The following is a 72,089-nucleotide window of genomic DNA, read 5'->3' as shown; positions in this document are numbered from 1 at the left end:
AGATCCACTCTGAAAGCAGATCCAGATCTACTCTGAAAGCAGATCCAGATCCACTCTGAAAGCAGATCCACTTCGAAAGCATATCTACTCTAAAAGCAGATCCAAATTCACTCAGAAAACAGATCCAGATCTACTTTGAAAGCAGAACCAGATCCACTCTGAAAGCAGATCTAGATCCACTCTGAAAGCAGATCTAGATCCACTCTGAAAGCAGATCTAGATCCACTCTGAAAGCAGATCCACTCTGAAAGCAGATCCAGATCTACTCTGAAAGCAGATCCAGATCCACTCTGAAAGCAGATCCACTTCGAAAGTAGATCTACTCTAAAAGCAGATCTACTCTAAAAGCATATCCAAATTTACTCTGAAAACAGATCCAGATCTACTCTGAAAGCAGATCCAGATCTACTCTGAAAGCAGATCTAGATCCACTCTGAAAGCAGATCCACTCTGAAAGCAGATCCAGATCCACTCTGAAAGCAGATCCACTCTGAAAGCAGAACCAGATCCACTCTGAAAGCAGAACCAGATCCACTCTAAAAGCAGATCTAGATCCACTCTAAAAGCAGATCCAAATTCACTGTGAAAACAGATCCACTCTGAAAGCAGATCCAGATCCACTCTGAAAGCAGATCCAGATCCACTCTGAAAGCAGATCCAGATCCACTCTGAAAGCAGATCCAAATTCACTCTGAAAACAGATCTACTATGAAAGCAGATCCAGATCTACTGAAAGCAGATCTAGATCCACTCTGAAAGCAGATCCAGATCCACTCTGAAAGCAGATCCAGATCCACTCTGAAAGCAGATCCAGATCCACTCTGAAAGCAGATCTACTCTGAAAGCAGATCCAGATCCACTCTGAAAGCAGATCTACTCTGAAAGCAGATCAAGATCCACTCTGAAAGCAGATCCACTTCGAAAGTAGATCTACTCTAAAAGCAGATCTACTCTAAAAGCAGATCCAAATTCACTATGAAAGCAGATCCAGATCCACTCTGAAAGCAGATCCATTTCGAAAGTAGATCTACTCTAAAAGCATATCTACTCTAAAAGCAGATCCAAATTCACTCTGAAAACAGATCTACTATGAAAGCAGATCCAGATCTACTGAAAGCAGATCTAGATCCACTCTGAAAGCAGATGCAGATCTACTCTGAAAGCAGATGCAGATCCACTCTGAAAGCAGATCTAGATCCACTCTGAAAGCAGATCCACTTCGAAAGTAGATCTACTCTGTGAGCAGATCCACTCTAAAAGCAGATCCAAATTCACTCTGAAAACAGATCTACTATGAAAGCAGATCCAGATCTACTGAAAGCAGATCTAGATCCACTCTGAAAGCAGATGCAGATCTACTCTGAAAGCAGATGCAGATCCACTCTGAAAACAGATCTACTATGAAAGCAGATCCAGATCCACTCTGAAAGCAGAACCAGATCCACTCTGAAAGCAGATCTAGATCCACTCTAAAAGCAGATCCAAATTACTCTGAAAACAGATACACTCTGAAAGCAGATCCAGATCCACTCTGAAAGCAGATCTACTCTAAAAGCAGATCCAAATTCACTATGAAAGCAGATCCAGATCCACTCTGAAAGCAGAACCAGATCCACTCTGAAAGCAGATCTAGATCCACTCTAAAAGCAGATTTAGATCCACTCTAAAAGCAGATCCAAATTACTCTGAAAACAGATACACTCTGAAAGCAGATCCAGATCCACTCTGAAAGCAGATCTACTCTGAAAGCAGATCCAGATCCACTCTGAAAGCAGATCTACTCTGAAAGCAGATCAAGATCCACTCTGAAAGCAGATCCACTTCGAAAGTAGATCTACTCTAAAAGCAGATCTACTCTAAAAGCAGATCCAAATTCACTATGAAAGCAGATCCAGATCCACTCTGAAAGCAGATCCATTTCGAAAGTAGATCTACTCTAAAAGCATATCTACTCTAAAAGCAGATCCAAATTCACTCTGAAAACAGATCTACTATGAAAGCAGATCCAGATCTACTGAAAGCAGATCTAGATCCACTCTGAAAGCAGATGCAGATCTACTCTGAAAGCAGATGCAGATCCACTCTGAAAACAGATCTACTATGAAAGCAGATCCAGATCCACTCTGAAAGCAGAACCAGATCCACTCTGAAAGCAGATCTAGATCCACTCTAAAAGCAGATCCAAATTACTCTGAAAACAGATACACTCTGAAAGCAGATCCAGATCCACTCTGAAAGCAGATCTACTCTAAAAGCAGATCCAAATTCACTATGAAAGCAGATCCAGATCCACTCTGAAAGCAGAACCAGATCCACTCTGAAAGCAGATCTAGATCCACTCTAAAAGCAGATCTAGATCCACTCTAAAAGCAGATCCAAATTACTCTGAAAACAGATACACTCTGAAAGCAGATCCAGATCCACTCTGAAAGCAGATCTACTCTGAAAGCAGATCCAGATCCACTCTGAAAGCAGATCTACTCTGAAAGCAGATCAAGATCCACTCTGAAAGCAGATCCACTTCGAAAGTAGATCTACTCTAAAAGCAGATCTACTCTAAAAGCAGATCCAAATTCACTATGAAAGCAGATCTAGATCCACTCTGAAAGCAGATGCAGATCTACTCTGAAAGCAGATGCAGATCCACTCTGAAAGCAGATCTAGATCCACTCTGAAAGCAGATCCACTTCGAAAGTAGATCTACTCTGTAAGCAGATCCACTCTAAAAGCAGATCCAAATTCACTCTGAAAACAGATCTACTATGAAAGCAGATCCAGATCTACTGAAAGCAGATCTAGATCCACTCTGAAAGCAGATGCAGATCTACTCTGAAAGCAGATGCAGATCCACTCTGAAAACAGATCTACTATGAAAGCAGATCCAGATCCACTCTGAAAGCAGAACCAGATCCACTCTGAAAGCAGATCTAGATCCACTCTAAAAGCAGATCCAAATTACTCTGAAAACAGATACACTCTGAAAGCAGATCCAGATCCACTCTGAAAGCAGATCTACTCTAAAAGCAGATCCAAATTCACTATGAAAGCAGATCCAGATCCACTCTGAAAGCAGAACCAGATCCACTCTGAAAGCAGATCTAGATCCACTCTAAAAGCAGATCTAGATCCACTCTAAAAGCAGATCCAAATTACTCTGAAAACAGATACACTCTGAAAGCAGATCCAGATCCACTCTGAAAGCAGATCTACTCTGAAAGCAGATCCAGATCCACTCTGAAAGCAGATCTACTCTGAAAGCAGATCAAGATCCACTCTGAAAGCAGATCCACTTCGAAAGTAGATCTACTCTAAAAGCAGATCTACTCTAAAAGCAGATCCAAATTCACTATGAAAGCAGATCCAGATCCACTCTGAAAGCAGATCCATTTCGAAAGTAGATCTACTCTAAAAGCATATCTACTCTAAAAGCAGATCCATATTCACTCTGAAAACAGATCTACTATGAAAGCAGATCCAGATCTACTGAAAGCAGATCTAGATCCACTCTGAAAGCAGATGCAGATCTACTCTGAAAGCAGATGCAGATCCACTCTGAAAGCAGATCTAGATCCACTCTGAAAGCAGATCCACTTCGAAAGTAGATCTACTCTGTAAGCAGATCCACTCTAAAAGCAGATCCAAATTCACTCTGAAAACAGATCTACTATGAAAGCAGATCCAGATCTACTGAAAGCAGATCTAGATCCACTCTGAAAGCAGATGCAGATCTACTCTGAAAGCAGATGCAGATCCACTCTGAAAACAGATCTACTATGAAAGCAGATCCAGATCCACTCTGAAAGCAGAACCAGATCCACTCTGAAAGCAGATCTAGATCCACTCTAAAAGCAGATCCAAATTACTCTGAAAACAGATACACTCTGAAAGCAGATCCAGATCCACTCTGAAAGCAGATCTACTCTAAAAGCAGATCCAAATTCACTATGAAAGCAGATCCAGATCCACTCTGAAAGCAGAACCAGATCCACTCTGAAAGCAGATCTAGATCCACTCTAAAAGCAGATCTAGATCCACTCTAAAAGCAGATCCAAATTACTCTGAAAACAGATACACTCTGAAAGCAGATCCAGATCCACTCTGAAAGCAGATCTACTCTGAAAGCAGATCCAGATCCACTCTGAAAGCAGATCTACTCTGAAAGCAGATCAAGATCCACTCTGAAAGCAGATCCACTTCGAAAGTAGATCTACTCTAAAAGCAGATCTACTCTAAAAGCAGATCCAAATTCACTATGAAAGCAGATCCAGATCCACTCTGAAAGCAGATCTACTCTAAAAGCAGATCCAAATTCACTATGAAAGCAGATCCAGATCCACTCTGAAAGCAGAACCAGATCCACTCTGAAAGCAGATCTAGATCCACTCTAAAAGCAGATCTAGATCCACTCTAAAAGCAGATCCAAATTACTCTGAAAACAGATACACTCTGAAAGCAGATCCAGATCCACTCTGAAAGCAGATCTACTCTGAAAGCAGATCTAGATCCACTCTAAAAGCAGATCTAGATCCAGTCTAAAAGCAGATCCAAATTACTCTGAAAACAGATACACTCTGAAAGCAGATCCAGATCCACTCTGAAAGCAGATCTACTCTGAAAGCAGATCAAGATCCACTCTGAAAGCAGATCCACTTCGAAAGTAGATCTACTCTAAAAGCAGATCTACTCTAAAAGCAGATCCAAATTCACTATGAAAGCAGATCCAGATCCACTCTGAAAGCAGATCCATTTCGAAAGTAGATCTACTCTAAAAGCATATCTACTCTAAAAGCAGATCCATATTCACTCTGAAAACAGATCTACTATGAAAGCAGATCCAGATCTACTGAAAGCAGATCTAGATCCACTCTGAAAGCAGATGCAGATCTACTCTGAAAGCAGATGCAGATCCACTCTGAAAGCAGATCTAGATCCACTCTGAAAGCAGATCCACTTCGAAAGTAGATCTACTCTGTAAGCAGATCCACTCTAAAAGCAGATCCAAATTCACTCTGAAAACAGATCTACTATGAAAGCAGATCCAGATCTACTGAAAGCAGATCTAGATCCACTCTGAAAGCAGATGCAGATCTACTCTGAAAGCAGATGCAGATCCACTCTGAAAACAGATCTACTATGAAAGCAGATCCAGATCCACTCTGAAAGCAGAACCAGATCCACTCTGAAAGCAGATCTAGATCCACTCTAAAAGCAGATCCAAATTACTCTGAAAACAGATACACTCTGAAAGCAGATCCAGATCCACTCTGAAAGCAGATCTACTCTAAAAGCAGATCCAAATTCACTATGAAAGCAGATCCAGATCCACTCTGAAAGCAGAACCAGATCCACTCTGAAAGCAGATCTAGATCCACTCTAAAAGCAGATCTAGATCCACTCTAAAAGCAGATCCAAATTACTCTGAAAACAGATACACTCTGAAAGCAGATCCAGATCCACTCTGAAAGCAGATCTACTCTGAAAGCAGATCCAGATCCACTCTGAAAGCAGATCTACTCTGAAAGCAGATCAAGATCCACTCTGAAAGCAGATCCACTTCGAAAGTAGATCTACTCTAAAAGCAGATCTACTCTAAAAGCAGATCCAAATTCACTATGAAAGCAGATCCAGATCCACTCTGAAAGCAGATCCATTTCGAAAGTAGATCTACTCTAAAAGCATATCTACTCTAAAAGCAGATCCAAATTCACTCAGAAAACAGATCCAGATCTACTTTGAAAGCAGAACCAGATCCACTCTGAAAGCAGATCTAGATCCACTCTGAAAGCAGATCTAGATCCACTCTGAAAGCAGATTCAGATCTACTCTGAAAGCAGATCTAGATCCACTCTGAAAGCAGATCCACTCTGAAAGCAGATCCAGATCTACTCTGAAAGCAGATCCAGATCCACTCTGAAAGCAGATCCACTTCGAAAGTAGATCTACTCTAAAAGCAGATCTACTCTAAAAGCATATCCAAATTTACTCTGAAAACAGATCCAGATCTACTCTGAAAGCAGATCCAGATCTACTCTGAAAGCAGATCTAGATCCACTCTGAAAGCAGATCCACTCTGAAAGCAGATCCAGATCCACTCTGAAAGCAGATCCACTCTGAAAGCAGAACCAGATCCACTCTAAAAGCAGATCTAGATCCACTCTAAAAGCAGATCCAAATTCACTGTGAAAACAGATCCACTCTGAAAGCAGATCCAGATCCACTCTGAAAGCAGATCCAGATCCACTCTGAAAGCAGATCCAGATCCACTCTGAAAGCAGATCCAAATTCACTCTGAAAACAGATCTACTATGAAAGCAGATCCAGATCTACTGAAAGCAGATCTAGATCCACTCTGAAAGCAGATCCAGATCCACTCTGAAAGCAGATCCAGATCCACTCTGAAAGCAGATCCAGATCCACTCTGAAAGCAGATCTACTCTGAAAGCAGATCCAGATCCACTCTGAAAGCAGATCTACTCTGAAAGCAGATCCAGATCCACTCTGAAAGCAGATCTAGATCCACTCTGAAAGCAGATCTAGATCCACTCTAAAAGCAGATCTAGATCCACTCTGAAAGCAGATCCAAATTCACTCTGAAAACAGATCTACTATGAAAGCAGATCCAGATCTACTGAAAGCAGATCTAGATCCACTCTGAAAGCAGATGCAGATCTACTCTGAAAGCAGATGCAGATCCACTCTGAAAGCAGATCTAGATCCACTCTGAAAGCAGATCCACTTCGAAAGTAGATCTACTCTGTGAGCAGATCCACTCTAAAAGCAGATCCAAATTCACTCTGAAAACAGATCTACTATGAAAGCAGATCCAGATCTACTGAAAGCAGATCTAGATCCACTCTGAAAGCAGATGCAGATCTACTCTGAAAGCAGATGCAGATCCACTCTGAAAACAGATCTACTATGAAAGCAGATCCAGATCCACTCTGAAAGCAGAACCAGATCCACTCTGAAAGCAGATCTAGATCCACTCTAAAAGCAGATCTAGATCCACTCTAAAAGCAGATCCAAATTACTCTGAAAACAGATACACTCTGAAAGCAGATCCAGATCCACTCTGAAAGCAGATCTACTCTGAAAGCAGATCAAGATCCACTCTGAAAGCAGATCCACTTCGAAAGTAGATCTACTCTAAAAGCAGATCCAAATTCACTATGAAAGCAGATCCAGATCCACTCTGAAAGCAGATCTACTCTGAAAGCAGATCCAGATCCACTCTGAAAGCAGATCTACTCTGAAAGCAGATGCAGATCTACTCTGAAAGCAGATGCAGATCCACTCTGAAAGCAGATCTAGATCCACTCTGAAAGCAGATCCACTTCGAAAGTAGATCTACTCTGTAAGCAGATCCACTCTAAAAGCAGATCCAAATTCACTCTGAAAACAGATCTACTATGAAAGCAGATCCAGATCTACTAAAAGCAGATCTAGATCCACTCTGAAAGCAGATGCAGATCCACTCTGAAAGCAGATCTAGATCCACTCTAAAAGCAGATCCAAATTACTCTGAAAACAGATACACTCTGAAAGCAGATCCAGATCCACTCTGAAAGCAGATCTACTCTAAAAGCAGATCCAAATTCACTATGAAAGCAGATCCAGATCCACTCTGAAAGCAGAACCAGATCCACTCTGAAAGCAGATCTAGATCCACTCTAAAAGCAGATCTAGATCCACTCTAAAAGCAGATCCAAATTACTCTGAAAACAGATACACTCTGAAAGCAGATCCAGATCCACTCTGAAAGCAGATCTACTCTGAAAGCAGATCCAGATCCACTCTGAAAGCAGATCTACTCTGAAAGCAGATCAAGATCCACTCTGAAAGCAGATCCACTTCGAAAGTAGATCTACTCTAAAAGCAGATCTACTCTAAAAGCAGATCCAAATTCACTATGAAAGCAGATCCAGATCCACTCTGAAAGCAGATCCATTTCAAAAGTAGATCTACTCTAAAAGCATATCTACTCTAAAAGCAGATCCAAATTCACTCTGAAAACAGATCTACTATGAAAGCAGATCCAGATCTACTGAAAGCAGATCTAGATCCACTCTGAAAGCAGATGCAGATCTACTCTGAAAGCAGATCCACTTCGAAAGTAGATCTACTCTAAAAGCAGATCTACTCTAAAAGCAGATCCAAATTCACTATGAAAGCAGATCCAGATCCACTCTGAAAGCAGATCCATTTCGAAAGTAGATCTACTCTAAAAGCATATCTACTCTAAAAGCAGATCCAAATTCACTCAGAAAACAGATCCAGATCTACTTTGAAAGCAGAACCAGATCCACTCTGAAAGCAGATCTAGATCCACTCTGAAAGCAGATCTAGATCCACTCTGAAAGCAGATTCAGATCTACTCTGAAAGCAGATCTAGATCCACTCTGAAAGCAGATCCACTCTGAAAGCAGATCCAGATCTACTCTGAAAGCAGATCCAGATCCACTCTGAAAGCAGATCCACTTCGAAAGTAGATCTACTCTAAAAGCAGATCTACTCTAAAAGCATATCCAAATTTACTCTGAAAACAGATCCAGATCTACTCTGAAAGCAGATCCAGATCTACTCTGAAAGCAGATCTAGATCCACTCTGAAAGCAGATCCACTCTGAAAGCAGATCCAGATCCACTCTGAAAGCAGATCCACTCTGAAAGCAGAACCAGATCCACTCTGAAAGCAGAACCAGATCCACTCTAAAAGCAGATCTAGATCCACTCTAAAAGCAGATCCAAATTCACTGTGAAAACAGATCCACTCTGAAAGCAGATCCAGATCCACTCTGAAAGCAGATCCAGATCCACTCTGAAAGCAGATCCAGATCCACTCTGAAAGCAGATCCAAATTCACTCTGAAAACAGATCTACTATGAAAGCAGATCCAGATCTACTGAAAGCAGATCTAGATCCACTCTGAAAGCAGATCCAGATCCACTCTGAAAGCAGATCCAGATCCACTCTGAAAGCAGATCCAGATCCACTCTGAAAGCAGATCTACTCTGAAAGCAGATCCAGATCCACTCTGAAAGCAGATCTACTCTGAAAGCAGATCCAGATCCACTCTGAAAGCAGATCTAGATCCACTCTGAAAGCAGATCTAGATCCACTCTGAAAGCAGATCTAGATCCACTCTAAAAGCAGATCCAAATTCACTCTGAAAACAGATCTACTATGAAAGCAGATCCAGATCTACTGAAAGCAGATCTAGATCCACTCTGAAAGCAGATGCAGATCTACTCTGAAAGCAGATGCAGATCCACTCTGAAAGCAGATCTAGATCCACTCTGAAAGCAGATCCACTTCGAAAGTAGATCTACTCTGTGAGCAGATGCAGATCTACTCTGAAAGCAGATGCAGATCCACTCTGAAAGCAGATCTAGATCCACTCTGAAAGCAGATCCACTTCGAAAGTAGATCTACTCTGTGAGCAGATCCACTCTAAAAGCAGATCCAAATTCACTCTGAAAACAGATCTACTATGAAAGCAGATCCAGATCTACTGAAAGCAGATCTAGATCCACTCTGAAAGCAGATGCAGATCTACTCTGAAAGCAGATGCAGATCCACTCTGAAAACAGATCTACTATGAAAGCAGATCCAGATCCACTCTGAAAGCAGAACCAGATCCACTCTGAAAGCAGATCTACTCTGAAAGCAGATCCAGATCCACTCTGAAAGCAGATCTACTCTGAAAGCAGATGCAGATCTACTCTGAAAGCAGATGCAGATCCACTCTGAAAGCAGATCTAGATCCACTCTGAAAGCAGATCCACTTCGAAAGTAGATCTACTCTGTAAGCAGATCCACTCTAAAAGCAGATCCAAATTCACTCTGAAAACAGATCTATTATGAAAGCAGATCCAGATCTACTAAAAGCAGATCTAGATCCACTCTGAAAGCAGATGCAGATCCACTCTGAAAGCAGATCTAGATCCACTCTAAAAGCAGATCCAAATTACTCTGAAAACAGATACACTCTGAAAGCAGATCCAGATCCACTCTGAAAGCAGATCTACTCTAAAAGCAGATCCAAATTCACTATGAAAGCAGATCCAGATCCACTCTGAAAGCAGAACCAGATCCACTCTGAAAGCAGATCTAGATCCACTCTAAAAGCAGATCTAGATCCACTCTAAAAGCAAATCCAAATTACTCTGAAAACAGATACACTCTGAAAGCAGATCCAGATCCACTCTGAAAGCAGATCTACTCTGAAAGCAGATCCAGATCCAATCTGAAAGCAGATCTACTCTGAAAGCAGATCAAGATCCACTCTGAAAGCAGATCCACTTCGAAAGTAGATCTACTCTAAAAGCAGATCTACTCTAAAAGCAGATCCAAATTCACTATGAAAGCAGATCCAGATCCACTCTGAAAGCAGATCCATTTCAAAAGTAGATCTACTCTAAAAGCATATCTACTCTAAAAGCAGATCCAAATTCACTCTGAAAACAGATCTACTATGAAAGCAGATCCAGATCTACTGAAAGCAGATCTAGATCCACTCTGAAAGCAGATGCAGATCTACTCTGAAAGCAGATCCACTTCGAAAGTAGATCTACTCTAAAAGCAGATCTACTCTAAAAGCAGATCCAAATTCACTATGAAAGCAGATCCAGATCCACTCTGAAAGCAGATCCATTTCGAAAGTAGATCTACTCTAAAAGCATATCTACTCTAAAAGCAGATCCAAATTCACTCAGAAAACAGATCCAGATCTACTTTGAAAGCAGAACCAGATCCACTCTGAAAGCAGATCTAGATCCACTCTGAAAGCAGATCTAGATCCACTCTGAAAGCAGATTCAGATCTACTCTGAAAGCAGATCTAGATCCACTCTGAAAGCAGATCCACTCTGAAAGCAGATCCAGATCTACTCTGAAAGCAGATCCAGATCCACTCTGAAAGCAGATCCACTTCGAAAGTAGATCTACTCTAAAAGCAGATCTACTCTAAAAGCATATCCAAATTTACTCTGAAAACAGATCCAGATCTACTCTGAAAGCAGATCCAGATCTACTCTGAAAGCAGATCTAGATCCACTCTGAAAGCAGATCCACTCTGAAAGCAGATCCAGATCCACTCTGAAAGCAGATCCACTCTGAAAGCAGAACCAGATCCACTCTGAAAGCAGAACCAGATCCACTCTAAAAGCAGATCTAGATCCACTCTAAAAGCAGATCCAAATTCACTGTGAAAACAGATCCACTCTGAAAGCAGATCCAGATCCACTCTGAAAGCAGATCCAGATCCACTCTGAAAGCAGATCCAGATCCACTCTGAAAGCAGATCCAAATTCACTCTGAAAACAGATCTACTATGAAAGCAGATCCAGATCTACTGAAAGCAGATCTAGATCCACTCTGAAAGCAGATCCAGATCCACTCTGAAAGCAGATCCAGATCCACTCTGAAAGCAGATCCAGATCCACTCTGAAAGCAGATCTACTCTGAAAGCAGATCAAGATCCACTCTGAAAGCAGATCCACTTCGAAAGTAGATCTACTCTAAAAGCAGATCTACTCTAAAAGCAGATCCAAATTCACTATGAAAGCAGATCCAGATCCACTCTGAAAGCAGATCTACTCTAAAAGCAGATCCAAATTCACTATGAAAGCAGATCCAGATCCACTCTGAAAGCAGAACCAGATCCACTCTGAAAGCAGATCTAGATCCACTCTAAAAGCAGATCTAGATCTACTCTAAAAGCAGATCCAAATTACTCTGAAAACAGATACACTCTGAAAGCAGATCCAGATCCACTCTGAAAGCAGATCTACTCTGAAAGCAGATCTAGATCCACTCTAAAAGCAGATCTAGATCCAGTCTAAAAGCAGATCCAAATTACTCTGAAAACAGATACACTCTGAAAGCAGATCCAGATCCACTCTGAAAGCAGATCTACTCTGAAAGCAGATCAAGATCCACTCTGAAAGCAGATCCACTTCGAAAGTAGATCTACTCTAAAAGCAGATCTACTCTAAAAGCAGATCCAAATTCACTATGAAAGCAGATCCAGATCCACTCTGAAAGCAGATCCATTTCGAAAGTAGATCTACTCTAAAAGCATATCTACTCTAAAAGCAGATCCATATTCACTCTGAAAACAGATCTACTATGAAAGCAGATCCAGATCTACTGAAAGCAGATCTAGATCCACTCTGAAAGCAGATGCAGATCTACTCTGAAAGCAGATGCAGATCCACTCTGAAAGCAGATCTAGATCCACTCTGAAAGCAGATCCACTTCGAAAGTAGATCTACTCTGTAAGCAGATCCACTCTAAAAGCAGATCCAAATTCACTCTGAAAACAGATCTACTATGAAAGCAGATCCAGATCTACTGAAAGCAGATCTAGATCCACTCTGAAAGCAGATGCAGATCTACTCTGAAAGCAGATGCAGATCCACTCTGAAAACAGATCTACTATGAAAGCAGATCCAGATCCACTCTGAAAGCAGAACCAGATCCACTCTGAAAGCAGATCTAGATCCACTCTAAAAGCAGATCCAAATTACTCTGAAAACAGATACACTCTGAAAGCAGATCCAGATCCACTCTGAAAGCAGATCTACTCTAAAAGCAGATCCAAATTCACTATGAAAGCAGATCCAGATCCACTCTGAAAGCAGAACCAGATCCACTCTGAAAGCAGATCTAGATCCACTCTAAAAGCAGATCTAGATCCACTCTAAAAGCAGATCCAAATTACTCTGAAAACAGATACACTCTGAAAGCAGATCCAGATCCACTCTGAAAGCAGATCTACTCTGAAAGCAGATCCAGATCCACTCTGAAAGCAGATCTACTCTGAAAGCAGATCAAGATCCACTCTGAAAGCAGATCCACTTCGAAAGTAGATCTACTCTAAAAGCAGATCTACTCTAAAAGCAGATCCAAATTCACTATGAAAGCAGATCCAGATCCACTCTGAAAGCAGATCCATTTCGAAAGTAGATCTACTCTAAAAGCATATCTACTCTAAAAGCAGATCCAAATTCACTCAGAAAACAGATCCAGATCTACTTTGAAAGCAGAACCAGATCCACTCTGAAAGCAGATCTAGATCCACTCTGAAAGCAGATCTAGATCCACTCTGAAAGCAGATTCAGATCTACTCTGAAAGCAGATCTAGATCCACTCTGAAAGCAGATCCACTCTGAAAGCAGATCCAGATCTACTCTGAAAGCAGATCCAGATCCACTCTGAAAGCAGATCCACTTCGAAAGTAGATCTACTCTAAAAGCAGATCTACTCTAAAAGCATATCCAAATTTACTCTGAAAACAGATCCAGATCTACTCTGAAAGCAGATCCAGATCTACTCTGAAAGCAGATCTAGATCCACTCTGAAAGCAGATCCACTCTGAAAGCAGATCCAGATCCACTCTGAAAGCAGATCCACTCTGAAAGCAGAACCAGATCCACTCTGAAAGCAGAACCAGATCCACTCTAAAAGCAGATCTAGATCCACTCTAAAAGCAGATCCAAATTCACTGTGAAAACAGATCCACTCTGAAAGCAGATCCAGATCCACTCTGAAAGCAGATCCAGATCCACTCTGAAAGCAGATCCAGATCCACTCTGAAAGCAGATCCAAATTCACTCTGAAAACAGATCTACTATGAAAGCAGATCCAGATCTACTGAAAGCAGATCTAGATCCACTCTGAAAGCAGATCCAGATCCACTCTGAAAGCAGATCCAGATCCACTCTGAAAGCAGATCCAGATCCACTCTGAAAGCAGATCTACTCTGAAAGCAGATCCAGATCCACTCTGAAAGCAGATCTACTCTGAAAGCAGATCCAGATCCACTCTGAAAGCAGATCTAGATCCACTCTGAAAGCAGATCTAGATCCACTCTAAAAGCAGATCTAGATCCACTCTGAAAGCAGATCCAAATTCACTCTGAAAACAGATCTACTATGAAAGCAGATCCAGATCTACTGAAAGCAGATCTAGATCCACTCTGAAAGCAGATGCAGATCTACTCTGAAAGCAGATGCAGATCCACTCTGAAAGCAGATCTAGATCCACTCTGAAAGCAGATCCACTTCGAAAGTAGATCTACTCTGTGAGCAGATCCACTCTAAAAGCAGATCCAAATTCACTCTGAAAACAGATCTACTATGAAAGCAGATCCAGATCTACTGAAAGCAGATCTAGATCCACTCTGAAAGCAGATGCAGATCTACTCTGAAAGCAGATGCAGATCCACTCTGAAAACAGATCTACTATGAAAGCAGATCCAGATCCACTCTGAAAGCAGAACCAGATCCACTCTGAAAGCAGATCTAGATCCACTCTAAAAGCAGATCTAGATCCACTCTAAAAGCAGATCCAAATTACTCTGAAAACAGATACACTCTGAAAGCAGATCCAGATCCACTCTGAAAGCAGATCTACTCTGAAAGCAGATCAAGATCCACTCTGAAAGCAGATCCACTTCGAAAGTAGATCTACTCTAAAAGCAGATCCAAATTCACTATGAAAGCAGATCCAGATCCACTCTGAAAGCAGATCTACTCTGAAAGCAGATCCAGATCCACTCTGAAAGCAGATCTACTCTGAAAGCAGATGCAGATCTACTCTGAAAGCAGATGCAGATCCACTCTGAAAGCAGATCTAGATCCACTCTGAAAGCAGATCCACTTCGAAAGTAGATCTACTCTGTAAGCAGATCCACTCTAAAAGCAGATCCAAATTCACTCTGAAAACAGATCTACTATGAAAGCAGATCCAGATCTACTAAAAGCAGATCTAGATCCACTCTGAAAGCAGATGCAGATCCACTCTGAAAGCAGATCTAGATCCACTCTAAAAGCAGATCCAAATTACTCTGAAAACAGATACACTCTGAAAGCAGATCCAGATCCACTCTGAAAGCAGATCTACTCTAAAAGCAGATCCAAATTCACTATGAAAGCAGATCCAGATCCACTCTGAAAGCAGAACCAGATCCACTCTGAAAGCAGATCTAGATCCACTCTAAAAGCAGATCTAGATCCACTCTAAAAGCAGATCCAAATTACTCTGAAAACAGATACACTCTGAAAGCAGATCCAGATCCACTCTGAAAGCAGATCTACTCTGAAAGCAGATCCAGATCCACTCTGAAAGCAGATCTACTCTGAAAGCAGATCAAGATCCACTCTGAAAGCAGATCCACTTCGAAAGTAGATCTACTCTAAAAGCAGATCTACTCTAAAAGCAGATCCAAATTCACTATGAAAGCAGATCCAGATCCACTCTGAAAGCAGATCCATTTCAAAAGTAGATCTACTCTAAAAGCATATCTACTCTAAAAGCAGATCCAAATTCACTCTGAAAACAGATCTACTATGAAAGCAGATCCAGATCTACTGAAAGCAGATCTAGATCCACTCTGAAAGCAGATGCAGATCTACTCTGAAAGCAGATCCACTTCGAAAGTAGATCTACTCTAAAAGCAGATCTACTCTAAAAGCAGATCCAAATTCACTATGAAAGCAGATCCAGATCCACTCTGAAAGCAGATCCATTTCGAAAGTAGATCTACTCTAAAAGCATATCTACTCTAAAAGCAGATCCAAATTCACTCAGAAAACAGATCCAGATCTACTTTGAAAGCAGAACCAGATCCACTCTGAAAGCAGATCTAGATCCACTCTGAAAGCAGATCTAGATCCACTCTGAAAGCAGATTCAGATCTACTCTGAAAGCAGATCTAGATCCACTCTGAAAGCAGATCCACTCTGAAAGCAGATCCAGATCTACTCTGAAAGCAGATCCAGATCCACTCTGAAAGCAGATCCACTTCGAAAGTAGATCTACTCTAAAAGCAGATCTACTCTAAAAGCATATCCAAATTTACTCTGAAAACAGATCCAGATCTACTCTGAAAGCAGATCCAGATCTACTCTGAAAGCAGATCTAGATCCACTCTGAAAGCAGATCCACTCTGAAAGCAGATCCAGATCCACTCTGAAAGCAGATCCACTCTGAAAGCAGAACCAGATCCACTCTGAAAGCAGAACCAGATCCACTCTAAAAGCAGATCTAGATCCACTCTAAAAGCAGATCCAAATTCACTGTGAAAACAGATCCACTCTGAAAGCAGATCCAGATCCACTCTGAAAGCAGATCCAGATCCACTCTGAAAGCAGATCCAGATCCACTCTGAAAGCAGATCCAAATTCACTCTGAAAACAGATCTACTATGAAAGCAGATCCAGATCTACTGAAAGCAGATCTAGATCCACTCTGAAAGCAGATCCAGATCCACTCTGAAAGCAGATCCAGATCCACTCTGAAAGCAGATCCAGATCCACTCTGAAAGCAGATCTACTCTGAAAGCAGATCCAGATCCACTCTGAAAGCAGATCTACTCTGAAAGCAGATCCAGATCCACTCTGAAAGCAGATCTAGATCCACTCTGAAAGCAGATCTAGATCCACTCTGAAAGCAGATCTAGATCCACTCTAAAAGCAGATCCAAATTCACTCTGAAAACAGATCTACTATGAAAGCAGATCCAGATCTACTGAAAGCAGATCTAGATCCACTCTGAAAGCAGATGCAGATCTACTCTGAAAGCAGATGCAGATCCACTCTGAAAGCAGATCTAGATCCACTCTGAAAGCAGATCCACTTCGAAAGTAGATCTACTCTGTGAGCAGATGCAGATCTACTCTGAAAGCAGATGCAGATCCACTCTGAAAGCAGATCTAGATCCACTCTGAAAGCAGATCCACTTCGAAAGTAGATCTACTCTGTGAGCAGATCCACTCTAAAAGCAGATCCAAATTCACTCTGAAAACAGATCTACTATGAAAGCAGATCCAGATCTACTGAAAGCAGATCTAGATCCACTCTGAAAGCAGATGCAGATCTACTCTGAAAGCAGATGCAGATCCACTCTGAAAACAGATCTACTATGAAAGCAGATCCAGATCCACTCTGAAAGCAGAACCAGATCCACTCTGAAAGCAGATCTACTCTGAAAGCAGATCCAGATCCACTCTGAAAGCAGATCTACTCTGAAAGCAGATGCAGATCTACTCTGAAAGCAGATGCAGATCCACTCTGAAAGCAGATCTAGATCCACTCTGAAAGCAGATCCACTTCGAAAGTAGATCTACTCTGTAAGCAGATCCACTCTAAAAGCAGATCCAAATTCACTCTGAAAACAGATCTACTATGAAAGCAGATCCAGATCTACTAAAAGCAGATCTAGATCCACTCTGAAAGCAGATGCAGATCCACTCTGAAAGCAGATCTAGATCCACTCTAAAAGCAGATCCAAATTACTCTGAAAACAGATACACTCTGAAAGCAGATCCAGATCCACTCTGAAAGCAGATCTACTCTAAAAGCAGATCCAAATTCACTATGAAAGCAGATCCAGATCCACTCTGAAAGCAGAACCAGATCCACTCTGAAAGCAGATCTAGATCCACTCTAAAAGCAGATCTAGATCCACTCTAAAAGCAGATCCAAATTACTCTGAAAACAGATACACTCTGAAAGCAGATCCAGATCCACTCTGAAAGCAGATCTACTCTGAAAGCAGATCCAGATCCAATCTGAAAGCAGATCTACTCTGAAAGCAGATCAAGATCCACTCTGAAAGCAGATCCACTTCGAAAGTAGATCTACTCTAAAAGCAGATCTACTCTAAAAGCAGATCCAAATTCACTATGAAAGCAGATCCAGATCCACTCTGAAAGCAGATCCATTTCAAAAGTAGATCTACTCTAAAAGCATATCTACTCTAAAAGCAGATCCAAATTCACTCTGAAAACAGATCTACTATGAAAGCAGATCCAGATCTACTGAAAGCAGATCTAGATCCACTCTGAAAGCAGATGCAGATCTACTCTGAAAGCAGATCCACTTCGAAAGTAGATCTACTCTAAAAGCAGATCTACTCTAAAAGCAGATCCAAATTCACTATGAAAGCAGATCCAGATCCACTCTGAAAGCAGATCCATTTCGAAAGTAGATCTACTCTAAAAGCATATCTACTCTAAAAGCAGATCCAAATTCACTCAGAAAACAGATCCAGATCTACTTTGAAAGCAGAACCAGATCCACTCTGAAAGCAGATCTAGATCCACTCTGAAAGCAGATCTAGATCCACTCTGAAAGCAGATTCAGATCTACTCTGAAAGCAGATCTAGATCCACTCTGAAAGCAGATCCACTCTGAAAGCAGATCCAGATCTACTCTGAAAGCAGATCCAGATCCACTCTGAAAGCAGATCCACTTCGAAAGTAGATCTACTCTAAAAGCAGATCTACTCTAAAAGCATATCCAAATTTACTCTGAAAACAGATCCAGATCTACTCTGAAAGCAGATCCAGATCTACTCTGAAAGCAGATCTAGATCCACTCTGAAAGCAGATCCACTCTGAAAGCAGATCCAGATCCACTCTGAAAGCAGATCCACTCTGAAAGCAGAACCAGATCCACTCTGAAAGCAGAACCAGATCCACTCTAAAAGCAGATCTAGATCCACTCTAAAAGCAGATCCAAATTCACTGTGAAAACAGATCCACTCTGAAAGCAGATCCAGATCCACTCTGAAAGCAGATCCAGATCCACTCTGAAAGCAGATCCAGATCCACTCTGAAAGCAGATCCAAATTCACTCTGAAAACAGATCTACTATGAAAGCAGATCCAGATCTACTGAAAGCAGATCTAGATCCACTCTGAAAGCAGATCCAGATCCACTCTGAAAGCAGATCCAGATCCACTCTGAAAGCAGATCCAGATCCACTCTGAAAGCAGATCTACTCTGAAAGCAGATCCAGATCCACTCTGAAAGCAGATCTACTCTGAAAGCAGATCCAGATCCACTCTGAAAGCAGATCTAGATCCACTCTGAAAGCAGATCTAGATCCACTCTGAAAGCAGATCTAGATCCACTCTAAAAGCAGATCCAAATTCACTCTGAAAACAGATCTACTATGAAAGCAGATCCAGATCTACTGAAAGCAGATCTAGATCCACTCTGAAAGCAGATGCAGATCTACTCTGAAAGCAGATGCAGATCCACTCTGAAAGCAGATCTAGATCCACTCTGAAAGCAGATCCACTTCGAAAGTAGATCTACTCTGTGAGCAGATCCACTCTAAAAGCAGATCCAAATTCACTCTGAAAACAGATCTACTATGAAAGCAGATCCAGATCTACTGAAAGCAGATCTAGATCCACTCTGAAAGCAGATGCAGATCTACTCTGAAAGCAGATGCAGATCCACTCTGAAAACAGATCTACTATGAAAGCAGATCCAGATCCACTCTGAAAGCAGAACCAGATCCACTCTGAAAGCAGATCTAGATCCACTCTAAAAGCAGATCTAGATCCAGTCTAAAAGCAGATCCAAATTACTCTGAAAACAGATACACTCTGAAAGCAGATCCAGATCCACTCTGAAAGCAGATCTACTCTGAAAGCAGATCAAGATCCACTCTGAAAGCAGATCCACTTCGAAAGTAGATCTACTCTAAAAGCAGATCTACTCTAAAAGCAGATCCAAATTCACTATGAAAGCAGATCCAGATCCACTCTGAAAGCAGATCTACTCTGAAAGCAGATCCAGATCCACTCTGAAAGCAGATCTACTCTGAAAGCAGATCAAGATCCACTCTGAAAGCAGATCCAGATCTACTCTGAAAGCATATCCAGATCTACTCTGAAAGCATATCCAAATTCACTCTGAAAACAGATCCAGATCTACTCTGAAAGCAGATCCAGATCTACTCTGAAAGCAGATCCAGATCCACTCTGAAAGCAGATCCAGATCCACTCTGAAAGCAGATCCACTTCGAAAGTAGATCTACTCTAAAAGCAGATCTACTCTAAAAGCATATCCAAATTCACTCTGAAAACAGAACCAGATCTACTCTGAAAGCAGATCGAGATCTACTCTGAAAGCAGATCCACTCTGAAAGCAGAACCAGATCCACTCTGAAAGCAGATCTAGATCCACTCTAAAAGCAGATATAGATCCACTCTAAAAGCAGATCCAAATTCACTCTGAAAACAGATCCACTCTGAAAGCAGATCCAGATCCACTCTGAAAGCAGATCCAGATCCACTCTGAAAGCAGATCCAAATTCACTCTGAAAACAGATCTACTATGAAAGCAGATCCAGATCTACTGAAAGCAGATCTAGAGCCACTATGAAAGCAGATCCAGATCCACTCCGAAAGCATATCTACTCTGAAAGCAGATCCAGATCCACTCTGAAAGCAGATCTACTCTGAAAGCAGATCCAGATCCACTCTGAAAGCAGATCTAGATCCACTCTGAAAGCAGATCCACTCTGAAAGCAGATCTAGATCCACTCTGAAAGCAGATCTAGATCCACTCTGAAAGCAGATCCAAATTCACTCTGAAAACAGATCTACTATGAAAGCAGATCCAGATCTACTGAAAGTAGATCTAGATCCACTCTGAAAGCAGATAAAGATCTACTCTGAAAGCAGATGCAGATCCACTCTGAAAGCAGATCCACTTCGAAAGTAGATCTACTCTGTAAGCAGATCCACTCTAAAAGCAGATCCAAATTGACTCTGAAAACAGATCTACTATGAAAGCAGATCCAGATCCACTCTGAAAGCAGAACCAGATCCACTCTGAAAGCAGAACCAGATCCACTCTGAAAGCAGATCTAGATCCACTCTGAAAGCAGATCTAGATCCACTCTAAAAGCAGATCCAAATTCACTCTAAAAGCAGATCCAAATTCACTCTGAAAACAGATCCACTCTGAAAGCAGATCCAGATCCACTCTGAAAGCAGATCTACTCTGAAAGCAGATCCAGATCCACTCTGAAAGCAGATCTACTCTGAAAGCAGATCAAGATCCACTCTGAAAGCAGATCCACTTCGAAAGTAGATCTACTCTAAAAGCAGATCTACTCTAAAAGCAGATCCAAATTCACTATGAAAGCAGATCCAGATCTACTGTGAAAGCAGATCCAGATCTACTCTGAAAGCAGATCCAGATCCACTCTGAAAGCAGATCCACTTCGAAAGTAGATCTACTCTAAAAGCAGATCTACTCTAAAAGCAGATCCAAATTCACTATGAAAGCAGATCCAGATCTACTGAAAGCAGATCCAGATCCACTCTGAAAGCAGATCCAGATCTACTCTGAAAGCAGATCCTTATCCACTCTGAAAGCAGATCCACTTCGAAAGTAGATCTACTCTAAAAGCAGATCTACTCTAAAAGCATATCAAAATTTACTCTGAAAACAGATCCAGATCTACTCTGAAAGCAGATCCAGATCTACTCTGAAAGCAGATCCACTCTGAAAGCAGATCCAGATCCACTCTGAAAGCAGATCCAATCTGAAAGCAGAACCAGATCCACTCTGAAAGCAGATCTAGATCCACTCTGAAAGCAGATCTAGATCCACTCTGAAAGCAGATGCAGATCCACTCTGAAAGCAGATCTACTCTGAAAGCAGATCCAGATCCACCCTGAAAGCAGATCTACTCTGAAAGCAGATCCACTTCGAAAGTAGATCTACTCTGTAAGCAGATCCACTCTAAAAGCAGATCCAAATTCACTCTGAAAACAGATCTACTATGAAAGCAGATCCAGATCTACTCTGAAAGCAGATCCACTCTGAAAGCAGATCCAGATCCACTCTGAAAGCAGATCTACTCTGAAAGCAGATCCAGATCCACTCTGAAAGCAGATCCACTTCGAAAGTAGATCTACTCTAAAAGCAGATCCAAATTCACTCTGAAAGCAGATCCGGATCTACTCTGAAAGCAGATCTAGATCCACTCTGAAAGCATATCCACTCTGAAAGCAGATCCACTCTGAAAGCAGATCCAGATCTACTCTGAAAGCAGATCTAGATCCACTCTGAAAGCAGATCCACTCTGAAAGCAGATCCAGATCCACTCTGAAAGCAGATCCAGATCCACTCTGAAAGCAGATCCAGATCCACTCTGAAAGCAGATCCAAATTCACTCTGAAAACAGATCTACTATGAAAGCAGATCCAGATCTACTGAAAGCAGATCTAGATCTACTGAAAGCAGATCTAGATCCACTCTGAAAGCAGATCCAGATCCACTCTGAAAGCAGATCTACTCTGAAAGCAGATCCAGATCCACTCTGAAAGCAGATCTAGATCCACTCTGAAAGCAGATCCACTCTGAAAGCAGATCTAGATCCACTCTGAAAGCAGATCCAAATTCACTCTGAAAACAGATCTACTATGAAAGCAGATCCAGATCTACTGAAAGCAGATCTAGATCCACTCTGAAAGCAGATGCAGATCTACTCTGAAAGCAGATGCAGATCCACTCTGAAAGCAGATCTAGATCCACTCTGAAAGCAGATCCACTCTGAAAGCAGATCCAGATCTACTCTGAAAGCAGATCCAGATCCACTCTGAAAGCAGATCCACTTCGAAAGTAGATCTACTCTAAAAGCAGATCTACTCTAAAAGCATATCCAAATTTACTCTGAAAACAGATCCAGATCTACTCTGAAAGCAGATCCAGATCTACTCTGAAAGCAGATCTAGATCCACTCTGAAAGCAGATCCACTCTGAAAGCAGATCCAGATCCACTCTGAAAGCAGATCCACTCTGAAAGCAGAACCAGATCCACTCTGAAAGCAGAACCAGATCCACTCTAAAAGCAGATCTAGATCCACTCTAAAAGCAGATCCAAATTCACTGTAAAAACAGATCCACTCTGAAAGCAGATCCAGATCCACTCTGAAAGCAGATCCAGATCCACTCTGAAAGCAGATCCAGATCTACTGAAAGCAGATCTAGATCCACTCTGAAAGCAGATCCAGATCCACTCTGAAAGCAGATCCAGATCCACTCTGAAAGCAGATCCAGATCCACTCTGAAAGCAGATCTACTCTGAAAGCAGATCCAGATCCACTCTGAAAGCAGATCTACTCTGAAAGCAGATCCAGATCCACTCTGAAAGCAGATCCACTCTGAAAGCAGATCTAGATCCACTCTGAAAGCAGATCTAGATCCACTCTAAAAGCAGATCTAGATCCACTCTGAAAGCAGATCCAAATTCACTCTGAAAACAGATCTACTATGAAAGCAGATCCAGATCTACTGAAAGCAGATCTAGATCCACTCTGAAAGCAGATGCAGATCTACTCTGAAAGCAGATGCAGATCCACTCTGAAAGCAGATCCACTTCGAAAGTAGATCTACTCTGTGAGCAGATCCACTCTAAAAGCAGATCCAAATTCACTCTGAAAACAGATCTACTATGAAAGCAGATCCAGATCTACTGAAAGCAGATCTAGATCCACTCTGAAAGCAGATGCAGATCTACTCTGAAAGCAGATGCAGATCCACTCTGAAAACAGATCTACTATGAAAGCAGATCCAGATCCACTCTGAAAGCAGAACCAGATCCACTCTGAAAGCAGATCTAGATCCACTCTAAAAGCAGATCTAGATCCACTCTAAAAGCAGATCCAAATTACTCTGAAAACAGATACACTCTGAAAGCAGATCCAGATCCACTCTGAAAGCAGATCTACTCTGAAAGCAGATCAAGATCCACTCTAAAAGCAGATCTACTCTAAAAGCAGATCCAAATTCACTATGAAAGCAGATCCAGATCCACTCTGAAAGCAGATCTACTCTGAAAGCAGATCCAGATCCACTCTGAAAGCAGATCTACTCTGAAAGCAGATCAAGATCCACTCTGAAAGCAGATCCAGATCTACTCTGAAAGCATATCCAGATCTACTCTGAAAGCATATCCAAATTCACTCTGAAAACAGATCCAGATCTACTCTGAAAGCAGATCCAGATCTACTCTGAAAGCAGATCCAGATCCACTCTGAAAGCAGATCCAGATCCACTCTGAAAGCAGATCCAGATCCACTCTGAAAGCAGATCCAGATCCACTCTGAAAGCAGATCCAGATCCACTCTGAAAGCAGATCCACTTCGAAAGTAGATCTACTCTAAAAGCAGATCTACTCTAAAAGCATATCCAAATTCACTCTGAAAGCAGATCCAGATCCACTCTGAAAGCAGATCCAAATTCACTCTGAAAACAGATCTACTATGAAAGCAGATCCAGATCTACTGAAAGCAGATCTAGATCCACTCTGAAAGCAGATCCAGATCCACTCCGAAAGCATATCTACTCTGAAAGCAGATCCAGATCCACTCTGAAAGCAGATCTACTCTGAAAGCAGATCCAGATCCACTCTGAAAGCAGATCTAGATCCACTCTGAAAGCAGATCCACTCTGAAAGCAGATCTAGATCCACTCTGAAAGCAGATCTAGATCCACTCTGAAAGCAGATCCAAATTCACTCTGAAAACAGATCTACTATGAAAGCAGATCCAGATCTACTGAAAGTAGATCTAGATCCACTCTGAAAGCAGATAAAGATCTACTCTGAAAGCAGATGCAGATCCACTCTGAAAGCAGATCCACTTCGAAAGTAGATCTACTCTGTAAGCAGATCCACTCTAAAAGCAGATCCAAATTGACTCTGAAAACAGATCTACTATGAAAGCAGATCCAGATCCACTCTGAAAGCAGAACCAGATCCACTCTGAAAGCAGAACCAGATCCACTCTGAAAGCAGATCTAGATCCACTCTGAAAGCAGATCTAGATCCACTCTAAAAGCAGATCCAAATTCACTCTAAAAGCAGATCCAAATTCACTCTGAAAACAGATCCACTCTGAAAGCAGATCCAGATCCACTCTGAAAGCAAATCTACTCTGAAAGCAGATCCAGATCCACTCTGAAAGCAGATCTACTCTGAAAAAAGATCAAGATCCACTCTGAAAGCAGATCCACTTCGAAAGTAGATCTACTCTAAAAGCAGATCTACTCTAAAAGCAGATCCAAATTCACTATGAAAGCAGATCCAGATCTACTCTGAAAGCAGATCCAGATCTACTCTGAAAGCAGATCCAGATCCACTCTGAAAGCAGATCCACTTCGAAAGTAGATCTACTCTAAAAGCAGATCTACTCTAAAAGCAGATCCAAATTCACTATGAAAGCAGATCCAGATCTACTGAAAGCAGATCCAGATCCACTCTGAAAGCAGATCCAGATCTACTCTGAAAGCAGATCCTGATCCACTCTGAAAGCAGATCCACTTCGAAAGTAGATCTACTCTAAAAGCATATCAAAATTTACTCTGAAAACAGATCCAGATCTACTCTGAAAGCAGATCCAGATCTACTCTGAAAGCAGATCCACTCTGAAAGCAGATCCAGATCCACTCTGAAAGCAGATCCAATCTGAAAGCAGAACCAGATCCACTCTGAAAGCAGATCTAGATCCACTCTGAAAGCAGATCTAGATCCACTCTGAAAGCAGATGCAGATCCACTCTGAAAGCAGATCTACTCTGAAAGCAGATCCAGATCCACCCTGAAAGCAGATCTACTCTGAAAGCAGATCCACTTCGAAAGTAGATCTACTCTGTAAGCAGATCCACTCTAAAAGCAGATCCAAATTCACTCTGAAAACAGATCTACTATGAAAGCAGATCCAGATCTACTCTGAAAGCAGATCCACTCTGAAAGCAGATCCAGATCCACTCTGAAAGCAGATCTACTCTGAAAGCAGATCCAGATCCACTCTGAAAGCAGATCCACTTCGAAAGTAGATCTACTCTAAAAGCAGATCCAAATTCACTCTGAAAGCAGATCCAGATCTACTCTGAAAGCAGATCTAGATCCACTCTGAAAGCAGATCCACTCTGAAAGCAGATCCACTCTGAAAGCACATCCAGATCTACTCTGAAAGCAGATCTAGATCCACTCTGAAAGCAGATCCACTCTGAAAGCAGATCCAGATCCACTCTGAAAGCAGATCCAGATCCACTCTGAAAGCAGATCCAAATTCACTCTGAAAACAGATCTACTATGAAAGCAGATCCAGATCTACTGAAAGCAGATCTAGATCTACTGAAAGCAGATCTAGATCCACTCTGAAAGCAGATCCAGATCCACTCTGAAAGCAGATCCAGATCCACTCTGAAAGCAGATCTACTCTGAAAGCAGATCCAGATCCACTCTGAAAGCAGATCTAGATCCACCCTGAAAGCAGATCTACTCTGAAAGCAGATCCACTTCGAAAGTAGATCTACTCTGTAAGCAGATCCACTCTAAAAGCAGATCCAAATTCACTCTGAAAACAGATCTACTATGAAAGCAGATCCAGATCTACTCTGAAAGCAGATCCACTCTGAAAGCAGATCCAGATCCACTCTGAAAGCAGATCTACTCTGAAAGCAGATCCAGATCCACTCTGAAAGCAGATCCACTTCGAAAGTAGATCTACTCTAAAAGCAGATCCAAATTCACTCTGAAAGCAGATCCAGATCTACTCTGAAAGCAGATCTAGATCCACTCTGAAAGCAGATCCAAATTACTCTGAAAACAGATACACTCTGAAAGCAGATCCAGATCCACTCTGAAAGCAGATCTACTCTGAAAGCAGATCAAGATCCACTCTGAAAGCAGATCCACTTCGAAAGTAGATCTACTCTAAAAGCAGATCTACTCTAAAAGCAGATCCAAATTCACTATGAAAGCAGATCCAGATCCACTCTGAAAGCAGATCTACTCTGAAAGCAGATCCAGATCCACTCTGAAAGCAGATCTACTCTGAAAGCAGATCAAGATCCACTCTGAAAGCAGATCCAGATCTACTCTGAAAGCAGATCTAGATCCACTCTGAAAGCAGATCCACTCTGAAAGCAGATCCAGATCCACTCTGAAAGCAGATCCAGATCCACTCTGAAAGCAGATCCAAATTCACTCTGAAAACAGATCTACTATGAAAGCAGATCCAGATCTACTGAAAGCAGATCTAGATCTACTGAAAGCAGATCTAGATCCACTCTGAAAGCAGATCCAGATCCACTCTGAAAGCAGATCTACTCTGAAAGCAGATCCAGATCCACTCTGAAAGCAGATCTAGATCCACTCTGAAAGCAGATCTACTCTGAAAGCAGATCTAGATCCACTCTGAAAGCAGATCCAAATTCACTCTGAAAACAGATCTACTATGAAAGCAGATCCAGATCTACTGAAAGCAGATCTAGATCCACTCTGAAAGCAGATGCAGATCTACTCTGAAAGCAGATGCAGATCCACTCTGAAAGCAGATCTAGATCCACTCTGAAAGCAGATCCACTTCGAAAGTAGATCTACTCTGTAAGCAGATCTACTCTAAAAGCAGATCCAAATTCACTCTGAAAACAGATCTACTATGAAAGCAGATGCAGATCTACTCTGAAAGCAGATGCAGATCCACTCTGAAAACAGATCTACTATGAAAGCAGATCCAGATCCACTCTGAAAGCAGATCTAGATCCACTCTAAAAGCAGATCTAGATCCACTCTAAAAGCAGATCCAAATTCACTCTGAAAACAGATCCACTCTGAAAGCAGATCAAGATCCACTCTGAAAGCAGATCCACTTCGAAAGTAGATCTACTCTAAAAGCAGATCTACTCTAAAAGCAGATCCAAATTCACTATGAAAGCAGATCCAGATCTACTCTGAAAACAGATCTAGATCCACTCTGGAAGCAGATCCAGATCCACTCTGAAAGCAGATCCAAATTCACTCTGAAAGCAGATCCAAATCCACTCTGAAAACAGATCTACTATGAAAGCAGATCCAGATCTACTGAAAGCAGATCTAGATCCACTCTGAAAGCAGATCCAGATCCACTCTGAAAGCAGATCTACTCTGAAAGCAGATCCAGATCCACTCTGAAAGCAGATCTACTCTGAAAGCAGATCCAGATCCACTCTGAAAGCAGATCCACTCTGAAAGCAGATCCAAATTCACTCTGAAAACAGATCTACTATGAAAGCAGATCCAGATCTACTGAAAGCAGATCTAGATCCACTCTGAAAGCAGATGCAGATCTACTCTGAAAGCAGATGCAGATCCACTCTGAAAGCAGATCTAGATCCACTCTGAAAGCAGATCTAGATCCACTCTGAAAGCAGATCCACTTCGAAAGTAGATCTACTCTGTAAGCAGATCCAATCTAAAAGCAGATCCAAATTCACTCTGAAAACAGATCTACTATGAAAGCAGATGCAGATCTACTCTGAAAGCAGATGCAGATCTACTGTATGCAGATCTAGATCCACTCTGAAAGCAGATCTAGATCCACTCTAAAAGCAGATCTAGATCCACTCAAAGCAGATCCAAATTCACTCTGAAAACAGATCCACTCTGAAAGCAGATCAAGATCCACTCTGGAAGCAGATCCACTTCGAAAGTAGATCTACTCTAAAAGCAGATCTACTCTAAAAGCAGATCCAAATTCACTATGAAAGCAGATCCAGATCTACTGAAAGCAGATCCAGATCCACTCTGAAAACAGATCCAGATCTACTCTGAAAGCAGATCCAGATCCACTCTGAAAGCAGATCTAGATCCACTCTGAAAGCAGATCCAGATCCACTCTGAAAGCAGATCCAGATCCACTCTGAAAGCAGATCCAGATCCACTCTGAAAGCAGATCCACTCTGAAAGCAGAACCAGATCCACTCTGAAAGCAGATCTAGATCCACTCTGAAAGCAGATCTAAATCCACTCTAAAAGCAGATCTAGATCCACTCTAAAAGCAGATCTAGATCCACTCTAAAAGCAGATCCAAATTCACTCTAAAAGCAGATCCAAATTCACTCTAAAAGCAGATCCAAATTCACTCTAAAAGCAGATCCAAATTCACTCTGAAAACAGATCCACTCTGAAAGCAGATCCAGATCCACTCTGAAAGCAGATCCAGATCCACTCTGAAAGCAGATCCAGATCCACTCTGAAAGCAGATCCAAATTCACTCTGAAAACAGATCTACTATGAAAGCAGATCCAGATCTACTGAAAGCAGATCTAGATCCACTCTGAAAGCAGATCTACTCTGAAAGCAGATCCAGATCCACTCTGAAAGCAGATCTACTCTGAAAGCAGATCCAGATCCACTCTGAAAGCAGATCTAGATCCACTCTGGAAGCAGATCCACTCTGAAAGCAGATCTAGATCCACTCTGAAAGCAGATCTAGATCCACTCTGAAAGCAGATGCAGATCCACTCTGAAAGCAGATCCAGATCCACTCTGAAAGCAGATCTACTCTGAAAGCAGATCCAGATCCACTCTGAAAGCAGATCCAGATCCACTCTGAAAGCAGATCCAGATCCACTCTGAAAGCAGATCTAGATCCACTCTGAAAGCAGATCTAGATCCACTCTAAAAGCAGATCCAAATTCACTCTGAAAACAGATCTACTATGAAAGCAGATCCAGATCTACTGAAAGCAGATCTAGATCCACTCTGAAAGCAGATGCAGATCCACTCTGAAAGCAGATCTAGATCCACTCTGAAAGCAGATCCACTTCGAAAGTAGATCTACTCTGTAACCAGATCCACTCTAAAAGCAGATCCAAATTCACTCTGAAAACAGATCTACTATGAAAGCAGATCCAGATCTACTGAAAGCAGATCTAGATCCACTCTGAAAGCAGATGCAGATCCACTCTGAAAACAGATCTACTATGAAAGCAGATCCAGATCTACTATGAAAGCAGATCCAGATCTACTGAAAGCAGATCTAGATCCACTCTGAAAGCAGATGCAGATCTACTCTGAAAGCAGATCTAGATCCACTCTGAAAGCAGATCTAGATCCACTCTGAAAGTAGATCTAGATCCACTGAAAGTAGATCTACTCTTTAAGCAGATCCACTCTAAAAGCAGATCCAAATTCACTCTGAAAACAGATCTACTATGAAAGCAGATCCAGATCTACTGAAAGCAGATCCAGATCCACTCTGAAAGCAGATCTAGATCCACTCTGAAAGCAGATCCAGATCTACTCTGAAAGCAGATCTAGATCCACTCTGAAAGCAGATCCACTCTGTAAGCAGATCCAGATCCACTCTGAAAGCAGATCCAGATCCACTCTGAAAGCAGATCCAAATTCACTCTTAAAGCAGATCCAAATTCACTCTGAAAACAGATCTACTATGAAAGCAGATCCAGATCTACTGAAAGCAGATCTAGATCTACTGAAAGCAGATCTAGATCCACTGAAAGCAGATCTAGATCTACTGAAAGCAGATCTAGATCCACTCTGAAAGCAGATCCAGATCTACTCTGAAAGCAGATCTAGATCCACTCTGAAAGCAGATCGACTCTGTAAGCAGATCCAGATCCACTCTGAAAGCAGATCCAGATCCACTCTGAAAGCAGATCCAAATTCACTCTTAAAGCAGATCCAAATTCACTCTGAAAACAGATCTACTATGAAAGCAGATCCAGATCTACTGAAAGCAGATCTAGATCTACTGAAAGCAGATCTAGATCCACTCTGAAAGCAGATCCAGATCCACTCTGAATGCAGATCTACTCTGAAAGCAGATCCAGATCCACTCTGAAAGCAGATCTACTCTGAAAGCAGATCCAGATCAACTCTGAAAGCAGATCTAGATCCACTCTGAAAGCAGATCTAGATCCACTCTGAAAGCAGATCTAGATCCACTCTGAAAGCAGATCCAAATTCACTCTGAAAACAGATCTACTATGAAAGCAGATCCAGATCTACTGAAAGCAGATCTAGATCCACTCTGAAAGCAGATGCAGATCTACTCTGAAAGCAGATGCAGATCCACTCTGAAAGCAGATCTAGATCCACTCTGATAGCAGATCCACTTCGAAAGTAGATCTACTCTGTAAGCAGATCCACTCTAAAAGCAGATCCAAATTCACTCTGAAAACAGATCTACTATGAAAGCAGATGCAGATCTACTCTGAAAGCATATGCAGATCCACTCTGAAAACAGATCTACTATGAAAGCAGATCCAGATCCACTCTGAAAGCAGATCTAGATCCACTCTAAAAGCAGATCTAGATCCACTCTAAAAGCAGATCTAGATCCATTCTAAAAGCAGATCCAAATTCACTCTGAAAACAGATCCACTCTAAAAGCAGATCTACTCTAAAAGAAGATCCAAATTCACTATGAAAGCAGATCCACATCTACTCTGAAAGCAGATCTAGATCCACTCTGAAAGCAGATCCACTCTGAAAGCAGATCCAGATCCACTCTGAAAGCAGATCCAGATCCACTCTGAAAGCAGATCCAGATCCACTCTGAAAGCAGATCCAAATTCACTCTGAAAACAGATCTACTATGAAAGCAGATCCAGATCTACTGAAAGCAGATCTAGATCCACTCTGAAAGCAGATCTACTCTGAAAGCAGATCCAGATCCACTGTGAAAGCAGATCTAGATCCACTCTGAAAGCAGATCTAGATCCACTCTGAAAGCAGATCCACTCTGAAAGCAGATCTAGATCCACTCTGAAAGCAGATCTAGATCCACTCTGAAAGCAGATCCAGATCCACTCTGAAAGCAGATCTAGATCCACTCTGAAAGCAGATCCACTCTGAAAGCAGATCCAGATCCACTCTGAAAGCAGATCCAGATCCACTCTGAAAGCAGATCCAAATTCACTCTGAAAACAGATCTACTATGAAAGCAGATCCAGATATACTGAAAGCAGATCTAGATCCACTCTGAAAGCAGATCCAGATCCACTCTGAAAGCAGATCTACTCTGAAAGCAGATCCAGATCCACTCTGAAAGCAGATCTAGATCCACTCTGAAAGCAGATCCACTCTGAAAGCAGATCTAGATCCACTCTGAAAGCAGATCTAGATCCACTCTGAAAGCAGATCCAAATTCACTCTGAAAGCAGATCTACTATGAAAGCAGATCCAGATCTACTGAAAGCAGATCTAGATCCACTCTGAAAGCAGATCCACTTCGAAAGTAGATCTACTCTGTAAGCAGATCCACTCTAAAAGCAGATCCAAATTCACTCTGAAAACAGATCTACTATGAAAGCAGATGCAGATCTACTCTGAAAGCAGATGCAGATCCACTCTGAAAACAGATCTACTATGAAAGCAGATCCAGATCCACTCTGAAAGCAGATCTAGATCCACTCTAAAAGCAGATCTAGATCCACTCTAAAAGCAGATCCAAATTCACTCTGAAAACAGATCCACTCTGAAAGCAGATCCAGATCCACTCTGAAAGCAGATCTACTCTGAAAGCAGATCAAGATCCACTCTGAAAGCAGATCCACTTCGAAAGTAGATCTACTCTAAAAGCAGATCTACTCTAAAAGCAGATCCAAATTCACTATGAAAGCAGATTCAGATCTACTGAAAGCAGATCCACTTCGAAAGTAGATCTACTCTAAAAGCAGATCTACTCTAAAAGCAGATCCAAATTCACTCTGAAAGCAGATCCAGATCGACTCTGAAAGCAGATCTAGATCCACTCTGAAAGCAGATCTAGATCCACTCTAAAAGCAGATCCAAATTCACTCTGAAAACAGATCTACTATGAAAGCAGATCCAGATCTACTGAAAGCAGATCTAGATCCACTCTGAAAGCAGATGCAGATCCACTCTGAAAGCAGATCTAGATCCACTCTGAAAGCAGATCCACTTCGAAAGTAGATCTACTCTGTAACCAGATCCACTCTAAAAGCAGATCCAAATTCACTCTGAAAACAGATCTACTATGAAAGCAGATCCAGATCTACTGAAAGCAGATCTAGATCCACTCTGAAAGCAGATGCAGATCCACTCTGAAAACAGATCTACTATGAAAGCAGATCCAGATCTACTATGAAAGCAGATCCAGATCTACTGAAAGCAGATCTAGATCCACTCTGAAAGCAGATGCAGATCTACTCTGAAAGCAGATCTAGATCCACTCTGAAAGCAGATCTAGATCCACTCTGAAAGTAGATCTAGATCCACTCTGAAAGTAGATCTAGATCCACTGAAAGTAGATCTACTCTTTAAGCAGATCCACTCTAAAAGAAGATCCAAATTCACTCTGAAAACAGATCTACTATGAAAGCAGATCCAGATCCACTCTGAAAGCAGATCCACTTCGAAAGTAGATCTACTCTAAAAGCAGATCCAAATTCACTCTGAAAGCAGATCCAGATCTACTCTGAAAGCAGATCTAGATCCACTCTGAAAGCAGATCCAGATCTACTCTGAAAGCAGATCTAGATCCACTCTGAAAGCAGATCCACTCTGAAAGCAGATCCAGATCCACTCTGAAAGCAGATCCAAATTCACTCTTAAAGCAGATCCAAATTCACTCTGAAAACAGATCTACTATGAAAGCAGATCCAGATCTACTGAAAGCAGATCTAGATCTACTGAAAGCAGATCTAGATCCACTCTGAAAGCAGATCCAGATCCACTCTGAAAGCAGATCTACTCTGAAAGCAGATCCAGATCCACTCTGAAAGCAGATCTACTCTGAAAGCAGATCCAGATCCACTCTGAAAGCAGATCCACTCTGAAAGCAGATCTAGATCCACTCTGAAAGCAGATCCAAATTCACTCTGAAAACAGATCTACTATGAAAGCAGATCCAGATCTACTGAAAGCAGATCTAGATCCACTCTGAAAGCAGATGCAGATCTACTCTGAAAGCAGATGCAGATCCACTCTGAAAGCAGATCTAGATCCACTCTGATAGCAGATCCACTTCGAAAGTAGATCTACTCTGTAAGCAGATCCACTCTAAAAGCAGATCCAAATTCACTCTGAAAACAGATCTACTATGAAAGCAGATCCAGATCTACTGAAAGCAGATCTAGATCCACTCTGAAAGCAGATGCAGATCTACTCTGAAAGCAGATGCAGATCCACTCTGAAAGCAGATCTAGATCCACTCTGAAAGCAGATCCACTTCGAAAGTAGATCTACTCTGTGAGCAGATCCACTCTAAAAGCAGATCCAAATTCACTCTGAAAACAGATCTACTATGAAAGCAGATCCAGATCTACTGAAAGCAGATCTAGATCCACTCTGAAAGCAGATGCAGATCTACTCTGAAAGCAGATGCAGATCCACTCTGAAAACAGATCTACTATGAAAGCAGATCCAGATCCACTCTGAAAGCAGAACCAGATCCACTCTGAAAGCAGATCTAGATCCACTCTAAAAGCAGATCTAGATCCACTCTAAAAGCAGATCCAAATTACTCTGAAAACAGATACACTCTGAAAGCAGATCCAGATCCACTCTGAAAGCAGATCTACTCTGAAAGCAGATCAAGATCCACTCTGAAAGCAGATCCACTTCGAAAGTAGATCTACTCTAAAAGCAGATCTACTCTAAAAGCAGATCCAAATTCACTATGAAAGCAGATCCAGATCCACTCTGAAAGCAGATCTACTCTGAAAGCAGATCCAGATCCACTCTGAAAGCAGATCTACTCTGAAAGCAGATCAAGATCCACTCTGAAAGCAGATCCAGATCTACTCTGAAAGCATATCCAGATCTACTCTGAAAGCATATCCAAATTCACTCTGAAAACAGATCCAGATCTACTCTGAAAGCAGATCCAGATCTACTCTGAAAGCAGATCCAGATCCACTCTGAAAGCAGATCCAGATCCACTCTGAAAGCAGATCTAGATCCACCCTGAAAGCAGATCTACTCTGAAAGCAGATCCACTTCGAAAGTAGATCTACTCTGTAAGCAGATCCACTCTAAAAGCAGATCCAAATTCACTCTGAAAACAGAACCAGATCTACTCTGAAAGCAGATCGAGATCTACTCTGAAAGCAGATCTAAATCCACTCTGAAAGCAGATCCACTCTGAAAGCAGATCCAGATCCACTCTGAAAGCAGATCCACTCTGAAAGCAGATCCACTCTGAAAGCAGAACCAGATCCACTCTGAAAGCAAATCTAGATCCACTCTAAAAGCAGATATAGATCCACTCTAAAAGCAGATCCAAATTCACTCTGAAAACAGATCCACTCTGAAAGCAGATCCAGATCCACTCTGAAAGCAGATCCAGATCCACTCTGAAAGCAGATCCAAATTCACTCTGAAAACAGATCTACTATGAAAGCAGATCCAGATCTACTGAAAGCAGATCTAGATCCACTCTGAAAGCAGATCCAGATCCACTCCGAAAGCATATCTACTCTGAAAGCAGATCCAGATCCACTCTGAAAGCAGATCTACTCTGAAAGCAGATCCAGATCCACTCTGAAAGCAGATCTAGATCCACTCTGAAAGCAGATCCACTCTGAAAGCAGATCTAGATCCACTCTGAAAGCAGATCTAGATCCACTCTGAAAGCAGATCCAAATTCACTCTGAAAACAGATCTACTATGAAAGCAGATCCAGATCTACTGAAAGTAGATCTAGATCCACTCTGAAAGCAGATAAAGATCTACTCTGAAAGCAGATGCAGATCCACTCTGAAAGCAGATCCACTTCGAAAGTAGATCTACTCTGTAAGCAGATCCACTCTAAAAGCAGATCCAAATTGACTCTGAAAACAGATCTACTATGAAAGCAGATCCAGATCCACTCTGAAAGCAGATCTACTCTGAAAGCAGATCCAGATCCACTCTGAAAGCAGATCTAGATCCACCCTGAAAGCAGATCTACTCTGAAAGCAGATCCACTTCGAAAGTAGATCTACTCTGTAAGCAGATCCACTCTAAAAGCAGATCCAAATTCACTCTGAAAACAGATCTACTATGAAAGCAGATCCAGATCTACTCTGAAAGCAGATCCACTCTGAAAGCAGATCCAGATCCACTCTGAAAGCAGATCTACTCTGAAAGCAGATCCAGATCCACTCTGAAAGCAGATCCACTTCGAAAGTAGATCTACTCTAAAAGCAGATCCAAATTCACTCTGAAAGCAGATCCAGATCTACTCTGAAAGCAGATCTAGATCCACTCTGAAAGCAGATCCAAATTACTCTGAAAACAGATACACTCTGAAAGCAGATCCAGATCCACTCTGAAAGCAGATCTACTCTGAAAGCAGATCAAGATCCACTCTGAAAGCAGATCCACTTCGAAAGTAGATCTACTCTAAAAGCAGATCTACTCTAAAAGCAGATCCAAATTCACTATGAAAGCAGATCCAGATCCACTCTGAAAGCAGATCTACTCTGAAAGCAGATCCAGATCCACTCTGAAAGCAGATCTACTCTGAAAGCAGATCAAGATCCACTCTGAAAGCAGATCCAGATCTACTCTGAAAGCAGATCTAGATCCACTCTGAAAGCAGATCCACTCTGAAAGCAGATCCAGATCCACTCTGAAAGCAGATCCAGATCCACTCTGAAAGCAGATCCAAATTCACTCTGAAAACAGATCTACTATGAAAGCAGATCCAGATCTACTGAAAGCAGATCTAGATCTACTGAAAGCAGATCTAGATCCACTCTGAAAGCAGATCCAGATCCACTCTGAAAGCAGATCTACTCTGAAAGCAGATCCAGATCCACTCTGAAAGCAGATCTAGATCCACTCTGAAAGCAGATCTACTCTGAAAGCAGATCTAGATCCACTCTGAAAGCAGATCCAAATTCACTCTGAAAACAGATCTACTATGAAAGCAGATCCAGATCTACTGAAAGCAGATCTAGATCCACTCTGAAAGCAGATGCAGATCTACTCTGAAAGCAGATGCAGATCCACTCTGAAAGCAGATCTAGATCCACTCTGAAAGCAGATCCACTTCGAAAGTAGATCTACTCTGTAAGCAGATCTACTCTAAAAGCAGATCCAAATTCACTCTGAAAACAGATCTACTATGAAAGCAGATGCAGATCTACTCTGAAAGCAGATGCAGATCCACTCTGAAAACAGATCTACTATGAAAGCAGATCCAGATCCACTCTGAAAGCAGATCTAGATCCACTCTAAAAGCAGATCTAGATCCACTCTAAAAGCAGATCCAAATTCACTCTGAAAACAGATCCACTCTGAAAGCAGATCAAGATCCACTCTGAAAGCAGATCCACTTCGAAAGTAGATCTACTCTAAAAGCAGATCTACTCTAAAAGCAGATCCAAATTCACTATGAAAGCAGATCCAGATCTACTCTGAAAACAGATCTAGATCCACTCTGGAAGCAGATCCAGATCAACTCTGAAAGCAGATCCAAATTCACTCTGAAAGCAGATCCAAATCCACTCTGAAAACAGATCTACTATGAAAGCAGATCCAGATCTACTGAAAGCAGATCTAGATCCACTCTGAAAGCAGATCCAGATCCACTCTGAAAGCAGATCTACTCTGAAAGCAGATCCAGATCCACTCTGAAAGCAGATCTACTCTGAAAGCAGATCCAGATCCACTCTGAAAGCAGATCCACTCTGAAAGCAGATCCAAATTCACTCTGAAAACAGATCTACTATGAAAGCAGATCCAGATCTACTGAAAGCAGATCTAGATCCACTCTGAAAGCAGATGCAGATCTACTCTGAAAGCAGATGCAGATCCACTCTGAAAGCAGATCTAGATCCACTCTGAAAGCAGATCTAGATCCACTCTGAAAGCAGATCCACTTCGAAAGTAGATCTACTCTGTAAGCAGATCCAATCTAAAAGCAGATCCAAATTCACTCTGAAAACAGATCTACTATGAAAGCAGATGCAGATCTACTCTGAAAGCAGATGCAGATCTACTGTATGCAGATCTAGATCCACTCTGAAAGCAGATCTAGATCCACTCTAAAAGCAGATCTAGATCCACTCAAAGCAGATCCAAATTCACTCTGAAAACAGATCCACTCTGAAAGCAGATCAAGATCCACTCTGGAAGCAGATCCACTTCGAAAGTAGATCTACTCTAAAAGCAGATCTACTCTAAAAGCAGATCCAAATTCACTATGAAAGCAGATCCAGATCTACTGAAAGCAGATCCAGATCCACTCTGAAAACAGATCCAGATCTACTCTGAAAGCAGATCCAGATCCACTCTGAAAGCAGATCTAGATCCACTCTGAAAGCAGATCCAGATCCACTCTGAAAGCAGATCCAGATCCACTCTGAAAGCAGATCCAGATCCACTCTGAAAGCAGATCCACTCTGAAAGCAGAACCAGATCCACTCTGAAAGCAGATCTAGATCCACTCTGAAAGCAGATCTAAATCCACTCTAAAAGCAGATCTAGATCCACTCTAAAAGCAGATCTAGATCCACTCTAAAAGCAGATCCAAATTCACTCTAAAAGCAGATCCAAATTCACTCTAAAAGCAGATCCAAATTCACTCTAAAAGCAGATCCAAATTCACTCTGAAAACAGATCCACTCTGAAAGCAGATCCAGATCCACTCTGAAAGCAGATCCAGATCCACTCTGAAAGCAGATCCAGATCCACTCTGAAAGCAGATCCAGATCCACTCTGAAAGCAGATCCAAATTCACTCTGAAAACAGATCTACTATGAAAGCAGATCCAGATCTACTGAAAGCAGATCTAGATCCACTCTGAAAGCAGATCTACTCTGAAAGCAGATCCAGATCCACTCTGAAAGCAGATCTACTCTGAAAGCAGATCCAGATCCACTCTGAAAGCAGATCTAGATCCACTCTGGAAGCAGATCCACTCTGAAAGCAGATCTAGATCCACTCTGAAAGCAGATCTAGATCCACTCTGAAAGCAGATGCAGATCCACTCTGAAAGCAGATCCAGATCCACTCTGAAAGCAGATCTACTCTGAAAGCAGATCCAGATCCACTCTGAAAGCAGATCCAGATCCACTCTGAAAGCAGATCCAGATCCACTCTGAAAGCAGAACTACTCTGAAAGCAGATCCAGATCTACTCTGAAAGCAGATCTAGATCCACTCTGAAAGCAGATCCAGATCGACTCTGAAAGCAGATCTAGATCCACTCTGAAAGCAGATCTAGATCCACTCTAAAAGCAGATCCAAATTCACTCTGAAAACAGATCTACTATGAAAGCAGATCCAGATCTACTGAAAGCAGATCTAGATCCACTCTGAAAGCAGATGCAGATCCACTCTGAAAGCAGATCTAGATCCACTCTGAAAGCAGATCCACTTCGAAAGTAGATCTACTCTGTAACCAGATCCACTCTAAAAGCAGATCCAAATTCACTCTGAAAACAGATCTACTATGAAAGCAGATCCAGATCTACTGAAAGCAGATCTAGATCCACTCTGAAAGCAGATGCAGATCCACTCTGAAAACAGATCTACTATGAAAGCAGATCCAGATCTACTATGAAAGCAGATCCAGATCTACTGAAAGCAGATCTAGATCCACTCTGAAAGCAGATGCAGATCTACTCTGAAAGCAGATCTAGATCCACTCTGAAAGCAGATCTAGATCCACTCTGAAAGTAGATCTAGATCCACTGAAAGTAGATCTACTCTTTAAGCAGATCCACTCTAAAAGCAGATCCAAATTCACTCTGAAAACAGATCTACTATGAAAGCAGATCCAGATCTACTGAAAGCAGATCCAGATCCACTCTGAAAGCAGATCTAGATCCACTCTGAAAGCAGATCCAGATCTACTCTGAAAGCAGATCTAGATCCACTCTGAAAGCAGATCCACTCTGTAAGCAGATCCAGATCCACTCTGAAAGCAGATCCAGATCCACTCTGAAAGCAGATCCAAATTCACTCTTAAAGCAGATCCAAATTCACTCTGAAAACAGATCTACTATGAAAGCAGATCCAGATCTACTGAAAGCAGATCTAGATCTACTGAAAGCAGATCTAGATCCACTGAAAGCAGATCTAGATCTACTGAAAGCAGATCTAGATCCACTCTGAAAGCAGATCCAGATCTACTCTGAAAGCAGATCTAGATCCACTCTGAAAGCAGATCGACTCTGTAAGCAGATCCAGATCCACTCTGAAAGCAGATCCAGATCCACTCTGAAAGCAGATCCAAATTCACTCTTAAAGCAGATCCAAATTCACTCTGAAAACAGATCTACTATGAAAGCAGATCCAGATCTACTGAAAGCAGATCTAGATCTACTGAAAGCAGATCTAGATCCACTCTGAAAGCAGATCCAGATCCACTCTGAATGCAGATCTACTCTGAAAGCAGATCCAGATCCACTCTGAAAGCAGATCTACTCTGAAAGCAGATCCAGATCAACTCTGAAAGCAGATCTAGATCCACTCTGAAAGCAGATCTAGATCCACTCTGAAAGCAGATCTAGATCCACTCTGAAAGCAGATCCAAATTCACTCTGAAAACAGATCTACTATGAAAGCAGATCCAGATCTACTGAAAGCAGATCTAGATCCACTCTGAAAGCAGATGCAGATCTACTCTGAAAGCAGATGCAGATCCACTCTGAAAGCAGATCTAGATCCACTCTGATAGCAGATCCACTTCGAAAGTAGATCTACTCTGTAAGCAGATCCACTCTAAAAGCAGATCCAAATTCACTCTGAAAACAGATCTACTATGAAAGCAGATGCAGATCTACTCTGAAAGCATATGCAGATCCACTCTGAAAACAGATCTACTATGAAAGCAGATCCAGATCCACTCTGAAAGCAGATCTAGATCCACTCTAAAAGCAGATCTAGATCCACTCTAAAAGCAGATCTAGATCCATTCTAAAAGCAGATCCAAATTCACTCTGAAAACAGATCCACTCTAAAAGCAGATCTACTCTAAAAGAAGATCCAAATTCACTATGAAAGCAGATCCACATCTACTCTGAAAGCAGATCTAGATCCACTCTGAAAGCAGATCCACTCTGAAAGCAGATCCAGATCCACTCTGAAAGCAGATCCAGATCCACTCTGAAAGCAGATCCAGATCCACTCTGAAAGCAGATCCAAATTCACTCTGAAAACAGATCTACTATGAAAGCAGATCCAGATCTACTGAAAGCAGATCTAGATCCACTCTGAAAGCAGATCTACTCTGAAAGCAGATCCAGATCCACTGTGAAAGCAGATCTAGATCCACTCTGAAAGCAGATCTAGATCCACTCTGAAAGCAGATCCACTCTGAAAGCAGATCTAGATCCACTCTGAAAGCAGATCTAGATCCACTCTGAAAGCAGATCCAGATCCACTCTGAAAGCAGATCTAGATCCACTCTGAAAGCAGATCCACTCTGAAAGCAGATCCAGATCCACTCTGAAAGCAGATCCAGATCCACTCTGAAAGCAGATCCAAATTCACTCTGAAAACAGATCTACTATGAAAGCAGATCCAGATATACTGAAAGCAGATCTAGATCCACTCTGAAAGCAGATCCAGATCCACTCTGAAAGCAGATCTACTCTGAAAGCAGATCCAGATCCACTCTGAAAGCAGATCTAGATCCACTCTGAAAGCAGATCCACTCTGAAAGCAGATCTAGATCCACTCTGAAAGCAGATCTAGATCCACTCTGAAAGCAGATCCAAATTCACTCTGAAAGCAGATCTACTATGAAAGCAGATCCAGATCTACTGAAAGCAGATCTAGATCCACTCTGAAAGCAGATCCACTTCGAAAGTAGATCTACTCTGTAAGCAGATCCACTCTAAAAGCAGATCCAAATTCACTCTGAAAACAGATCTACTATGAAAGCAGATGCAGATCTACTCTGAAAGCAGATGCAGATCCACTCTGAAAACAGATCTACTATGAAAGCAGATCCAGATCCACTCTGAAAGCAGATCTAGATCCACTCTAAAAGCAGATCTAGATCCACTCTAAAAGCAGATCCAAATTCACTCTGAAAACAGATCCACTCTGAAAGCAGATCCAGATCCACTCTGAAAGCAGATCTACTCTGAAAGCAGATCAAGATCCACTCTGAAAGCAGATCCACTTCGAAAGTAGATCTACTCTAAAAGCAGATCTACTCTAAAAGCAGATCCAAATTCACTATGAAAGCAGATCCAGATCTACTGAAAGCAGATCCACTTCGAAAGTAGATCTACTCTAAAAGCAGATCTACTCTAAAAGCAGATCCAAATTCACTCTGAAAGCAGATCCAGATCGACTCTGAAAGCAGATCTAGATCCACTCTGAAAGCAGATCTAGATCCACTCTAAAAGCAGATCCAAATTCACTCTGAAAACAGATCTACTATGAAAGCAGATCCAGATCTACTGAAAGCAGATCTAGATCCACTCTGAAAGCAGATGCAGATCCACTCTGAAAGCAGATCTAGATCCACTCTGAAAGCAGATCCACTTCGAAAGTAGATCTACTCTGTAACCAGATCCACTCTAAAAGCAGATCCAAATTCACTCTGAAAACAGATCTACTATGAAAGCAGATCCAGATCTACTGAAAGCAGATCTAGATCCACTCTGAAAGCAGATGCAGATCCACTCTGAAAACAGATCTACTATGAAAGCAGATCCAGATCTACTATGAAAGCAGATCCAGATCTACTGAAAGCAGATCTAGATCCACTCTGAAAGCAGATGCAGATCTACTCTGAAAGCAGATCTAGATCCACTCTGAAAGCAGATCTAGATCCACTCTGAAAGTAGATCTAGATCCACTCTGAAAGTAGATCTAGATCCACTGAAAGTAGATCTACTCTTTAAGCAGATCCACTCTAAAAGAAGATCCAAATTCACTCTGAAAACAGATCTACTATGAAAGCAGATCCAGATCTACTGAAAGCAGATCCAGATCCACTCTGAAAGCAGATCCAGATCCACTCTGAAAGCAGATCCACTTCGAAAGTAGATCTACTCTAAAAGCAGATCCAAATTCACTCTGAAAGCAGATCCAGATCTACTCTGAAAGCAGATCTAGATCCACTCTGAAAGCAGATCCAGATCTACTCTGAAAGCAGATCTAGATCCACTCTGAAAGCAGATCCACTCTGAAAGCAGATCCAGATCCACTCTGAAAGCAGATCCAAATTCACTCTTAAAGCAGATCCAAATTCACTCTGAAAACAGATCTACTATGAAAGCAGATCCAGATCTACTGAAAGCAGATCTAGATCTACTGAAAGCAGATCTAGATCCACTCTGAAAGCAGATCCAGATCCACTCTGAAAGCAGATCTACTCTGAAAGCAGATCCAGATCCACTCTGAAAGCAGATCTACTCTGAAAGCAGATCCAGATCCACTCTGAAAGCAGATCCACTCTGAAAGCAGATCTAGATCCACTCTGAAAGCAGATCCAAATTCACTCTGAAAACAGATCTACTATGAAAGCAGATCCAGATCTACTGAAAGCAGATCTAGATCCACTCTGAAAGCAGATGCAGATCTACTCTGAAAGCAGATGCAGATCCACTCTGAAAGCAGATCTAGATCCACTCTGATAGCAGATCCACTTCGAAAGTAGATCTACTCTGTAAGCAGATCCACTCTAAAAGCAGATCCAAATTCACTCTGAAAACAGATCTACTATGAAAGCAGATCCAGATCTACTGAAAGCAGATCTAGATCCACTCTGAAAGCAGATGCAGATCTACTCTGAAAGCAGATGCAGATCCACTCTGAAAGCAGATCTAGATCCACTCTGAAAGCAGATCCACTTCGAAAGTAGATCTACTCTGTGAGCAGATCCACTCTAAAAGCAGATCCAAATTCACTCTGAAAACAGATCTACTATGAAAGCAGATCCAGATCTACTGAAAGCAGATCTAGATCCACTCTGAAAGCAGATGCAGATCTACTCTGAAAGCAGATGCAGATCCACTCTGAAAACAGATCTACTATGAAAGCAGATCCAGATCCACTCTGAAAGCAGAACCAGATCCACTCTGAAAGCAGATCTAGATCCACTCTAAAAGCAGATCTAGATCCACTCTAAAAGCAGATCCAAATTACTCTGAAAACAGATACACTCTGAAAGCAGATCCAGATCCACTCTGAAAGCAGATCTACTCTGAAAGCAGATCAAGATCCACTCTGAAAGCAGATCCACTTCGAAAGTAGATCTACTCTAAAAGCAGATCTACTCTAAAAGCAGATCCAAATTCACTATGAAAGCAGATCCAGATCCACTCTGAAAGCAGATCTACTCTGAAAGCAGATCCAGATCCACTCTGAAAGCAGATCTACTCTGAAAGCAGATCAAGATCCACTCTGAAAGCAGATCCAGATCTACTCTGAAAGCATATCCAGATCTACTCTGAAAGCATATCCAAATTCACTCTGAAAACAGATCCAGATCTACTCTGAAAGCAGATCCAGATCTACTCTGAAAGCAGATCCAGATCCACTCTGAAAGCAGATCCAGATCCACTCTGAAAGCAGATCCAGATCCACTCTGAAAGCAGATCCAGATCCACTCTGAAAGCAGATCCACTTCGAAAGTAGATCTACTCTAAAAGCAGATCTACTCTAAAAGCATATCCAAATTCACTCTGAAAACAGAACCAGATCTACTCTGAAAGCAGATCGAGATCTACTCTGAAAGCAGATCTAAATCCACTCTGAAAGCAGATCCACTCTGAAAGCAGATCCAGATCCACTCTGAAAGCAGATCCACTCTGAAAGCAGATCCACTCTGAAAGCAGAACCAGATCCACTCTGAAAGCAAATCTAGATCCACTCTAAAAGCAGATATAGATCCACTCTAAAAGCAGATCCAAATTCACTCTGAAAACAGATCCACTCTGAAAGCAGATCCAGATCCACTCTGAAAGCAGATCCAGATCCACTCTGAAAGCAGATCCAAATTCACTCTGAAAACAGATCTACTATGAAAGCAGATCCAGATCTACTGAAAGCAGATCTAGATCCACTCTGAAAGCAGATCCAGATCCACTCCGAAAGCATATCTACTCTGAAAGCAGATCCAGATCCACTCTGAAAGCAGATCTACTCTGAAAGCAGATCCAGATCCACTCTGAAAGCAGATCTAGATCCACTCTGAAAGCAGATCCACTCTGAAAGCAGATCTAGATCCACTCTGAAAGCAGATCTAGATCCACTCTGAAAGCAGATCCAAATTCACTCTGAAAACAGATCTACTATGAAAGCAGATCCAGATCTACTGAAAGTAGATCTAGATCCACTCTGAAAGCAGATAAAGATCTACTCTGAAAGCAGATGCAGATCCACTCTGAAAGCAGATCCACTTCGAAAGTAGATCTACTCTGTAAGCAGATCCACTCTAAAAGCAGATCCAAATTGACTCTGAAAACAGATCTACTATGAAAGCAGATCCAGATCCACTCTGAAAGCAGAACCAGATCCACTCTGAAAGCAGAACCAGATCCACTCTGAAAGCAGATCTAGATCCACTCTGAAAGCAGATCTAGATCCACTCTAAAAGCAGATCCAAATTCACTCTAAAAGCAGATCCAAATTCACTCTGAAAACAGATCCACTCTGAAAGCAGATCCAGATCCACTCTGAAAGCAGATCTACTCTGAAAGCAGATCCAGATCCACTCTGAAAGCAGATCTACTCTGAAAGCAGATCAAGATCCACTCTGAAAGCAGATCCACTTCGAAAGTAGATCTACTCTAAAAGCAGATCTACTCTAAAAGCAGATCCAAATTCACTATGAAAGCAGATCCAGATCTACTCTGAAAGCAGATCCAGATCTACTCTGAAAGCAGATCCAGATCCACTCTGAAAGCAGATCCACTTCGAAAGTAGATCTACTCTAAAAGCAGATCTACTCTAAAAGCAGATCCAAATTCACTATGAAAGCAGATCCAGATCTACTGAAAGCAGATCCAGATCCACTCTGAAAGCAGATCCAGATCTACTCTGAAAGCAGATCCTGATCCACTCTGAAAGCAGATCACCTTCGAAAGTAGATCTACTCTAAAAGCAGATCTACTCTAAAAGCATATCAAAATTTACTCTGAAAACAGATCCAGATCTACTCTGAAAGCAGATCCAGATCTACTCTGAAAGCAGATCCACTCTGAAAGCAGATCCAGATCCACTCTGAAAGCAGATCCAATCTGAAAGCAGAACCAGATCCACTCTGAAAGCAGATCTAGATCACTCTGAAAGCAGATCTAGATCCACTCTGAAAGCAGATGCAGATCCACTCTGAAAGCAGATCTACTCTGAAAGCAGATCCAGATCCACCCTGAAAGCAGATCTACTCTGAAAGCAGATCCACTTCGAAAGTAGATCTACTCTGTAAGCAGATCCACTCTAAAAGCAGATCCAAATTCACTCTGAAAACAGATCTACTATGAAAGCAGATCCAGATCTACTCTGAAAGCAGATCCACTCTGAAAGCAGATCCAGATCCACTCTGAAAGCAGATCTACTCTGAAAGCAGATCCAGATCCACTCTGAAAGTAGATCCACTTCGAAAGTAGATCTACTCTAAAAGCAGATCCAAATTCACTCTGAAAGCAGATCCAGATCTACTCTGAAAGCAGATCTAGATCCACTCTGAAAGCAGATCCACTCTGAAAGCAGATCCACTCTGAAAGCAGATCCAGATCTACTCTGAAAGCAGATCTAGATCCACTCTGAAAGCAGATCCACTCTGAAAGCAGATCCAGATCCACTCTGAAAGCAGATCCAGATCCACTCTGAAAGCAGATCCAGATCCACTCTGAAAGCAGATCCAAATTCACTCTGAAAACAGATCTACTATGAAAGCAGATCCAGATCTACTGAAAGCAGATCTAGATCTACTGAAAGCAGATCTAGATCCACTCTGAAAGCAGATCCAGATCCACTCTGAAAGCAGATCTACTCTGAAAGCAGATCCAGATCCACTCTGAAAGCAGATCTAGATCCACTCTGAAAGCAGATCCACTCTGAAAGCAGATCTAGATCCACTCTGAAAGCAGATCTAGATCCACTCTGAAAGCAGATCCAAATTCACTCTGAAAACAGATCTACTATGAAAGCAGATCCAGATCTACTGAAAGCAGATCTAGATCCACTCTGAAAGCAGATGCAGATCTACTCTGAAAGCAGATGCAGATCCACTCTGAAAGCAGATCTAGATCCACTCTGAAAGCAGATCCACTCTGAAAGCAGATCCAGATCTACTCTGAAAGCAGATCCAGATCCACTCTGAAAGCAGATCCACTTCGAAAGTAGATCTACTCTAAAAGCAGATCTACTCTAAAAGCATATCCAAATTTACTCTGAAAACAGATCCAGATCTACTCTGAAAGCAGATCCAGATCTACTCTGAAAGCAGATCTAGATCCACTCTGAAAGCAGATCCGCTCTGAAAGCAGATCCAGATCCACTCTGAAAGCAGAACCAGATCCACTCTGAAAGCAGAACCAGATCCACTCTAAAAGCAGATCTAGATCCACTCTAAAAGCAGATCCAAATTCACTGTGAAAACAGATCCACTCTGAAAGCAGATCCAGATCCACTCTGAAAGCAGATCCAGATCCACTCTGAAAGCAGATCCAAATTCACTCTGAAAACAGATCTACTATGAAAGCAGATCCAGATCTACTGAAAGCAGATCTAGATCCACTCTGAAAGCAGATCCAGATCCACTCTGAAAGCAGATCCAGATCCACTCTGAAAGCAGATCTACTCTGAAAGCAGATCCAGATCCACTCTGAAAGCAGATCTACTCTGAAAGCAGATCAAGATCCACTCTGAAAGCAGATCCACTTCGAAAGTAGATCTACTCTAAAAGCAGATCTACTCTAAAAGCAGATCCAAATTCACTATGAAAGCAGATCCAGATCTACTCTGAAAGCAGATCCAGATCTACTCTGAAAGCAGATCCAGATCTACTCTGAAAGCAGAACCAGATCCACTCTGAAAGCAGAACCAGATCCACTCTGAAAGCAGATCTAGATCCACTCTGAAAGCAGATCTAGATCCACTCTAAAAGCAGATCCAAATTCACTCTAAAAGCAGATCCAAATTCACTCTGAAAACAGATCCACTCTGAAAGCAGATCCAGATCCACTCTGAAAGCAGATCTACTCTGAAAGCAGATCCAGATCCACTCTGAAAGCAGATCTACTCTGAAAGCAGATCAAGATCCACTCTGAAAGCAGATCCACTTCGAAAGTAGATCTACTCTAAAAGCAGATCTACTCTAAAAGCAGATCCAAATTCACTATGAAAGCAGATCCAGATCTACTCTGAAAGCAGATCCAGATCTACTCTGAAAGCAGATCCAGATCTACTCTGAAAGCAGATCCAGATCCACTCTGAAAGCAGATCCACTTCGAAAGTAGATCTACTCTAAAAGCAGATCTACTCTAAAAGCAGATCCAAATTCACTATGAAAGCAGATCCAGATCTACTGAAAGCAGATCCAGATCCACTCTGAAAGCAGATCCAGATCTACTCTGAAAGCAGATCCTGATCCACTCTGAAAGCAGATCCACTTCGAAAGTAGATCTACTCTAAAAGCAGATCTACTCTAAAAGCATATCAAAATTTACTCTGAAAACAGATCCAGATCTACTCTGAAAGCAGATCCAGATCTACTCTGAAAGCAGATCCACTCTGAAAGCAGATCCAGATCCACTCTGAAAGCAGATCCAATCTGAAAGCAGAACCAGATCCACTCTGAAAGCAGATCTAGATCCACTCTGAAAGCAGATCTAGATCCACTCTGAAAGCAGATGCAGATCCACTCTGAAAGCAGATCTACTCTGAAAGCAGATCCAGATCCACCCTGAAAGCAGATCTACTCTGAAAGCAGATCCACTTCGAAAGTAGATCTACTCTGTAAGCAGATCCACTCTAAAAGCAGATCCAAATTCACTCTGAAAACAGATCTACTATGAAAGCAGATCCAGATCTACTCTGAAAGCAGATCCACTCTGAAAGCAGATCTACTCTGAAAGCAGATCCAGATCCACTCTGAAAGCAGATCCACTTCGAAAGTAGATCTACTCTAAAAGCAGATCCAAATTCACTCTGAAAGCAGATCCAGATCTACTCTGAAAGCAGATCTAGATCCACTCTGAAAGCAGATCCACTCTGAAAGCAGATCCAGATCTACTCTGAAAGCAGATCTAGATCCACTCTGAAAGCAGATCCACTCTGAAAGCAGATCCAGATCCACTCTGAAAGCAGATCCAGATCCACTCTGAAAGCAGATCCAAATTCACTCTGAAAACAGATCTACTATGAAAGCAGATCCAGATCTACTGAAAGCAGATCTAGATCTACTGAAAGCAGATCTAGATCCACTCTGAAAGCAGATCCAGATCCACTCTGAAAGCAGATCTACTATGAAAGCAGATGCAGATCTACTCTGAAAGCAGATGCAGATCCACTCTGAAAACAGATCTACTATGAAAGCAGATCCAGATCCACTCTGAAAGCAGATCTAGATCCACTCTAAAAGCAGATCTAGATCCACTCTAAAAGCAGATCCAAATTCACTCTGAAAACAGATCCACTCTGAAAGCAGATCAAGATCCACTCTGAAAGCAGATCCACTTCGAAAGTAGATCTACTCTAAAAGCAGATCTACTCTAAAAGCAGATCCAAATTCACTATGAAAGCAGATCCAGATCTACTGAAAGCAGATCCACTTCGAAAGTAGATCTACTCTAAAAGCAGATCTACTCTAAAAGCAGATCCAAATTCACTCTGAAAGCAGATCCAGATCGACTCTGAAAGCAGATCTAGATCCACTCTGAAAGCAGATCTAGATCCACTCTAAAAGCAGATCCAAATTCACTCTGAAAACAGATCTACTATGAAAGCAGATCCAGATCTACTGAAAGCAGATCTAGATCCACTCTGAAAGCAGATGCAGATCCACTCTGAAAGCAGATCTAGATCCACTCTGAAAGCAGATCCACTTCGAAAGTAGATCTACTCTGTAACCAGATCCACTCTAAAAGCAGATCCAAATTCACTCTGAAAACAGATCTACTATGAAAGCAGATCCAGATCTACTGAAAGCAGATCTAGATCCACTCTGAAAGCAGATGCAGATCCACTCTGAAAACAGATCTACTATGAAAGCAGATCCAGATCTACTATGAAAGCAGATCCAGATCTACTGAAAGCAGATCTAGATCCACTCTGAAAGCAGATGCAGATCTACTCTGAAAGCAGATCTAGATCCACTCTGAAAGCAGATCTAGATCCACTCTGAAAGTAGATCTAGATCCACTCTGAAAGTAGATCTAGATCCACTGAAAGTAGATCTACTCTTTAAGCAGATCCACTCTAAAAGAAGATCCAAATTCACTCTGAAAACAGATCTACTATGAAAGCAGATCCAGATCTACTGAAAGCAGATCCAGATCCACTCTGAAAGCAGATCCAGATCCACTCTGAAAGCAGATCCACTTCGAAAGTAGATCTACTCTAAAAGCAGATCCAAATTCACTCTGAAAGCAGATCCAGATCTACTCTGAAAGCAGATCTAGATCCACTCTGAAAGCAGATCCAGATCTACTCTGAAAGCAGATCTAGATCCACTCTGAAAGCAGATCCACTCTGAAAGCAGATCCAGATCCACTCTGAAAGCAGATCCAAATTCACTCTTAAAGCAGATCCAAATTCACTCTGAAAACAGATCTACTATGAAAGCAGATCCAGATCTACTGAAAGCAGATCTAGATCTACTGAAAGCAGATCTAGATCCACTCTGAAAGCAGATCCAGATCCACTCTGAAAGCAGATCTACTCTGAAAGCAGATCCAGATCCACTCTGAAAGCAGATCTACTCTGAAAGCAGATCCAGATCCACTCTGAAAGCAGATCCACTCTGAAAGCAGATCTAGATCCACTCTGAAAGCAGATCCAAATTCACTCTGAAAACAGATCTACTATGAAAGCAGATCCAGATCTACTGAAAGCAGATCTAGATCCACTCTGAAAGCAGATGCAGATCTACTCTGAAAGCAGATGCAGATCCACTCTGAAAGCAGATCTAGATCCACTCTGATAGCAGATCCACTTCGAAAGTAGATCTACTCTGTAAGCAGATCCACTCTAAAAGCAGATCCAAATTCACTCTGAAAACAGATCTACTATGAAAGCAGATCCAGATCTACTCTGAAAGCAGATCCACTCTGAAAGCAGATCCAGATCCACTCTGAAAGCAGATCTACTCTGAAAGCAGATCCAGATCCACTCTGAAAGCAGATCCACTCTGAAAGCAGATCTAGATCCACTCTGAAAGCAGATCTAGATCCACTCTGAAAGCAGATCTAGATCCACTCTAAAAGCAGATCTAGATCCACTCTGAAAGCAGATCCAAATTCACTCTGAAAACAGATCTACTATGAAAGCAGATCCAGATCTACTGAAAGCAGATCTAGATCCACTCTGAAAGCAGATGCAGATCTACTCTGAAAGCAGATGCAGATCCACTCTGAAAGCAGATCTAGATCCACTCTGAAAGCAGATCCACTTCGAAAGTAGATCTACTCTGTGAGCAGATCCACTCTAAAAGCAGATCCAAATTCACTCTGAAAACAGATCTACTATGAAAGCAGATCCAGATCTACTGAAAGCAGATCTAGATCCACTCTGAAAGCAGATGCAGATCTACTCTGAAAGCAGATGCAGATCCACTCTGAAAACAGATCTACTATGAAAGCAGATCCAGATCCACTCTGAAAGCAGAACCAGATCCACTCTGAAAGCAGATCTAGATCCACTCTAAAAGCAGATCTAGATCCACTCTAAAAGCAGATCCAAATTACTCTGAAAACAGATACACTCTGAAAGCAGATCCAGATCCACTCTGAAAGCAGATCTACTCTGAAAGCAGATCAAGATCCACTCTGAAAGCAGATCCACTTCGAAAGTAGATCTACTCTAAAAGCAGATCTACTCTAAAAGCAGATCCAAATTCACTATGAAAGCAGATCCAGATCCACTCTGAAAGCAGATCTACTCTGAAAGCAGATCCAGATCCACTCTGAAAGCAGATCTACTCTGAAAGCAGATCAAGATCCACTCTGAAAGCAGATCCAGATCTACTCTGAAAGCATATCCAGATCTACTCTGAAAGCAGATCCTGATCCACTCTGAAAGCAGATCACCTTCGAAAGTAGATCTACTCTAAAAGCAGATCTACTCTAAAAGCATATCAAAATTTACTCTGAAAACAGATCCAGATCTACTCTGAAAGCAGATCCAGATCTACTCTGAAAGCAGATCCACTCTGAAAGCAGATCCAGATCCACTCTGAAAGCAGATCCAATCTGAAAGCAGAACCAGATCCACTCTGAAAGCAGATCTAGATCACTCTGAAAGCAGATCTAGATCCACTCTGAAAGCAGATGCAGATCCACTCTGAAAGCAGATCTACTCTGAAAGCAGATCCAGATCCACCCTGAAAGCAGATCTACTCTGAAAGCAGATCCACTTCGAAAGTAGATCTACTCTGTAAGCAGATCCACTCTAAAAGCAGATCCAAATTCACTCTGAAAACAGATCTACTATGAAAGCAGATCCAGATCTACTCTGAAAGCAGATCCACTCTGAAAGCAGATCCAGATCCACTCTGAAAGCAGATCTACTCTGAAAGCAGATCCAGATCCACTCTGAAAGTAGATCCACTTCGAAAGTAGATCTACTCTAAAAGCAGATCCAAATTCACTCTGAAAGCAGATCCAGATCTACTCTGAAAGCAGATCTAGATCCACTCTGAAAGCAGATCCACTCTGAAAGCAGATCCACTCTGAAAGCAGATCCAGATCTACTCTGAAAGCAGATCTAGATCCACTCTGAAAGCAGATCCACTCTGAAAGCAGATCCAGATCCACTCTGAAAGCAGATCCAGATCCACTCTGAAAGCAGATCCAGATCCACTCTGAAAGCAGATCCAAATTCACTCTGAAAACAGATCTACTATGAAAGCAGATCCAGATCTACTGAAAGCAGATCTAGATCTACTGAAAGCAGATCTAGATCCACTCTGAAAGCAGATCCAGATCCACTCTGAAAGCAGATCTACTCTGAAAGCAGATCCAGATCCACTCTGAAAGCAGATCTAGATCCACTCTGAAAGCAGATCCACTCTGAAAGCAGATCTAGATCCACTCTGAAAGCAGATCTAGATCCACTCTGAAAGCAGATCCAAATTCACTCTGAAAACAGATCTACTATGAAAGCAGATCCAGATCTACTGAAAGCAGATCTAGATCCACTCTGAAAGCAGATGCAGATCTACTCTGAAAGCAGATGCAGATCCACTCTGAAAGCAGATCTAGATCCACTCTGAAAGCAGATCCACTCTGAAAGCAGATCCAGATCTACTCTGAAAGCAGATCCAGATCCACTCTGAAAGCAGATCCACTTCGAAAGTAGATCTACTCTAAAAGCAGATCTACTCTAAAAGCATATCCAAATTTACTCTGAAAACAGATCCAGATCTACTCTGAAAGCAGATCCAGATCTACTCTGAAAGCAGATCTAGATCCACTCTGAAAGCAGATCCGCTCTGAAAGCAGATCCAGATCCACTCTGAAAGCAGAACCAGATCCACTCTGAAAGCAGAACCAGATCCACTCTAAAAGCAGATCTAGATCCACTCTAAAAGCAGATCCAAATTCACTGTGAAAACAGATCCACTCTGAAAGCAGATCCAGATCCACTCTGAAAGCAGATCCAGATCCACTCTGAAAGCAGATCCAAATTCACTCTGAAAACAGATCTACTATGAAAGCAGATCCAGATCTACTGAAAGCAGATCTAGATCCACTCTGAAAGCAGATCCAGATCCACTCTGAAAGCAGATCCAGATCCACTCTGAAAGCAGATCTACTCTGAAAGCAGATCCAGATCCACTCTGAAAGCAGATCTACTCTGAAAGCAGATCAAGATCCACTCTGAAAGCAGATCCACTTCGAAAGTAGATCTACTCTAAAAGCAGATCTACTCTAAAAGCAGATCCAAATTCACTATGAAAGCAGATCCAGATCTACTCTGAAAGCAGATCCAGATCTACTCTGAAAGCAGATCCAGATCTACTCTGAAAGCAGAACCAGATCCACTCTGAAAGCAGAACCAGATCCACTCTGAAAGCAGATCTAGATCCACTCTGAAAGCAGATCTAGATCCACTCTAAAAGCAGATCCAAATTCACTCTAAAAGCAGATCCAAATTCACTCTGAAAACAGATCCACTCTGAAAGCAGATCCAGATCCACTCTGAAAGCAGATCTACTCTGAAAGCAGATCCAGATCCACTCTGAAAGCAGATCTACTCTGAAAGCAGATCAAGATCCACTCTGAAAGCAGATCCACTTCGAAAGTAGATCTACTCTAAAAGCAGATCTACTCTAAAAGCAGATCCAAATTCACTATGAAAGCAGATCCAGATCTACTCTGAAAGCAGATCCAGATCTACTCTGAAAGCAGATCCAGATCTACTCTGAAAGCAGATCCAGATCCACTCTGAAAGCAGATCCACTTCGAAAGTAGATCTACTCTAAAAGCAGATCTACTCTAAAAGCAGATCCAAATTCACTATGAAAGCAGATCCAGATCTACTGAAAGCAGATCCAGATCCACTCTGAAAGCAGATCCAGATCTACTCTGAAAGCAGATCCTGATCCACTCTGAAAGCAGATCCACTTCGAAAGTAGATCTACTCTAAAAGCAGATCTACTCTAAAAGCATATCAAAATTTACTCTGAAAACAGATCCAGATCTACTCTGAAAGCAGATCCAGATCTACTCTGAAAGCAGATCCACTCTGAAAGCAGATCCAGATCCACTCTGAAAGCAGATCCAATCTGAAAGCAGAACCAGATCCACTCTGAAAGCAGATCTAGATCCACTCTGAAAGCAGATCTAGATCCACTCTGAAAGCAGATGCAGATCCACTCTGAAAGCAGATCTACTCTGAAAGCAGATCCAGATCCACCCTGAAAGCAGATCTACTCTGAAAGCAGATCCACTTCGAAAGTAGATCTACTCTGTAAGCAGATCCACTCTAAAAGCAGATCCAAATTCACTCTGAAAACAGATCTACTATGAAAGCAGATCCAGATCTACTCTGAAAGCAGATCCACTCTGAAAGCAGATCTACTCTGAAAGCAGATCCAGATCCACTCTGAAAGCAGATCCACTTCGAAAGTAGATCTACTCTAAAAGCAGATCCAAATTCACTCTGAAAGCAGATCCAGATCTACTCTGAAAGCAGATCTAGATCCACTCTGAAAGCAGATCCACTCTGAAAGCAGATCCAGATCTACTCTGAAAGCAGATCTAGATCCACTCTGAAAGCAGATCCACTCTGAAAGCAGATCCAGATCCACTCTGAAAGCAGATCCAGATCCACTCTGAAAGCAGATCCAAATTCACTCTGAAAACAGATCTACTATGAAAGCAGATCCAGATCTACTGAAAGCAGATCTAGATCTACTGAAAGCAGATCTAGATCCACTCTGAAAGCAGATCCAGATCCACTCTGAAAGCAGATCTACTATGAAAGCAGATGCAGATCTACTCTGAAAGCAGATGCAGATCCACTCTGAAAACAGATCTACTATGAAAGCAGATCCAGATCCACTCTGAAAGCAGATCTAGATCCACTCTAAAAGCAGATCTAGATCCACTCTAAAAGCAGATCCAAATTCACTCTGAAAACAGATCCACTCTGAAAGCAGATCAAGATCCACTCTGAAAGCAGATCCACTTCGAAAGTAGATCTACTCTAAAAGCAGATCTACTCTAAAAGCAGATCCAAATTCACTATGAAAGCAGATCCAGATCTACTGAAAGCAGATCCACTTCGAAAGTAGATCTACTCTAAAAGCAGATCTACTCTAAAAGCAGATCCAAATTCACTCTGAAAGCAGATCCAGATCGACTCTGAAAGCAGATCTAGATCCACTCTGAAAGCAGATCTAGATCCACTCTAAAAGCAGATCCAAATTCACTCTGAAAACAGATCTACTATGAAAGCAGATCCAGATCTACTGAAAGCAGATCTAGATCCACTCTGAAAGCAGATGCAGATCCACTCTGAAAGCAGATCTAGATCCACTCTGAAAGCAGATCCACTTCGAAAGTAGATCTACTCTGTAACCAGATCCACTCTAAAAGCAGATCCAAATTCACTCTGAAAACAGATCTACTATGAAAGCAGATCCAGATCTACTGAAAGCAGATCTAGATCCACTCTGAAAGCAGATGCAGATCCACTCTGAAAACAGATCTACTATGAAAGCAGATCCAGATCTACTATGAAAGCAGATCCAGATCTACTGAAAGCAGATCTAGATCCACTCTGAAAGCAGATGCAGATCTACTCTGAAAGCAGATCTAGATCCACTCTGAAAGCAGATCTAGATCCACTCTGAAAGTAGATCTAGATCCACTCTGAAAGTAGATCTAGATCCACTGAAAGTAGATCTACTCTTTAAGCAGATCCACTCTAAAAGAAGATCCAAATTCACTCTGAAAACAGATCTACTATGAAAGCAGATCCAGATCTACTGAAAGCAGATCCAGATCCACTCTGAAAGCAGATCCAGATCCACTCTGAAAGCAGATCCACTTCGAAAGTAGATCTACTCTAAAAGCAGATCCAAATTCACTCTGAAAGCAGATCCAGATCTACTCTGAAAGCAGATCTAGATCCACTCTGAAAGCAGATCCAGATCTACTCTGAAAGCAGATCTAGATCCACTCTGAAAGCAGATCCACTCTGAAAGCAGATCCAGATCCACTCTGAAAGCAGATCCAAATTCACTCTTAAAGCAGATCCAAATTCACTCTGAAAACAGATCTACTATGAAAGCAGATCCAGATCTACTGAAAGCAGATCTAGATCTACTGAAAGCAGATCTAGATCCACTCTGAAAGCAGATCCAGATCCACTCTGAAAGCAGATCTACTCTGAAAGCAGATCCAGATCCACTCTGAAAGCAGATCTACTCTGAAAGCAGATCCAGATCCACTCTGAAAGCAGATCCACTCTGAAAGCAGATCTAGATCCACTCTGAAAGCAGATCCAAATTCACTCTGAAAACAGATCTACTATGAAAGCAGATCCAGATCTACTGAAAGCAGATCTAGATCCACTCTGAAAGCAGATGCAGATCTACTCTGAAAGCAGATGCAGATCCACTCTGAAAGCAGATCTAGATCCACTCTGATAGCAGATCCACTTCGAAAGTAGATCTACTCTGTAAGCAGATCCACTCTAAAAGCAGATCCAAATTCACTCTGAAAACAGATCTACTATGAAAGCAGATCCAGATCTACTCTGAAAGCAGATCCACTCTGAAAGCAGATCCAGATCCACTCTGAAAGCAGATCTACTCTGAAAGCAGATCCAGATCCACTCTGAAAGCAGATCCACTCTGAAAGCAGATCTAGATCCACTCTGAAAGCAGATCTAGATCCACTCTGAAAGCAGATCTAGATCCACTCTAAAAGCAGATCTAGATCCACTCTGAAAGCAGATCCAAATTCACTCTGAAAACAGATCTACTATGAAAGCAGATCCAGATCTACTGAAAGCAGATCTAGATCCACTCTGAAAGCAGATGCAGATCTACTCTGAAAGCAGATGCAGATCCACTCTGAAAGCAGATCTAGATCCACTCTGAAAGCAGATCCACTTCGAAAGTAGATCTACTCTGTGAGCAGATCCACTCTAAAAGCAGATCCAAATTCACTCTGAAAACAGATCTACTATGAAAGCAGATCCAGATCTACTGAAAGCAGATCTAGATCCACTCTGAAAGCAGATGCAGATCTACTCTGAAAGCAGATGCAGATCCACTCTGAAAACAGATCTACTATGAAAGCAGATCCAGATCCACTCTGAAAGCAGAACCAGATCCACTCTGAAAGCAGATCTAGATCCACTCTAAAAGCAGATCTAGATCCACTCTAAAAGCAGATCCAAATTACTCTGAAAACAGATACACTCTGAAAGCAGATCCAGATCCACTCTGAAAGCAGATCTACTCTGAAAGCAGATCAAGATCCACTCTGAAAGCAGATCCACTTCGAAAGTAGATCTACTCTAAAAGCAGATCTACTCTAAAAGCAGATCCAAATTCACTATGAAAGCAGATCCAGATCCACTCTGAAAGCAGATCTACTCTGAAAGCAGATCCAGATCCACTCTGAAAGCAGATCTACTCTGAAAGCAGATCAAGATCCACTCTGAAAGCAGATCCAGATCTACTCTGAAAGCATATCCAGATCTACTCTGAAAGCATATCCAAATTCACTCTGAAAACAGATCCGGATCTACTCTGAAAGCAGATCCAGATCTACTCTGAAAGCAGATCCAGATCCACTCTGAAAGCAGATCCAGATCCACTCTGAAAGCAGATCCAGATCCACTCTGAAAGCAGATCCACTTCGAAAGTAGATCTACTCTAAAAGCAGATCTACTCTAAAAGCATATCCAAATTCACTCTGAAAACAGAACCAGATCTACTCTGAAAGCAGATCGAGATCTACTCTGAAAGCAGATCTAAATCCACTCTGAAAGCAGATCCACTCTGAAAGCAGATCCAGATCCACTCTGAAAGCAGATCCACTCTGAAAGCAGAACCAGATCCACTCTGAAAGCAGATCTAGATCCACTCTAAAAGCAGATATAGATCCACTCTAAAAGCAGATCCAAATTCACTCTGAAAACAGATCCACTCTGAAAGCAGATCCAGATCCACTCTGAAAGCAGATCCAGATCCACTCTGAAAGCAGATCCAAATTCACTCTGAAAACAGATCTACTATGAAAGCAGATCCAGATCTACTGAAAGCAGATCTAGATCCACTCTGAAAGCAGATCCAGATCCACTCCGAAAGCATATCTACTCTGAAAGCAGATCCAGATCCACTCTGAAAGCAGATCTACTCTGAAAGCAGATCCAGATCCACTCTGAAAGCAGATCTAGATCCACTCTGAAAGCAGATCCACTCTGAAAGCAGATCTAGATCCACTCTGAAAGCAGATCCAAATTCACTCTGAAAACAGATCTACTATGAAAGCAGATCCAGATCTACTGAAAGTAGATCTAGATCCACTCTGAAAGCAGATAAAGTTCTACTCTGAAAGCAGATGCAGATCCACTCTGAAAGCAGATCCACTTCGAAAGTAGATCTACTCTGTAAGCAGATCCACTCTAAAAGCAGATCCAAATTGACTCTGAAAACAGATCTACTATGAAAGCAGATCCAGATCCACTCCGAAAGCATATCTAGATCCACTCTAAAAGCAGATCCAAATTCACTCTAAAAGCAGATCCAAATTCACTCTGAAAACAGATCCACTCTGAAAGCAGATCCAGATCCACTCTGAAAGCAGATCTACTCTGAAAGCAGATCCAGATCCACTCTGAAAGCAGATCTACTCTGAAAGCAGATCAAGATCCACTCTGAAAGCAGATCCACTTCGAAAGTAGATCTACTCTAAAAGCAGATCTACTCTAAAAGCAGATCCAAATTCACTATGAAAGCAGATCCAGATCTACTCTGAAAGCAGATCCAGATCTACTCTGAAAGCAGATCCAGATCTACTCTGAAAGCAGAACCAGATCCACTCTGAAAGCAGAACCAGATCCACTCTGAAAGCAGATCTAGATCCACTCTGAAAGCAGATCTAGATCCACTCTAAAAGCAGATCCAAATTCACTCTAAAAGCAGATCCAAATTCACTCTGAAAACAGATCCACTCTGAAAGCAGATCCAGATCCACTCTGAAAGCAGATCTACTCTGAAAGCAGATCCAGATCCACTCTGAAAGCAGATCTACTCTGAAAGCAGATCAAGATCCACTCTGAAAGCAGATCCACTTCGAAAGTAGATCTACTCTAAAAGCAGATCTACTCTAAAAGCAGATCCAAATTCACTATGAAAGCAGATCCAGATCTACTCTGAAAGCAGATCCAGATCTACTCTGAAAGCAGATCCAGATCTACTCTGAAAGCAGATCCAGATCCACTCTGAAAGCAGATCCACTTCGAAAGTAGATCTACTCTAAAAGCAGATCTACTCTAAAAGCAGATCCAAATTCACTATGAAAGCAGATCCAGATCTACTGAAAGCAGATCCAGATCCACTCTGAAAGCAGATCCAGATCTACTCTGAAAGCAGATCCTGATCCACTCTGAAAGCAGATCCACTTCGAAAGTAGATCTACTCTAAAAGCAGATCTACTCTAAAAGCATATCAAAATTTACTCTGAAAACAGATCCAGATCTACTCTGAAAGCAGATCCAGATCTACTCTGAAAGCAGATCCACTCTGAAAGCAGATCCAGATCCACTCTGAAAGCAGATCCAATCTGAAAGCAGAACCAGATCCACTCTGAAAGCAGATCTAGATCCACTCTGAAAGCAGATCTAGATCCACTCTGAAAGCAGATGCAGATCCACTCTGAAAGCAGATCTACTCTGAAAGCAGATCCAGATCCACCCTGAAAGCAGATCTACTCTGAAAGCAGATCCACTTCGAAAGTAGATCTACTCTGTAAGCAGATCCACTCTAAAAGCAGATCCAAATTCACTCTGAAAACAGATCTACTATGAAAGCAGATCCAGATCTACTCTGAAAGCAGATCCACTCTGAAAGCAGATCTACTCTGAAAGCAGATCCAGATCCACTCTGAAAGCAGATCCACTTCGAAAGTAGATCTACTCTAAAAGCAGATCCAAATTCACTCTGAAAGCAGATCCAGATCTACTCTGAAAGCAGATCTAGATCCACTCTGAAAGCAGATCCACTCTGAAAGCAGATCCAGATCTACTCTGAAAGCAGATCTAGATCCACTCTGAAAGCAGATCCACTCTGAAAGCAGATCCAGATCCACTCTGAAAGCAGATCCAGATCCACTCTGAAAGCAGATCCAAATTCACTCTGAAAACAGATCTACTATGAAAGCAGATCCAGATCTACTGAAAGCAGATCTAGATCTACTGAAAGCAGATCTAGATCCACTCTGAAAGCAGATCCAGATCCACTCTGAAAGCAGATCTACTATGAAAGCAGATGCAGATCTACTCTGAAAGCAGATGCAGATCCACTCTGAAAACAGATCTACTATGAAAGCAGATCCAGATCCACTCTGAAAGCAGATCTAGATCCACTCTAAAAGCAGATCTAGATCCACTCTAAAAGCAGATCCAAATTCACTCTGAAAACAGATCCACTCTGAAAGCAGATCAAGATCCACTCTGAAAGCAGATCCACTTCGAAAGTAGATCTACTCTAAAAGCAGATCTACTCTAAAAGCAGATCCAAATTCACTATGAAAGCAGATCCAGATCTACTGAAAGCAGATCCACTTCGAAAGTAGATCTACTCTAAAAGCAGATCTACTCTAAAAGCAGATCCAAATTCACTCTGAAAGCAGATCCAGATCGACTCTGAAAGCAGATCTAGATCCACTCTGAAAGCAGATCTAGATCCACTCTAAAAGCAGATCCAAATTCACTCTGAAAACAGATCTACTATGAAAGCAGATCCAGATCTACTGAAAGCAGATCTAGATCCACTCTGAAAGCAGATGCAGATCCACTCTGAAAGCAGATCTAGATCCACTCTGAAAGCAGATCCACTTCGAAAGTAGATCTACTCTGTAACCAGATCCACTCTAAAAGCAGATCCAAATTCACTCTGAAAACAGATCTACTATGAAAGCAGATCCAGATCTACTGAAAGCAGATCTAGATCCACTCTGAAAGCAGATGCAGATCCACTCTGAAAACAGATCTACTATGAAAGCAGATCCAGATCTACTATGAAAGCAGATCCAGATCTACTGAAAGCAGATCTAGATCCACTCTGAAAGCAGATGCAGATCTACTCTGAAAGCAGATCTAGATCCACTCTGAAAGCAGATCTAGATCCACTCTGAAAGTAGATCTAGATCCACTCTGAAAGTAGATCTAGATCCACTGAAAGTAGATCTACTCTTTAAGCAGATCCACTCTAAAAGAAGATCCAAATTCACTCTGAAAACAGATCTACTATGAAAGCAGATCCAGATCTACTGAAAGCAGATCCAGATCCACTCTGAAAGCAGATCCAGATCCACTCTGAAAGCAGATCCACTTCGAAAGTAGATCTACTCTAAAAGCAGATCCAAATTCACTCTGAAAGCAGATCCAGATCTACTCTGAAAGCAGATCTAGATCCACTCTGAAAGCAGATCCAGATCTACTCTGAAAGCAGATCTAGATCCACTCTGAAAGCAGATCCACTCTGAAAGCAGATCCAGATCCACTCTGAAAGCAGATCCAAATTCACTCTTAAAGCAGATCCAAATTCACTCTGAAAACAGATCTACTATGAAAGCAGATCCAGATCTACTGAAAGCAGATCTAGATCTACTGAAAGCAGATCTAGATCCACTCTGAAAGCAGATCCAGATCCACTCTGAAAGCAGATCTACTCTGAAAGCAGATCCAGATCCACTCTGAAAGCAGATCTACTCTGAAAGCAGATCCAGATCCACTCTGAAAGCAGATCCACTCTGAAAGCAGATCTAGATCCACTCTGAAAGCAGATCCAAATTCACTCTGAAAACAGATCTACTATGAAAGCAGATCCAGATCTACTGAAAGCAGATCTAGATCCACTCTGAAAGCAGATGCAGATCTACTCTGAAAGCAGATGCAGATCCACTCTGAAAGCAGATCTAGATCCACTCTGATAGCAGATCCACTTCGAAAGTAGATCTACTCTGTAAGCAGATCCACTCTAAAAGCAGATCCAAATTCACTCTGAAAACAGATCTACTATGAAAGCAGATCCAGATCTACTGAAAGCAGATCTAGATCCACTCTGAAAGCAGATGCAGATCTACTCTGAAAGCAGATGCAGATCCACTCTGAAAACAGATCTACTATGAAAGCAGATCCAGATCCACTCTGAAAGCAGAACCAGATCCACTCTGAAAGCAGATCTAGATCCACTCTAAAAGCAGATCTAGATCCACTCTAAAAGCAGATCCAAATTACTCTGAAAACAGATACACTCTGAAAGCAGATCCAGATCCACTCTGAAAGCAGATCTACTCTGAAAGCAGATCAAGATCCACTCTGAAAGCAGATCCACTTCGAAAGTAGATCTACTCTAAAAGCAGATCTACTCTAAAAGCAGATCCAAATTCACTATGAAAGCAGATCCAGATCCACTCTGAAAGCAGATCTACTCTGAAAGCAGATCCAGATCCACTCTGAAAGCAGATCTACTCTGAAAGCAGATCAAGATCCACTCTGAAAGCAGATCCAGATCTACTCTGAAAGCATATCCAGATCTACTCTGAAAGCATATCCAAATTCACTCTGAAAACAGATCCAGATCTACTCTGAAAGCAGATCCAGATCTACTCTGAAAGCAGATCCAGATCCACTCTGAAAGCAGATCCAGATCCACTCTGAAAGCAGATCCAGATCCACTCTGAAAGCAGATCCAGATCCACTCTGAAAGCAGATCCACTTCGAAAGTAGATCTACTCTAAAAGCAGATCTACTCTAAAAGCATATCCAAATTCACTCTGAAAACAGAACCAGATCTACTCTGAAAGCAGATCGAGATCTACTCTGAAAGCAGATCTAAATCCACTCTGAAAGCAGATCCACTCTGAAAGCAGATCCAGATCCACTCTGAAAGCAGATCCACTCTGAAAGCAGATCCACTCTGAAAGCAGAACCAGATCCACTCTGAAAGCAAATCTAGATCCACTCTAAAAGCAGATATAGATCCACTCTAAAAGCAGATCCAAATTCACTCTGAAAACAGATCCACTCTGAAAGCAGATCCAGATCCACTCTGAAAGCAGATCCAGATCCACTCTGAAAGCAGATCCAAATTCACTCTGAAAACAGATCTACTATGAAAGCAGATCCAGATCTACTGAAAGCAGATCTAGATCCACTCTGAAAGCAGATCCAGATCCACTCCGAAAGCATATCTACTCTGAAAGCAGATCCAGATCCACTCTGAAAGCAGATCTACTCTGAAAGCAGATCCAGATCCACTCTGAAAGCAGATCTAGATCCACTCTGAAAGCAGATCCACTCTGAAAGCAGATCTAGATCCACTCTGAAAGCAGATCCAAATTCACTCTGAAAACAGATCTACTATGAAAGCAGATCCAGATCTACTGAAAGTAGATCTAGATCCACTCTGAAAGCAGATAAAGATCTACTCTGAAAGCAGATGCAGATCCACTCTGAAAGCAGATCCACTTCGAAAGTAGATCTACTCTGTAAGCAGATCCACTCTAAAAGCAGATCCAAATTGACTCTGAAAACAGATCTACTATGAAAGCAGATCCAGATCCACTCTGAAAGCAGAACCAGATCCACTCTGAAAGCAGAACCAGATCCACTCTGAAAGCAGATCTAGATCCACTCTGAAAGCAGATCTAGATCCACTCTAAAAGCAGATCCAAATTCACTCTAAAAGCAGATCCAAATTCACTCTGAAAACAGATCCACTCTGAAAGCAGATCCAGATCCACTCTGAAAGCAGATCTACTCTGAAAGCAGATCCAAATTCACTATGAAAGCAGATCCACTCTGAAAGCAGATCAAGATCCACTCTGGAAGCAGATCCACTTCGAAAGTAGATCTACTCTAAAAGCAGATCTACTCTAAAAGCAGATCCAAATTCACTATGAAAGCAGATCCAGATCTACTGAAAGCAGATCCAGATCCACTCTGAAAGCAGATCCACTTCGAAAGTAGATCTACTCTAAAAGCAGATCTACTCTAAAAGCAGATCCAAATTCACTCTGAAAACAGATCCAGATCTACTCTGAAAGCAGATCCAGATCCACTCTGAAAGCAGATCCAGATCCACTCTGAAAGCAGATCTAGATCCACTCTGAAAGCAGATCCAGATCCACTCTGAAAGCAGATCCAGATCCACTCTGAAAGCAGATCCAGATCCACTCTGAAAGCAGATCCACTCTGAAAGCAGAACCAGATCCACTCTGAAAGCAGATCTAGATCCACTCTGAAAGCAGATCTAGATCCACTCTAAAAGCAGATCTAGATCCACTCTAAAAGCAGATCTAGATCCACTCTAAAAGCAGATCCAAATTCACTCTAAAAGCAGATCCAAATTCACTCTAAAAGCAGATCCAAATTCACTCTGAAAACAGATCCACTCTGAAAGCAGATCCAGATCCACTCTGAAAGCAGATCCAGATCCACTCTGAAAGCAGATCCAGATCCACTCTGAAAGCAGATCCAAATTCACTCTGAAAACAGATCTACTATGAAAGCAGATCCAGATCTACTGAAAGCAGATCTAGATCCACTCTGAAAGCAGATCTACTCTGAAAGCAGATCCAGATCCACTCTGAAAGCAGATCTACTCTGAAAGCGGATCCAGATCCACTCTGAAAGCAGATCTAGATCCACTCTGGAAGCAGATCCACTCTGAAAGCAGATCTAGATCCACTCTGAAAGCAGATCTAGATCCACTCTGAAAGCAGATGCAGATCCACTCTGAAAGCAGATCCAGATCCACTCTGAAAGCAGATCTACTCTGAAAGCAGATCCAGATCCACTCTGAAAGCAGATCCAGATCCACTCTGAAAGCAGATCCAGATCTACTCTGAAAGCAGATCTAGATCTACTCTGAAAGCAGATCCAGATCGACTCTGAAAGCAGATCTAGATCCACTCTGAAAGCAGATCTAGATCCACTCTGAAAGCAGATCCAAATTCACTCTGAAAACAGATCTACTATGAAAGCAGATCCAGATCTACTGAAAGCAGATCTAGATCCACTCTGAAAGCAGATGCAGATCCACTCTGAAAGCAGATCTAGATCCACTCTGAAAGCAGATCCACTTCGAAAGTAGATCTACTCTGTAACCAGATCCACTCTAAAAGCAGATCCAAATTCACTCTGAAAACAGATCTACTATGAAAGCAGATCCAGATCTACTGAAAGCAGATCTAGATCCACTCTGAAAGCAGATGCAGATCCACTCTGAAAACAGATCTACTATGAAAGCAGATCCAGATCTACTATGAAAGCAGATCCAAATTCACTCTGAAAGCAGATCCAAATCCACTCTGAAAACAGATCTACTATGAAAGCAGATCCAGATCTACTGAAAGCAGATCTAGATCCACTCTGAAAGCAGATCCAGATCCACTCTGAAAGCAGATCTACTCTGAAAGCAGATCCAGATCCACTCTGAAAGCAGATCTACTCTGAAAGCAGATCCAGATCCACTCTGAAAGCAGATCCACTCTGAAAGCAGATCCAAATTCACTCTGAAAACAGATCTACTATGAAAGCAGATCCAGATCTACTGAAAGCAGATCTAGATCCACTCTGAAAGCAGATGCAGATCTACTCTGAAAGCAGATGCAGATCCACTCTGAAAGCAGATCTAGATCCACTCTGAAAGCAGATCTAGATCCACTCTGAAAGCAGATCCACTTCGAAAGTAGATCTACTCTGTAAGCAGATCCACTCTAAAAGCAGATCCAAATTCACTCTGAAAACAGATCTACTATGAAAGCAGATGCAGATCTACTCTGAAAGCAGATGCAGATCTACTGTATGCAGATCCAGATCCACTCTGAAAGCAGATCTAGATCCACTCTAAAAGCAGATCTAGATCCACTCAAAGCAGATCCAAATTCACTCTGAAAACAGATCCACTCTGAAAGCAGATCAAGATCCACTCTGGAAGCAGATCCACTTCGAAAGTAGATCTACTCTAAAAGCAGATCTACTCTAAAAGCAGATCCAAATTCACTATGAAAGCAGATCCAGATCTACTGAAAGCAGATCCAGATCCACTCTGAAAGCAGATCCACTTCGAAAGTAGATCTACTCTAAAAGCAGATCTACTCTAAAAGCAGATCCAAATTCACTCTGAAAACAGATCCAGATCTACTCTGAAAGCAGATCCAGATCCACTCTGAAAGCAGATCCAGATCCACTCTGAAAGCAGATCTAGATCCACTCTGAAAGCAGATCCAGATCCACTCTGAAAGCAGATCCAGATCCACTCTGAAAGCAGATCCAGATCCACTCTGAAAGCAGATCCACTCTGAAAGCAGAACCAGATCCACTCTGAAAGCAGATCTAGATCCACTCTGAAAGCAGATCTAGATCCACTCTAAAAGCAGATCTAGATCAACTCTAAAAGCAGATCTAGATCCACTCTAAAAGCAGATCCAAATTCACTCTAAAAGCAGATCCAGATCCACTCTGAAAGCAGATCCAAATTCACTCTGAAAACAGATCTACTATGAAAGCAGATCCAGATCTACTGAAAGCAGATCTAGATCCACTCTGAAAGCAGATCTAGATCCACTCTGAAAGCAGATCTACTCTGAAAGCAGATCCAGATCCACTCTGAAAGCAGATCTACTCTGAAAGCGGATCCAGATCCACTCTGAAAGCAGATCTAGATCCACTCTGGAAGCAGATCCACTCTGAAAGCAGATCTAGATCCACTCTGAAAGCAGATCTAGATCCACTCTGAAAGCAGATGCAGATCCACTCTGAAAGCAGATCCAGATCCACTCTGAAAGCAGATCTACTCTGAAAGCAGATCCAGATCCACTCTGAAAGCAGATCCAGATCCACTCTGAAAGCAGATCCAGATCTACTCTGAAAGCAGATCCAGATCCACTCTGAAAGCAGATCCAAATTCACTCTGAAAACAGATCTACTATGAAAGCAGATCCAGATCTACTGAAAGCAGATCTAGATCCACTCTGAAAGCAGATCCAGATCCACTCCGAAAATATATCTACTCTGAAAGCAGATCCAGATCCACTCTGAAAGCAGATCTACTCTGAAAGCAGATCCAGATCCACTCTGAAAGCAGATCTAGATCCACTCTGAAAGCAGATCCACTCTGAAAGCAGATCTAGATCCACTCTGAAAGCAGATCTAGATCCACTCTGAAAGCAGATCCAAATTCACTCTGAAAACAGATCTACTATGAAAGCAGATCCAGATCTACTGAAAGTAGATCTAGATCCACTCTGAAAGCAGATAAAGATCTACTCTGAAAGCAGATGCAGATCCACTCTGAAAGCAGATCCACTTCGAAAGTAGATCTACTCTGTAAGCAGATCCACTCTAAAAGCAGATCCAAATTGACTCTGAAAACAGATCTACTATGAAAGCAGATCCAGATCCACTCTGAAAGCAGAACCAGATCCACTCTGAAAGCAGAACCAGATCCACTCTGAAAGCAGATCTAGATCCACTCTGAAAGCAGATCTAGATCCACTCTAAAAGCAGATCCAAATTCACTCTAAAAGCAGATCCAAATTCACTCTGAAAACAGATCCACTCTGAAAGCAGATCCAGATCCACTCTGAAAGCAGATCTACTCTGAAAGCAGATCCAGATCCACTCTGAAAGCAGATCTACTCTGAAAGCAGATCAAGATCCACTCTGAAAGCAGATCCACTTCGAAAGTAGATCTACTCTAAAAGCAGATCTACTCTAAAAGCAGATCCAAATTCACTATGAAAGCAGATCCAGATCTACTCTGAAAGCAGATCCAGATCTACTCTGAAAGCAGATCCAGATCCACTCTGAAAGCAGATCCACTTCGAAAGTAGATCTACTCTAAAAGCAGATCTACTCTAAAAGCAGATCCAAATTCACTATGAAAGCAGATCCAGATCTACTGAAAGCAGATCCAGATCCACTCTGAAAGCAGATCCAGATCTACTCTGAAAGCAGATCCTGATCCACTCTGAAAGCAGATCACCTTCGAAAGTAGATCTACTCTAAAAGCAGATCTACTCTAAAATCATATCAAAATTTACTCTGAAAACAGATCCAGATCTACTCTGAAAGCAGATCCAGATCTACTCTGAAAGCAGATCCACTCTGAAAGCAGATCCAGATCCACTCTGAAAGCAGATCCAATCTGAAAGCAGAACCAGATCCACTCTGAAAGCAGATCTAGATCACTCTGAAAGCAGATCTAGATCCACTCTGAAAGCAGATGCAGATCCACTCTGAAAGCAGATCTACTCTGAAAGCAGATCCAGATCCACCCTGAAAGCAGATCTACTCTGAAAGCAGATCCACTTCGAAAGTAGATCTACTCTGTAAGCAGATCCACTCTAAAAGCAGATCCAAATTCACTCTGAAAACAGATCTACTATGAAAGCAGATCCAGATCTACTCTGAAAGCAGATCCACTCTGAAAGCAGATCCAGATCCACTCTGAAAGCAGATCTACTCTGAAAGCAGATCCAGATCCACTCTGAAAGCAGATCCACTTCGAAAGTAGATCTACTCTAAAAGCAGATCCAAATTCACTCTGAAAGCAGATCCAGATCTACTCTGAAAGCAGATCTAGATCCACTCTGAAAGCAGATCCACTCTGAAAGCAGATCCACTCTGAAAGCAGATCCAGATCTACTCTGAAAGCAGATCTAGATCCACTCTGAAAGCAGATCCACTCTGAAAGCAGATCCAGATCCACTCTGAAAGCAGATCCAGATCCACTCTGAAAGCAGATCCAGATCCACTCTGAAAGCAGATCCAAATTCACTCTGAAAACAGATCTACTATGAAAGCAGATCCAGATCTACTGAAAGCAGATCTAGATCTACTGAAAGCAGATCTAGATCCACTCTGAAAGCAGATCCAGATCCACTCTGAAAGCAGATCTACTCTGAAAGCAGATCCAGATCCACTCTGAAAGCAGATCTAGATCCACTCTGAAAGCAGATCCACTCTGAAAGCAGATCTAGATCCACTCTGAAAGCAGATCTAGATCCACTCTGAAAGCAGATCCAAATTCACTCTGAAAACAGATCTACTATGAAAGCAGATCCAGATCTACTGAAAGCAGATCTAGATCCACTCTGAAAGCAGATGCAGATCTACTCTGAAAGCAGATGCAGATCCACTCTGAAAGCAGATCTAGATCCACTCTGAAAGCAGATCCACTCTGAAAGCAGATCCAGATCTACTCTGAAAGCAGATCCAGATCCACTCTGAAAGCAGATCCACTTCGAAAGTAGATCTACTCTAAAAGCAGATCTACTCTAAAAGCATATCCAAATTTACTCTGAAAACAGATCCAGATCTACTCTGAAAGCAGATCCAGATCTACTCTGAAAGCAGATCTAGATCCACTCTGAAAGCAGATCCACTCTGAAAGCAGATCCAGATCCACTCTGAAAGCAGAACCAGATCCACTCTGAAAGCAGAACCAGATCCACTCTAAAAGCAGATCTAGATCCACTCTAAAAGCAGATCCAAATTCACTGTGAAAACAGATCCACTCTGAAAGCAGATCCAGATCCACTCTGAAAGCAGATCCAGATCCACTCTGAAAGCAGATCCAAATTCACTCTGAAAACAGATCTACTATGAAAGCAGATCCAGATCTACTGAAAGCAGATCTAGATCCACTCTGAAAGCAGATCCAGATCCACTCTGAAAGCAGATCCAGATCCACTCTGAAAGCAGATCCAGATCCACTCTGAAAGCAGATCTACTCTGAAAGCAGATCCAGATCCACTCTGAAAGCAGATCTACTCTGAAAGCAGATCCAGATCCACTCTGAAAGCAGATCCACTCTGAAAGCAGATCTAGATCCACTCTGAAAGCAGATCTAGATCCACTCTGAAAGCAGATCTAGATCCACTCTAAAAGCAGATCTAGATCCACTCTGAAAGCAGATCCAAATTCACTCTGAAAACAGATCTACTATGAAAGCAGATCCAGATCTACTGAAAGCAGATCTAGATCCACTCTGAAAGCAGATGCAGATCTACTCTGAAAGCAGATGCAGATCCACTCTGAAAGCAGATCTAGATCCACTCTGAAAGCAGATCCACTTCGAAAGTAGATCTACTCTGTGAGCAGATCCACTCTAAAAGCAGATCCAAATTCACTCTGAAAACAGATCTAGTATGAAAGCAGATCCAGATCTACTGAAAGCAGATCTAGATCCACTCTGAAAGCAGATGCAGATCTACTCTGAAAGCAGATGCAGATCCACTCTGAAAACAGATCTACTATGAAAGCAGATCCAGATCCACTCTGAAAGCAGAACCAGATCCACTCTGAAAGCAGATCTAGATCCACTCTAAAAGCAGATCTAGATCCACTCTAAAAGCAGATCCAAATTACTCTGAAAACAGATACACTCTGAAAGCAGATCCAGATCCACTCTGAAAGCAGATCTACTCTGAAAGCAGATCAAGATCCACTCTGAAAGCAGATCGACTTCGAAAGTAGATCTACTCTAAAAGCAGATCTACTCTAAAAGCAGATCCAAATTCACTATGAAAGCAGATCCAGATCCACTCTGAAAGCAGATCTACTCTGAAAGCAGATCAAGATCCACTCTGAAAGCAGATCCAGATCTACTCTGAAAGCATATCCAGATCTACTCTGAAAGCATATCCAAATTCACTCTGAAAACAGATCCGGATCTACTCTGAAAGCAGATCCAGATCTACTCTGAAAGCAGATCCAGATCCACTCTGAAAGCAGATCCAGATCCACTCTGAAAGCAGATCCAGATCCACTCTGAAAGCAGATCCACTTCGAAAGTAGATCTACTCTAAAAGCAGATCTACTCTAAAAGCATATCCAAATTCACTCTGAAAACAGAACCAGATCTACTCTGAAAGCAGATCGAGATCTACTCTGAAAGCAGATCTAAATCCACTCTGAAAGCAGATCCACTCTGAAAGCAGATCCAGATCCACTCTGAAAGCAGATCCACTCTGAAAGCAGAACCAGATCCACTCTGAAAGCAGATCTAGATCCACTCTAAAAGCAGATATAGATCCACTCTAAAAGCAGATCCAAATTCACTCTGAAAACAGATCCACTCTGAAAGCAGATCCAGATCCACTCTGAAAGCAGATCCAGATCCACTCTGAAAGCAGATCCAAATTCACTCTGAAAACAGATCTACTATGAAAGCAGATCCAGATCTACTGAAAGCAGATCTAGATCCACTCTGAAAGCAGATCCAGATCCACTCCGAAAGCATATCTACTCTGAAAGCAGATCCAGATCCACTCTGAAAGCAGATCTACTCTGAAAGCAGATCCAGATCCACTCTGAAAGCAGATCTAGATCCACTCTGAAAGCAGATCCACTCTGAAAGCAGATCTAGATCCACTCTGAAAGCAGATCCAAATTCACTCTGAAAACAGATCTACTATGAAAGCAGATCCAGATCTACTGAAAGTAGATCTAGATCCACTCTGAAAGCAGATAAAGTTCTACTCTGAAAGCAGATGCAGATCCACTCTGAAAGCAGATCCACTTCGAAAGTAGATCTACTCTGTAAGCAGATCCACTCTAAAAGCAGATCCAAATTGACTCTGAAAACAGATCTACTATGAAAGCAGATCCAGATCCACTCCGAAAGCATATCTAGATC

The sequence above is a fragment of the Odontesthes bonariensis genome, chromosome 17 (genome assembly GCF_027942865.1).
Source record: "Odontesthes bonariensis isolate fOdoBon6 chromosome 17, fOdoBon6.hap1, whole genome shotgun sequence".
Taxonomy (NCBI): domain Eukaryota; kingdom Metazoa; phylum Chordata; class Actinopteri; order Atheriniformes; family Atherinopsidae; genus Odontesthes; species Odontesthes bonariensis.
This window is presented reverse-complemented; position numbering follows the sequence as displayed.